Below are 72089 nucleotides of genomic sequence, written 5' to 3' on the forward strand. Positions count from 1 at the left end.
TGTATACATTTGTATACCCACAAGTGCACAACTCAAATGCAACGAAGAACGAAGTCTGTATACATATGTATACCCCAACTCTCCAACCTGAGGAACATACGAAGTGCCAAAGACTAATGCAAGGGGCAGTTCGTTGCAAGAAGAAATTCTTCAATACTAAGAAGAAGCAACAATTCAACCCTAGAGGGTACCCTTCGAATATACAGGGTGCCAAAGTAATTTGTATTTCTATACAGGAACGAAGCCTATAAGAGATACTCACTGCAACCATAACGAATCCTACAAGGGGCATCTCACTACAAGCAAAGTACCTTGTGGCACCCAAGACGAATATGTAGATGACAAAGACGCGGAGAAAACCTCAAATTACACGGACGAAAGCTCCACAGATGCAAATACTTTTCATTTTAAAGCTGCAAGAACCAGCTTTCAAAAGAAAAAGGGGGCAAACATACATCAATCATGGCGCCTTTATAACATCAATTAAAAATAGCAAATACATGTTGAAGGTAATACAACTTTAAGGTATGCTATCTTTATATGATATAGTTATATATGTAACTGTGATATATCCTTGGAAAGAGGTATTATAAGCCTCAGCAATCAATATAAAAGCGTAGATTTAGAATATAACTTTTAAATGTGTGTGAAATGAAACAAACATGCAAAAACAAAGGGTTAGAACTAACACCCACTGTCAGAATTGACGGAAAAACAAAGGGTTAGAAATGACACCCACCGTCAGAATTGACGATGAGGCAAGGCACGACATAACTGCGCATATGTCAATCTCGGATCCTCAGGGAAAATGAATCCCACTAAGAGGCAAATAATAAGCAATATATCCCACAAATAGAGATACCTTGTTGAAGTAAAGCAGCCTTCGCGCTGAACGCGGAGGATTACAGGAAAATTATTTCCCACGTAGGGACCCTCGCCACCACGGTACCTTCTGGACAAAGGATACTCTGGTAGGACGTTGAATGTTTCACCAAGGTTAATCATACCTTAGCACCGAGCGATGACTTGATTGTGCGACAAAATGGACACACTATGTCATAAATATTGTACAACAAAGAAAGCAAAATGTTATAACACAGATTACCAAAAGGTAAAAAATACGGAGTGGTATATATACGTATTATATTTACGTAGGTACAAACAATACGGCGAAAATCTTAACCAAAGATAAAGGTTCCAAAAGGTATACTCCCATTGCAAAGGATCGAAGCTAAAACAACGAAGGTACACCAGGAAACAACTCCATACGAGGCAAGTAAAGAGACATCTTGGAGTCACCTTAGCCGAAAGAAAAACTAAAAGGTAAATAATATACACCTGAGCAATAAGTTCAAACTTAGCTTAAATTCAGCTACATGCTATGAGGGGATACCTTCTAGCCACGTTATATCTTACTCGGGTGTCGACTGGTTCAAAATGATAGCAAAAACACCTAAGCAGCGAGCGAAGGCTCCGCTTTTAAAAGGGGTGAAAACCATTATCCCAGTCTCATCTTTCATTAACAAAGGCGTAGACTTCGTAAACAAATACATACATACATACATACATACATACATACATACATACATACATACATACATGCATACATACGTACATACATACACAGGTACGTACATGCATGCATACATACATACATACATACATACATACATACATACATACATGCATGCATACATACATACATACATACATATGCATACACGCATGCATACTGTCATGTACCTGCATAAAAGAAGAGGGTGCCCCTTATCATAATCTTAGTGGTAGCTAGTCTGTAATCTTAATTCTTAATTAATAGTTTAATTAGAGTTAATTAATAGTTAATAAGTAATTGTAATAGACGGTTGGGATGTAACTTATCTGTGTGGTCAGTGATCGTTGGATTTTGTTAGGGAAACCTAGCTATAAAGTGTGAGAGCCTGTAATGAAAACCTTAAGCAAGTTATAATCAATTGAATCGTTTAATCGATTTTGGTCGTGTTCTTCGGAACTGATAGGCTTGATTCGTGAGAATTGAGATATTATCAGTGCTTATGATCCAAACCATGTTATTGTACATCTAGGTACATAACATTTGGTATCAGATTCACTTTCCTGGGTATCATTTATCAATAGCGGAACTTCCACAGATCTCTGAAATTCAGAATTTATCAAGTGAAAAATGGGTAGAAATGAATGGAAAAATTGTTCCAATTATGAAGCTAGAAACGTTAGAAAGAGAAGGATTAGATATGTGTAGGAGGATGTATAAACTGTGGTTGGAAACGACTAACTGTCCATCTCGTGATTATTGGCTTGGGAGAAGGATTAAATGGTTAGATATGGCGGAAAAGAAATTGGAGCATATCTTGTTCCTTAGGGATACTGCTCCATCTCTTCCATCTTCTTGCCGAGTCAAATTCGCTTCTACAGATGGTGATGAATCTTTAGATTTGGAGTTAATTCCTTCTTATTTCTTTGAAGAAGATGATGATTCTATCCAATTGGATTTAATTCTCCAATTTTTCTTTGTTGAAAACGAATGTGTTGATTCACTTCAAGGTGTGAGGGTACAATTTGAGGAAATTGCAAAATCAGATACGAATGTCTTCTCCAAGTTGATTCAAGCCAAAATTGACGGCGTGAAAGATTTTGAAATGCTGAATTGCTTCAATTTTTTTGAGGAGATTTGCAAAAATCCTGAGTACTTGAAGGAGTTGTTCTTGCATCACAAGTTACTCTATATGGATTGATTTTTTCTCCATCTTGATGATACTCGATGCTTATTTGATCGAGGTAAGTCTGCAATTATCTCGTCGATTTCTTCTGAGAAATTTCTTTTTCAACTGATTCATAATCTTGGGTATGATTTAGATTTTAGGGTTATAAATCCGATTGCTCTTTTCTGTGCTAATTTTGTTGAAATTCATGGTGAGCGGTGGGTATTTGTTCAAGTGCCAGAGACAGATAAAATTTTGTTGGCTAGAGTAGTTACTCTTCAGATGGATTTTCAAGTGTTGGTCCAAATGCTTGAGATGTGGAAACCATTATTTTTTCGTTTGCAACTGAAGTGTGGTTTGGGTCATGAGATTGCAGTTTCTTCTCTCGGATTATTGGTAGTCACTCAGATTCATTTAGGGAGTTTTTCCTGTATCTATGAGTTTATTATGTTCATTACTGTAATCATACTTCACTATGGGTTCTTATATCTGCAACTACGAGATCTCTTTCATCTTGCGTTGTTGTTTCATAAGGCTCAGGGTAATTGGTCTATCCAGATTAGTATAAGTTAATTTGCGCTGTTGCATGTATCTTCGCAAATAATTCTCGTCGTCAGTTCAGCTGGTGATTTCTATTATGAGCATTTGATATTTCTGTGGATTCCTAGCTTGGGCTATCACTCAGAATTTTTAGCTATACAATTCATTGTTTTAATATGTGTTACTGATGCTGACATTTTCGAGGAGAGAAAACTGACTATTACAATGGCTGCGAGAGTTGGAACTCGCTTGGTTGAGAATGTAGTGGAGAGATTGAATTGTAGTGAGGCTACAACATTCATACTTGCTGACTTCTTGGAGGTTAGTGCAGGTGCACAGGGGCACGAGATATGGTTGCCAAAACCTATGGTAGACTATGCAAGTTTTTATGTTTTTTTGACACTTCTGATGAAAACTTTGCATTCCCATTGGATTTATTTGAGACAATTTAACTGCATTCCTTGTCTGACTTCTGGTTACAACCATGTGGTGGGAATATACTTTTATCATTCGTCAAGTTACTTCCTTAATGGTTTCCGTTACTTGTGGGGCTTGGATTATCAAGCAAGGGTGCATCATAGTTGTACCAGATCTTTCATACGGAGCACGGAAACTCAGTTCTTGTTTATAGTGTTTCAATTTCGAAATGTATGGATGATGGTGGCTTCTTTCACGTGTATTACTAAATTGCATTCAACTGGTTTCTGGAGTGCGCAACAAATTACTGGGGTTGATGTAGCTTTTGATTTAGTTGAGTACCTTGCCACCATCGGGTTTTTGCGAAGTACTCCATTACAGGAAACTAAAGCTTCTCAGCACCTTACCACAGTCTATGGGAGATTTTCTATTAGTGAAAGCATTGCATATTATATGGGGAAGCATTGCCACAAAAGATATCATAATTTCCATGTCGATTATGCCTGTATGCTTCTAACACATACTCCAGCCTACACAATCGATTTCAGCAAGGTATACTTCTTCATGCACCTAATTATGCTTACATATGTATGTGCTTGTCTACCTACTGCTGCGTTTATTCACATCATATTTGATCGTGGTAAAGAAATTGCACCTGTAGCGAGAGGTTCTGTTTTTGATAGACATAATTGCAAATTCTACTTTACTTCTTGTTTGATTGTTAGTAAGGGGTTGATTTTCACGGATGCTTATGATGGCAAATCTGCTCATGAGCTGATTTTGGAATTTGAGTACCATTTGGTCCTGTGGTTTGGAATCTTGCATGTATTCGAGTTTGTTATAAATGGAGAAAGATGTGATGCTAGTCAGCTGGTTACTGAAATGTCGCAACAAGATTATATTCTCTGGTCTATTTTGATACTACATAGGGCAATGTCAAAGGACTTTGGTGGTATACCAGACCTGCATGTTTTTCATCAGTTCTGTTTGTTTGTAAGAAGCAATGGTAATAACAAGTACTTTGTGAGGGCAAGTGGGTATCCAACATTATTTCTAGAGCAAGCAACGGCTGTATATTATACATTCTCACCCAAGGGCCTACCGCTACAACTTTTCATGCGAGTCACACTGCCGAGGAAGAGCCATCTGTTGGCCGACATACGATACTTTTTCTTATATTGGGTCAACACCTTTTCAGCCAGCTGCCCCAGGGTAACATTTTGTGGATTTCAAGCTGCTATCTACATTGTTCCACTGCTCCCAAGTTCAAGGATGATGCTACCTGAGTTTTTTTACTTGGCGCTGATCAAGTTGACAGTTCTGAACGTGTTGTAGCCAAATGACTCGTTACTTTTGAAACAGATTTGCAAAGTTCACATCCTTGAGGACAAGGATGTTTCCAAGGAGTGGGGATTGTCATGTACCTGCATAAAAGAAGAGGGTGCCCCTTATCATAATCCTGGTGGTAGCTAGTCTGTAATCTTAATTATTGATTAGTAGTTTAATTAGAGTTAATTAATAGTTAATAAGTAATTGTAATAGACGGTTGAGATGTAACTTATCTGTGTGGTCAGTGATCGTTGGATTTAGTTAGGGAAACCTAGCTATAAAGTGTGAGATCCTGTAATGAAAACCTTAAGCAAGTTATAATCAATTGAATCGTTTAATCGATTTTGCTCGTGTTCTTCGGAACCGATAGGCTTGATTCGTGAGAATTGAGATATTATCAGTGTTTATGATCCAAACCATGTTATTGTACATCTAGGTACATAACATTATTGTCATGTACCTGCATAAAAGAAGAGGGTGCCCCTTATCATAATCCTGGTGGTAGCTAGTCTGTAATCTTAATTATTGATTAGTAGTTTAATTAGAGTTAATTAAGATTACATACTAGCTACCACCAGGATTATGATAAGGGGCACCCTCTTCTTTTATGCAGTTACATGACACATACATACATATATACATGCATACATTATATACAAACATACGCATATTTGTGTGATGATATTAACATCAAAATCTTATACTTCGAGGGAACCTCAAATTACTTCGAGGGTGCCTCAGCAAATTACTTCAAGGGTACCTCAGCAAATTACTTTGATACTTATATACTTCGAGGGTACCTCAGTAAATTACTTCGATACTTCTATACTTCGAGGGTACCTCATTACTTCGATACTTCTCTACATCGACAAACTACTTCAATACTTAGAGGGTACCTCAGCAAATTATTTTGAAGGTACCTCAGTAAATTACTTCGATACTTCAATACTTCGAGGATGCCTCAGTAAAATACTTCGCTACTTCTCTACATCGACAAACTACTTCAATACTTCGAGGGTACCTCAGCAAATTATTTCGAAGGTACCTCAGTATATTACTTCGATACTTCAATACTTCGAGGATGCCTCAGTAAAATACTTCGATACTTCTCTACATCGACAAACTACTTCAATACTTCGAGGGTACCTCAAAAAATTACTTCGAGGGTACCTCAGCAAATTATTTCGAAGGTACCTCATTAAATTACTTCAATACTTCGAAGGTACCTCAGTAAAATACTTCGATGCTTTTCTACATCGGCAAAATACTTCAATACTTCAATGGTACCACAACGAGTTTACTTCGATGGTATCTAAGCGAATTATTTTGATACTTCACGGGTACCACAAAAATTTACCCCGAAGGCATCTCAGCTAACCAAGTCGATACTTCGATGATATCTCAGCGAAATAAACGAAGGAGGATAAGGATTTTTTCTTAAGGATCGTTCTTCGAACAACTCTCAAGAAAAGGGGCAAACTGTAGATACCAAAAATCTGTTGTGCCACGTGGCACCACATTAAAGGTGGAATAACTTATTATGTTACAACAACGCACACTAACATTTCTCCTTAGGATGCTAAGTTATGAAGTTATCTCTATCAACGTGTGGCGCAATGTTAAAGGTTGGAGTATCAAAGTACGGTACAACAGAGTACACCAAATCACTACCAAGATTGCTTAGTTATTAAGCAATAAGTTGTAATACAGGCACATGGGTGTGTCTGTTTGTCAGAGGTAGCTGAGCAGTCTGCACAACTTTTAGTACGAAGGCGCAGTCGTCAACCACGTGGGATCAGAGTACGCGGCATCCTCTGACTGGCGAAGGTACGCGGCCAATGAAGGTACAACTCGTACGGAGGTTTCACAGTTCACGATGGCACGTGGGGGAAGCTAAGGTTCCATCGTCTGATTGGAGATGGTGGGCGGCCAACGAAGATACTAGATTGACCAAGGACCATCAGATCTTGATGGAACATAAGACACCAAAGATATCCATGATGCATGTGGAGCTATAAATACCCATCATCATCTCAAGAGAAAGGGGACTTTTGGGTGAGCTAGGATAAGAGAAAAGACTCATCTCTCTACTTTCTCTCTTATTTACTAGAGCTTCATACTTTCTTTAATGGAGTTCTTCCACTCAAATGTAACAAGATCAATAATAAACTTATCATCTTTACCCGTGGACGTAGGTTAAGATTAACAGAACCACGCAAACTCTTGTGTGATTTATTAACTTAGTTGCACTTACATTAACTTATCATTTAACTATTTACTTACTGAGTTATCTCTGTTCTCTGTTCATCTGAGATATCTCTTTTTTTAGCTTATTTGCTTACTCGCCTCTGTATTACGGAGATACCTTTGTTTTCTTAGCATCTGCTTTATCGAAGTATCTTTACTTAGTATATGATCTTCTGAGAAGATCTCATTACGAACATACCTTTTATTAGTCAACAGTATCAATTCAACTGAGGTATCCATACTACTTAGTATTGGATTCTCTGAGCTGTTCATATTACGTAGACTATGAGAAAATAAGTAGTCACAAAGTGACAGTTGGTATAGCTGGTAATTTTGTTAAGTAACAGAAAGAGATAAAGTATTAAAATAGGTATTAACAGTCAGCACTGTTATTACTTCGGTGCTATTTCTCTAGCTATGTTTCTAGAACGTAACCAATAGCAACCGCTTGTCAGGATTTTCTTAGGGAATAATCACTGACAACCGCGGAATAGCGGATCTTGAGATATTATGATGAATAATAAGTAAACCAAACATAAGCAACCATAATAATACGAGAAAGATAAATCAACTCACAAGACACAAGATTTATAGTGGTTCGACCAATACATACAACTTGTATATATTGTCTACGTCTACTTTGAGCCGCATCAACTCAAATCCACTATGAAGAAAAAACGATTACAACGTCGTGTGAATCCCAGCAAACCCTTGGTTACACCGCAACAATTATCCGAGACGATAACCTTGTCTCTTGTTCCTCACCAATATGCTATCACAACGAAACCCTAGCTTTAGCGCTAAAAGCTATACAAGAAATCTCTCATCGATCTCTTAATTGTTTTCTACACAATGCACAAATTCTACAAGGCCTAACTACCTATTTATATAGGTTACAAACTTGGCCACCAAGAATCCTAACCGGTTTAGGAAACCCCTTTCCTAAAATAATTGCGGCTAACTTTAGGAAATAATTAATTAGTCTTCGGTAACTAACACCGCTATGGTAGCCAAAACTTCAACTAAGCCATGGCTTAGATCGCAAAAATTTAGTATCCGGCGAGGTTGGAAATAGTGGCTGCGTTTTTCTCAAAGCCTTATAATAGTTAAGCCAAAGCGTACCACAGTGGCTCTTATAGTTAACTTTATGCTTTTGCATGTGCATACGCCCAATATGTCTCAATTGTCTAGCGGATATTTTCTGTCAGCATTAAAAAGTGGGGAGATAGATTCATTATTAAGTAATTAGATCTATCTCCTCTCCCGAACTTCATTATTTAGTCAGTCAGTCTGAACACTGGTACTAGGTTTTCAAAGTTAGATTCAGTGTAGAAACATATCTTCTTGATATATTCCCTATTTTGTACCCTATGTCAGCAGTAAAATTCATCAAAACAGACTCAAATCTGCCAAGTGCCAGGTACCAAACTGAAGGTGATTTCTTCTGATATGTGGGCTTGGAGAAAATACGGCCAGAAACAAACTGTATGTTGTTGGGTGGAGAAAAGGTAGGATGAGATGAAGCTGCATTAAATGGCTAGCTGAACCCTACCAGTGGCGCTGTTAGCATTCAAAACGCACACACTTTAGTCCCAGCCCTTCCTTGTCACAACACCTACTCTTCTCGTGTACTGTCTGCCTGCCCTTCCCTTCTCCATCCCAACCTTTTTTATTTTCCCATCCGCTCTCTAACTACTCATTTATTAGCTAGTAGTATATTACACCCATTTTCTCTTATCATGACATATATTATTTATTTTATTCCTCTCTAACTCTCGGTTACTTTATACCCATAAAGCGCTAACGTTACTGTGTTACTGTGTAGTGTGTGAGGATTGGTACCAACCGTTTCTCACATTCTTTAACGTAAGATAATGATTGGTTCTGTTAAAATTGTTGTTTAATGATATGGTAACTAACTACCCAATGAATGTACTGTGTACTGAGTACTGACCGAGTTAGCGGGTTTCATAAAGATTTCCAGTCTCTTTCGGCTACCGGTAACAACAACAAATTGATGTGTTTAATTAATAGCCTTGTTTTTTACCCTGTTCTGGCCAAATTTGAGGTGTATATGAATGTGTACAACGCAAGAGCAGATTTGATCACGATCCAGTTTTAGATAACGTAAAATATACGAGGGAGGGCCGGGCACATAGAGACAGTAGAAGAGTATTGACAACTGCCATTAATACTACGTACTCAACTCTACAGGACAAGATGAACATCACCTATATACTCGCAACCCTACCGGTATTAAGTAATCGAAAGTCATTACAGCTCATTTCTCATCAAAATCTCATCTCAGTACTCAATCAGAAACTTTTCATTAATACAAAAGTTTGATGATTAAGCATCATCATGGTGATGACTAAATTATCAAACAATATGGTTAGCAGATAGATATGTGCATTAATGACACCATTTTACTAATTACAGTCATAATATGTATTTCACACTCTATATACTCACTACTCTAAGTGGTTCTCACATAATGCATTTCTCTGACTCCATTACGCACTTATCACTTTCCACATATTATATTGATGAACTACCTCACTAATTATTCATCAACAAGTTATTGCATTTCTTAAACTCTCTGTCTCTCTCTCTCTCTGACAGACAGAGTAGTACGCTGAAAATGAGCTCAGATGAAGAGCCTGCTAAGTTTCAAAAGAATGATGGAAAAGAAGAAACAGAAGAAGAAAAGAAAAGGAAGATGAAACCAAAAAAAGTGTCATTCTTGAAACTGTTTGAATTTGCAGATGCTTTTGATTATGTGTTAATGGGGATTGGATCTTTAGGTGCTATTGTTCATGGTGCTTCTGTTCCTGTTTTCTTTATTTTCTTTGGAAATTTGATTAATATCATTGGTGTTGCTTATCTTTTCCCTGCTTCTGTTTCTCACAAAGTTGCTAAGGTAATATTGCTTACAACTTCTCCTCTTTTATTTGGAAATTAATGAAATTATCTATGCTGTACTAAATTTGGGTAACTCTTTAATTTTGCAGAATGCCTTGGAATTTGTTTACTTGAGTATAGTGATTATGTTTTCTTCATGGGCAGGTAATTTTGGATTATTTAAAATACTAGTCCTCACTGTTTTAGAACAATTTTCTTATATAATTTGTAGGGTCTAAACAGTGATTTTTGCGACTTAGACCCACTGTTAATTGATACTCATGTGGAATTGGGTTTGCAGAGGTGGCATGTTGGATGTATACAGGAGAGCGACAAGCATCAAAAATGAGACTAGCATATTTGAGATCAATGCTAAATCAAGATATAAGTCTTTTCGACACTGAATCTTCAACTGGTGAAGTCATCTCTGCAATCACTACGGACATTATTGTGGTTCAAGATGCAATCTCTGAGAAGGTATATACATAATGTCAGGGTCATTTCAGTAATTTGACACTTTTTGGGGAATATGTTTTTGTGCTTCTAACAGTTCTAGTAGTGTGCACGATTGGTATAAAATGACCGCCGGTGAAATTCTCCCCGATTTAGCCCCTAGATCAGTTCAAATTTTACTAAACAATTCTACCAAAGCAACATCAAGGTTTTCTTTTTCTGTTTTAAATAAAAAAATTGATGCCGACCAATTTCGCACTACCACTGTGTTACAGTGACATCGGTGATAACGAGGTTTAATTAGTCGGTTCTAATAACTAATTCCTTGTCTGGAATTTTACATATTGTGCAAGCTAAGTCTTTGTTAGGTGGCATTAAAACTCTCCTCAAAATAGCAAAAGCTATTGTGCACTAATATTATGTCTCTGGCTTCAAAACTCACTAAAAAAAAGTAGCACAAAAAGACTTCAAGGTACATATGCCTGTCTACCTCCATTGAGCCCATTCCATACCTAACTCTCGCTTCAGTCAACTTGTCCATCTATCCGTTAACTTTTCCGTCCATCTAAAGTTACAGTAAAAAGCAACTTTTTATTTTATTTTTGGAGAGATAGAAAATGTCCTCCTTACACAGATTCAGAGGCACTCACAAGTCACACCCACTGCAATTTACGGACTCTGGTTTCCTACTGAAGTTCTGAAGGATATGAAGCAAACCCTAATGTCTCCCGTGGCTGTTTCAGGTGTTTAACTTCAATTTTGTAACTATCTTTCATCGTTTACTTAGGTTTTCTAGTTGTGTAGTGTCATTTGAACCAATTCCAGTTTTTACTATGAAAAACTTTGCTTCAAGTCCATTTTGATTAATTTTGTTACTGATATAGTACCCACCCTAAAAATTTGACTATTTTGATACATTCTTGTATATTCCTACATTTTAATCCTAGAGATCCAACGATATTTCTGAATTGTTATTACTATTTTTGAGATTGTTGGGTGCAACTGTGCGAGGGGTATTATGTAAGTTCTCTAGGCATTCTACCAGTTAAATATGGTGAAATCACACTATGGAACTGCGTAGTTCAATCGCTGAGATACAAAAGAATTCACATTAACATTTCAAAATCAGGGTTCTTAAAATTTTGATTCTATGTTTATCTCATTATGATTCATATAAATGTAGTTTGCAGCTTGCACTAATGTTTCCTTGAATGTGTGTAGGTTGGAAACTTTATGCACTACATAAGCCGCTTTGTTGCAGGCTTTGCAATTGGTTTTGCCAGAGTGTGGCAAATAAGTCTTGTAACATTATCTATCGTTCCGTTGATTGCCATTGCTGGCGGTGTATATGCATATGTAGCGGTAGGTCTTATTGCACGAGTAAGGAAATCCTATGTAAAGGCAGGAGAAATTGCTGAAGAGGTTAGTTTCCCAAGTGTCTATCTAGATTATGTGCTTTTGATTGTTTTATACGTGGCAAGTATTGTACGTGGATGATGAATAGATTTGTGGGTATTTCTATACTAACTTGTTATCACTATTTTTAGGTGATTGGTAATGTCCGGACTGTTCAAGCATTTGTTGGTGAAGAAAAAGCCGTAAGATCCTACAGGGATGCTCTCTTGAAAACTTACGAGTATGGGAAAAAAGGAGGACTAGCCAAGGGTTTAGGACTTGGAACACTGCATTGTGTGCTTTTTTGTTCATGGGCTTTGCTTGTATGGTTCACTAGTATTACCGTTCATAAAGGTATAGCAAATGGAGGGGCCTCGTTTACTACCATGCTTAACGTTGTCATTGCTGGCCTGTAAGTTTCTTATCCTATGCCTGGTTTTCCAAAATAAAATTTTTAGACGAATTAATCTACCAAATGAGAATTGTAACACTACTGTTAATAAATTCTTTGCAGTTCACTTGGGCAAGCAGCACCGAATGTCTCTAATTTTATCCGAGCAACATCTGCTGCTTACCCAATTTTTGAGATGATAGAGAGAAATACAGTTAGTAAATCTATCTCGGGCAAGGGCAAGAAACTAGAAAGAGTTGATGGTCACATTGAATTCAAAGACGTTTGTTTCAGTTACCCATCACGACCGGATGTTGTGATATTTGACAAGCTTTGTCTAGATATACCTTCCGGAAAGATCATAGCTCTTGTTGGAGGAAGTGGGTCTGGCAAGAGTACCGTGATTTCATTGATTGAGCGCTTTTACGAGCCTCTTTATGGGAAAATATTGTTTGATGGGCATGAAATTAGGGAGCTTGATCTCAAATGGCTTAGACAACAAATTGGGTTGGTTAATCAAGAACCTGCCTTATTCGCTACCAGCATCCGCGAAAATATCCTCTATGGGAAAGATGATGCCACAGGTGAAGATGTTAACCGTGCTGCGAAGCTTTCTGAAGCGGTTTCATTCATCAACAACCTTCCAGATAGATACGAAACACAGGTAACAATTGATTTTACAATTGTGAGATATACTGCAAAAATTACTTTTCCTCCTAAATGTTGATTTGTTAAGGAATTTATGTATCTTTGTTTACATCAAGGTGGGAGAGAGAGGGATACAGTTATCAGGTGGACAGAAGCAAAGGATCGCGATATCTCGAGCGATACTCAAAAACCCCTCAGTCCTCCTCCTTGATGAAGCAACAAGTGCCCTTGATGCAGAGTCTGAGAAAAGTGTGCAAGAAGCTCTTGATCGTGTGATGGTGGGGCGGACCACAGTAGTGGTTGCGCACCGACTTTCCACCATAAGGAATGCAGACATGATTGCTGTTGTTCAGCAGGGAAGGATTGTGGAGACTGGGAGCCATGAGGAGCTGATGTCAAAGCCTAACAGCGTCTATTCATCCCTTGTTCAGTTCCAAGATTCAGCTAATTTGCAGCGACACCCCTCACGTGACTCGAGCATGGGTAGACCACTCAGGTACCTTACTTATCCGCAGTAATATACTACTCATTTGGTGGATGCATATTCTCGTCCCTTCAGCTAGTATTTTATCATCTTTTTTTTTTTATATAATGGTGGTGATCAATTAGATGGTTGTGATTGTTTGGACTAAGCAGATTTCTAGCTAGATCTCAGGTCTCATATTTCCATCAATCTATAGATCCCATAACCACTAACACATTCTTGATAAATCTTTTCAAATTGCACTTTATAAGTACACAAGGCTTTATTTGCTGTTGTAATGCACCTTTCCTGTTTATTCTTGGCCAGCATCAAATATTCAAGAGAGTTATCACTGTCAAGAACGAGCTTTGGTGCAAGCTTTCGTTCAGATAAAGAATCTGTGAACCGTTATGTTCCTGATAGGGATGAGCCTGTCCAGCTAGAGCATGTGTCACTGAGAAGATTGTATGCAATGGCAGCTCCATACTGGATTTATGGTTTGGCTGGCACAATTGGTGCCATTATAGCTGGTGCCCAAATGCCACTTTTTGCTCTTGGTGTGACAGAAGCTCTTGTTGCGTACTACATGGATTGGGACACTACTCAACATGAAATTAAGAAAATCTCACTACTCTTTCTTGGGGGTGCAATCATAACTGTAATTGTTCACACCATTGAGCACTTTTGCTTTGGTATCATGGGCGAACGACTTACTCTTCGGGTGAGAGAGAAGATGTTTTCAGGTAACATTAATTCCCAACACAACTATTAGACTCGCATCCAAACATAGAGTATTTCAACTCATACTTTATGTATTATCTATGCCTATTAAATATTCTTAGAAAACATGTGCTCCTCTTTTTACAGCAATTTTGAAGAATGAGATTGGATGGTTTGATGAGACAAGTAACAACAGCGCAATGCTTTCATCGCGCCTAGAAGCTGATGCGACTTTGTTGAAAACAATAGTTGTTGATCGTTCTACTATTCTCATACAAAATTTATCTCTTGCTGTAACCTCGTTTGTCATCGCCTTTATTCTAAATTGGAGGCTCACACTTGTCGTCATGGCCTTGTATCCTCTACTGGTCACTTCACACATCAGCGAGGTTTGCTTCTGTTCCTTAAACATTACATTTCTTGCATCATAAAAGTATATGAATAATGGGTTATGATAACTTGTACAACAACAGAAACTATTCATGAAAGGTTATGGGGGAAACTTGAATAAGGCCTATCTTAAAGCTAACATGCTTGCTGGTGAGGCAGTAAGCAACATACGTACTGTTGCCGCTTTTTGTTCGGAAGAAAAGGTCATTGATTTGTATGCTCATGAACTCGCCCAGCCATCAAAAAGTGCTTTCCGTCGTGGTCAAATGACTGGCTTGTTCTATGGTGTTGCTCAATTTTTCCTCTTCTCTTCTTATGGGCTCGCCTTATGGTAATGCTTTCGCCAATCTATGCTTTTAATATAGGGCTACAATTGAAGACTTAGAATTACTATGCACTTCCATTTGAATGAATTTTTTACTGTTACATGCTGGTAGCAGATACAAAATTTTGTATCCAAAACGTATGCTAATCGACTCTTGATAGACAAACCTTAGATTTATATTTACATTAGTCAACCTTTGGTGGCGAAACTAAAGTACTCATAAGTTTCAGCTTATCATTTTGTTAACACAGGTACGGTTCTGTCTTGATGGGCAAGGAGCTTTCGAGCTTTAAATCTGTCATGAAATCGTTCATGGTATTGATTGTGACAGCGCTAGCGATGGGAGAAACCTTAGCAATGGCTCCGGACCTTATAAAGGGAAACCAAATGGCTGCTTCAGTCTTTGATATTCTGGATAGGAAGACAGAGGTGGTGGGTGATATTGGAGAGGAAGTAACAAAGGTGGAAGGTACTATTGAGATGAAGAGGGTTAAATTCAGTTACTCTTCAAGACCGAATATACTAATTTTCAAGGATTTTAGTTTGAAAGTCAGGGCTGGCAAGAGCATGGCATTGGTAGGATCGAGTGGTTCTGGCAAGAGCTCTGTACTCGCGCTGATATTACGTTTCTACGATGCGACATCGGGGACGGTCATGATAGATGGCAAGTCTTCTGTAATCTCGCACATAAATAACTTCCATTTGCTTTTTATAAAGCTTATTGCCCTCGTAGTAACAGATATGCAAATATTTTCTAATTTTATGAACATATGTTGATTGACTACAGGAAAAGATATCAAGAAACTAAAGCTGAAATCTCTCAGGAAATACATTGGTCTTGTCCAACAAGAGCCAGCACTATTTGCTACATCAATCTACAAAAACATACTTTACGGAAAAGATGGAGCAACAGAGTCAGAAGTCATCGAGGCTGCTAAGCTTGCTAACGCACACAACTTCATCAGTGGACTGCCCGAGGGCTACTCAACACAGGTGGGTGAGCGAGGGGTACAACTATCTGGAGGTCAGAAGCAAAGAGTTGCCATTGCAAGAGCTGTTCTCAAGAACCCAGCAATTTTGCTACTTGATGAAGCCACCAGTGCACTTGATATTGAGTCTGAACGTATAGTTCAACAAGCTCTTGATAGACTTATGAAGAATCAAACTTCAGTGATGGTGGCACATAGGTTGTCTACTATCAAAAATGCAGATGAGATCTCGGTTTTGCAAGACGGAAAAATTATTGAGCAAGGGAATCATTCTTCTCTAATCGAAAACAAGAATGGACCATATTATAAATTAGTATGTTTACAACAACAGCAACATCAACAACAGCAATAACATAAACACATGCTAACCAGAATAACAGATTAAGGATGTCACTTTGTTTCTGTAGTACCGTGAAACCATCTCTTTGTCGAAATTCTTTTTACATATTCGTGTTGGCTCTGTTCTACTGTAAGTTTGTAACATTTATGCATATACATATATATATACAATGAAATTATTATTGGTAGATATTAGTTGATTGCCTTTTCATTTAAAGCTGCTACAGGAGGTACCAATTTTCACAGGGGTGTACCAGTCTCCAATGAAGGTGTGGTGTTTGGTAACCCCAGCAGGCAGTAGCAATCATGTTTTCATTAGCAGATAATAGTAACTACAAATAGTAAAATGAGGTAAAATTACAGGCAATACGCCTATACTAAGCTGGGTGTGTAAGCTTCTCAAAGGCTTGCACATTTTCTTACCACCAACACCATCTCTTCTGTGGCCACATTAGTGCATTTCTTATTCTTCAAATCCAGTATTTATTCAGGGATAAAGTATCTTGCTATTCATTATCACTTTGTTCGAGAATTGGTGCAGGCTAAGCTGCAATTCTTCTATAATTCTACTATTGAACTGGAAAGAATATACTAAATTTAATCCGACGGTCAGAAAGGTGATCTAACGGTAGCAGAGCTGCTAGCTTATCGAAGAGTCCCGCGCGGCACTGCTCAATGTAAAATAGCTGAAATACATACCATTAAGGCTTTAAGAGGATATTCCCTTGTAACCCTCCTTTTCAAGCTGTACTGCAATCGAGATATCACCGGTCTTCACAATTTTGCCATCCTCCTAAAGAAAATCCGAAGATAAGATGTAGCAAGGTAAAACTTGTCAGAATATTTAAAATATCATCTCTACAGTCTACAGTTTTATTGAGACTTCAAAACATCTCTCTTTGAAACTTCTAGGAATTGAGACATGTATGATATGCATGTTCTTCAGTGTTAAGTAAATATATAAGTTAAAACCAAGTTTTTATACTAGTTCAATAACATAATAACACGTATTCACAAATAGCACAGTGTGATTTTTCTTTCCTGTCTCGGCCACCTAAATTTCTAAGAACATGTGCAATGAATTTGAAGCTACTAATTTCTACAAAAATATGTTGAATGACCTATATAAACTACAAATATATGTTGAATGACCTATAAACAAAAGAGTTAGATATGAATTTCCTAGCATTGTCGAGAGTGTTAACAGAAAGACCAAGGATCCAATGAATTTCATGCTTCAATATCGGCATATTGCTGTGGCTTCGTAAACCAGATTTCAAGATTTTGAGATTTGGATCAAATTAGTAACTAAAAGTAGTTCTATATCCATGTATATTACGTAGTTTTATGATTGCTAAACTCAATGACCATAAACTTTAAGCTGCAACATTAACACCATGTTACCAAGGAGCCTTACCATTATGTGAACAAATTTCGGCTTTATAATATCCAACAGTCTTTGATAATGTGTGACCATAAGAACTGACTTTTGTGGAGTCAGGAGCTCATTGACTGCTTCCCCCACATCCTGAAGTGCATCAACATCCAATCCAGAATCTATTTCATCTAAAATAGCCAAATCTGCTCCAAGAACCTGACAAATAAGAAAATATTGCATAAGAAGACTGGCAAAATAGGATATCTATGTTGATAGTCGTGAAACTGCTAAAAACATGAATTAAAATATGAAGCATCGTATCAAAGGCTGTCCAAGTCGATACCGCAAGTTGCAAAATCTCATTGCGCTTCTTTTCACCACCACTAAATCCTTCGTTCACATTTCGATTTAAGAAGTTTGTATCCATGTTAACTATTTTAAGCCGACGAGATATGTAGTCGTAAAACTGTTAAAAGAATAAGAAAGGATCAGTTAGATTAAACCTTCACAGAATTCTCTCAGCCTTCCAAATTAAATGCTATGCCAAAGCATATGCACCTCCCACAGCTTCCATATTAACGAATAAAGCTAATTTCAGGACCTAGTCAAGTAGAAAAAAAAGATGCTGGGAATCATATGTACCTCAAGTGGTCCAAGCTCTGGAAAACCAAGTTTTTTTCTCCGGGCATTGTATGCCATATTGAGAAAGTCGCTGTTGCTCACACCTGGAATCTCAACCGGGGACTGAAAGCTCATAAAAAGGCCAGCAAGAGACCTTTCTTCTGGTTCCATATCCAACAAGTTTTCTCCTTTAAACAATACAGTTCCTCCAGTAACTTCGTAATCTGGATGACCAACAAGCACCTACCATACACAAAATTTTAATCAGCTTTTCAAGAAAGTAACTGAAAGTCACCTGTATTCCTATTTAAACAAGAAAAAAGCCGACAAACAAGAACATTCATTGCATAATTACACCAAGACCAAATAACCAACCTTAGAAAATGTGCTCTTCCCTGAACCATTCTTTCCCATTATTGCATGGATCTACTACACACAAAAATGTCAGCTGCATTAAAACAAACAACTATGAATCTGTAATAATAGTGGACACAAAGCATTATACTAGTGGCTCAACAGAAAGATTTTGATGATGGCTTAATCAATCACATGGTCACTATTATGTAATTGATGAATCAAACTTCTCAAATGGATTACTAATTTGTACATAAAACAACTGAGCCCATTGGATGTAAAAAAAATAAACCTAATTTAAACTGTCAAATTAGGTTAAGAATAAGCAAAACTAAACAAAAAAACCTAATTCTTTTAGTACGAAAGAGTTAGATTACCTCTCCTTCATAAATAACCAAGTTGACACCTTTAAGAATCTGTTCCCCTGAATCAGCAATTTTAGCAGTTAGATCCTTAACTTCAAGTAAAACCTTTGGAGAATCACTAACATCATTAATGTATGAAGTGGTTGGAGCATCAATAACTGAATTAGCTTTCGCCTTGAGAACTAAACGTTTATACTGACGAGGAGGAGTAGACAACAGTTTGATGGAATTAGGGGATGATTTTGTAAGTACGAAAGAATTTGAAGAAGAGTTTCGAAGAGAAGATAAACGAGCTGCGGAAGAAGATGAAATAGTCGAGAAACTGGCAAGGGAAGCCATTAAACAAAATCCAAGGTTCTTTTTGGAGCGAAATTGGGTTTTAATGTGTCGAAGAAAGTAGAAGGGAGTGTGGGTAAGGAATTTTGATTTATATTGACGAAAATACCCTTGGTTTGGGATGATGGCAGTGGAGAATAATGAGGAGTGGCAGCTGGTAGGAACGGACAGAGATTGGCAATAATGTGTTCCGGACTGGACACCTTCGGCCGGGTGGTATGTACAAGGTAGGGGCGTGTAAGGAAGTGGATTAAACCTAATAAGCGGAGAAACGAGGCGGATGACGAAAGGCTACGCTACCAAGGTGGCTACCAACGGTAGCGTTGGTTGAGTGAAGAGTGCCCCCTTGGATTGGCTATCCGCCTTGGGCGCTACAGCGGTCGGGTCACGTCCGGCGGGACTTCGATCTACGACACTCACGGTCTTTCCAGGGCGGCTTAACTCACCGCCCACGGACGGCTAATCACCGCCCGATAAAACCCAAATCCAATGAGCATAAGGGAAAAACGGGTCATTTACGTCCGGAGTAGTGGAACAGAGAATGGAGAAGTCGAGTTTGTCTCTGTTGGTTAAGGAAGGTTGAGTTTTAGAAAACTCTGGAGAAAATAATTCTCACAGACAGAGAAGCGTCTGTGGAATGGTTGGGTCGGAAAACAGAAGTCATGGAATTTTATTTTTCACGGCAACAGATGTGTCCGCAAAGTAAAACTGAAGATAAGGTTGTCTGTTTCCAAGCCATTGACAAAGAATGGGCTGGATTGTTGCAGGGCCATTGGACTGTTTGGAGATTATCATGAGCAGGACATGGCCGTGACTTAGTTTTGGAAATTTGGCCAGAGTTTGGCAACCCATTTTGCACGAGGTGTGATGCACGGGACACAAATTTTAAGAAGGTGCAATTTCTTATCTTATCTAGGTTTCCTAGTTTCTTCAAGAAGAGGTTACAAAACTTCTATATATAGGGAAGCTTAGATACAATTTGATATATCTTGTACTCAACGGTTTTCTCCCTTTAGGGGGGAGAACTATCTCTTTTGTATATTCTTTTGATTGTTAAAAATGAGTTCAATGTTTTAAACGTGAAGCTCGATTATTACAAGTTTATTTCGAGTTTTAAAGTTAATCATTTTGGATTGTTTTTACTATATTGAAGGTTTATGATTGATTTGGATGCGCAACTAGATTAGTCTATTAATCATTCTAATGCTAGTAGAGATTTAAACGATCCGTAATTGTCGTTTATTTCCTACACAAGTTGAGATCGCGAGACCTTGCGGAGGGATTCTGTGAAGCAATTGCGAGGAAAGACAACACCAGTTAGTGGACCGTGCGTACTGAGTTTAACTGCTGGGATCAACCTAAATTCACAAACCCTAAAACATTCGATTGAGTTACACCTTGTAAGCGAACCTCAAGGCGGCCCAGTTGGATAGAACCTGGTGTCGAGCGCTTCCGTATCCAGTGACAACATGAATTTTAGGGATAGCTAAGCGTACCTGCTATTCTACGGTTGGTGACAATTGATTCTAACAAGAGATAAAGGGATACATTGTTGAGTAAACGGTTAGTAAAGGTGAAGGATTTCTTAATTATCATCATCTGTTTCTTATTATCCTTTTAATTTTTCTTTATATCAACCACTACCTTTCTTTTATATTTTCGCTAATTTAAATAACATATCAATTGCATTACTCCTCGTGGGAACGATCCTTACTACCGCTTTATTACTTGTTAATTAGTGAGAAACATCTTATTATTTTTGTAGTTGCAGGAATTCCAACACTACACCCCTCATATGATTTCGTTGTTGATCAGCTCATTTTTAGGTTTACACTCTTAATTTTATTGATTAATTTGTGAATGTTCTTACAAGAAAGATAAAGAAGTCAAGAAGGATCTCTGCTCTGAACTTTCTCTCTCCTATTTACTTGTTTCTCACTCAAAAAAGATCTCTCTCTTCTTTACAACTCGAATGACTATTTATAAGGAAATACATAGTGGATGACAACTAATCTGTCCTTTATTTTCGGATATGGTTTGCGACATTCTCGCAACCTTACAGATGTTAATTTCGCAAACTCTCTAATTTTCGCAGGATTATCGTATCTTTCTCGTGATCTTAGCTGACGTCATTTATTTTATCATTTCTGAAATTGTTCTGTGACGCTGTTATATTGTGTCATTGATAATTTCGCTAAAACGCTGTCGTTGCGAGATTCTGATCCTACATCTTGCCTCTTCTCATATCTTCTCTGCAAAGTAGAGAATGATGTGAGAAATGCCGCAACTACTTATCTTTTCATATTCTGCATTTATCACACGTATTCTTTCTTCCATTTATTTCTCGACACGTCTTTTGTAACCGTTACTTTTTAACCGCTTATATCTTTCCGTATTAACCATGTTTATTTTCTCGAGGAAAAATTCCCTCTATATATATTCCTTTTCACTCTCTTCTTCTTTCCTTTTATTCTCTCTGCAACTTCATCGTTCTTCTGCAAATTCCATTATTGCAACTTTTCTTCTTTTTTCTTCAACCTTTTTAAGTTCTTCTTCATCTTCATACTAGATCTTCATAGTTCGTAATTTTCTTCGAGACAATCTCTCTGCTATTATTTTTCATGGATTCATCAAGGTTAGTCTTCCTTTTTTCTTCTTTATGATTTTTGCTGAAATTGACATATTTGAAATTGATCTTGTCTATTGCCTTATTTGATGTTGTTTATGTTGTTTATGCGATTCTCATACTCTTGTTATTTCAGCAAAAGCGGCTCCAACACTAAATTTACAGTTCAGAACCCTAACATTCCCAAATCACAGCATAAGGTTGTCGCACATAAAAGAAAGTCTGCGAATGAGAAGGTAGTAAGAAACACTATCTTTTTCTAATAACAATATTGTTGCCTCTGTTTCTTATCTGGATTGTAATTCGCAGGGTGATAAAGATCTTAATAAACCTCTCAAGAAATCTCGCCACCTTAAAACTGTTCCAACTTCTGTTCCCTTCCACCTACTCATTCTTCAAATCTCCTGCGACATCTTCGCAAGATAAACCTTTATCTCCAATTCGCGAAAAGCTGCCTCAGACTTCATTTCTTCAGCTGACCTTTCAATGATTGAAATCCCCTTGTGATCCTTCTGTGAATGAAACCTCTTCTCTTCCCATTGAGAATGTTTCTCAACCTTCTATCTCTACCAGTTCTCTACCTAAGTCTCTTCCTCTTTCGAAAGAAACCGTGGAAGGGATAGATATTGCCTTCAAAGTTTTATCTGAATTCTGGATGATGCAAGAAGTCTTCTATTGATCCTATCAAGTCTAATGTTTGCGAAATTCTGAGCAAGCATTTGGGTTCTGACAGAGCTGCTTCGCAGACAGCTTTGGAAAAAGAATGTAATGCTCTTCGTCTCGAAAATCAGAAGCTTCAGAATGTTTTGCTGGATCGTGACAATCTTCGCAAGAAGAATGATGAATTGAGAGGTATGATTTTCTTATCTGTCTTTAATTTCCTTTTAATGGTTTTATCCTTCCCATATTTAATTATCCTTGAAATCCCTCTTTCGCATGTTAAGCTTTAAACCAGAAACGAATAATGGAGAGATATCAATTTGAATCTGCTGTTGAAGAAGCCCGTGTTGATAAAGAAATCTTGATGGATCAATATAACCAATTAGATAACCTCTATTCATATTCTCTTGATCATATAAATAATCTTACCAATGAAAATACCCAATTAGTTCAAAGACAAGATTATTAAGTAATGAAGTATCTCGTCTTTCTTATTCTTTAACTAAAGCTAATTTAGGGATGGAAACTTTATCAGATGAGAATAAAACCTTATCTCAAGAGAAGCGAACTTATTTAAACAAGATGGCGATATCTTCGCAACAACTTAGTATTCTTCAAAAAGTATGTGATGACCAAGAGCAATCTCTTCGCTCTTTGAGAAATGAACTTAAAGAAGTAACAGAGTCATCTATCGCTGAAAGAGATACACTCATTCAAGGTAGAATAGCTTTAAGTGTAAAGGCGAATCAGCTTAAAGAACAATATTCCAAATTAGAAGAATCTTATTCTTCTCTTGCGAAGAAAAATGCCTTTCTTATTTCTAAAGAGAAAAATCTTCAGTCTCGACTTAAAGGTTTAGTTGGAGATAAATTTGATGACGCAATGGACCGTTGGGAGAATAGTTGTGTCCTTGATTCAACACCTTATTTCGCAAAAGGAAGGTAGTCATAATAGTTTGACTGCCTTAATTATCTTTTCTTTGTCATATCTCTCTGAATTCTTATCTTAAAAATTTTGTATTCTATTTTCGCAGAGTCTGAGAAGAATCTTCATTCTTCTATTTCTGTTTTGGAGGCTAAATATGAAAATTCGCAAAGAAAATGCATTGCTCGTCTCTACCCTTACTGGTTCTCGCGACCGAGCAGAAAGAAGACTTGATTATCTTGCTTATTTTAAGGATATTCAAGATAGGAATCATCAGAGAGCACTTCTTCGCCAAGTTCATCTCCGGGCTGAAGTCCTTGTAAATGACATTTTATTGTCCAACTCTCTTCCTCCTACATCAATTGATCCTTTAGAAGTAGATGATGATGAAGTTCCTCGTCCTGCTGATAGTGATTATGATTACGAAAGCGGTGCAGAGGATAATTTCTTGGAAGATGAAGAAGGTTCCTTCTAAAGAAGTATCTGCTGGTGTTAATCAGAATGAGAAAGAAATTTCTCCTGAAGAAGTAATTGCTGGCGATAATCAAGATGCTAGTCAGGCGAAGATCAAAACCGAAATGAAGGAGAGGCTTGCGAGAATATTGGCGAAGAATTTCTGTATCTCCTGCTACTGAAATTAATACTGAAGCTTGAGCTTCTTATCTAGCTTTGTCTTGAACTGTCTTATTTTTATCACTTTTGCGAGTTACATTTTTCAACCAACTTTGGAGTCAACTTTTCCTTTTAATATTTTGTTGATGAGAAAGATAATGCTTCTTGTGTATTGATTCCCATACTTGCCTCTCATTATCTTTCTTGCAAAAAATAATCTGTTACGAATACTTATAATATTTGTTTTATCATATGGTCTTATTTTGCCTTCCTAATTAAAGGTCTTATTATGCCACTCTTGTCATTGCGACAAAATCGCAGGACGTCCTTGCACTTTCATGCAAAAACCCATTGATCTTGCCTTATCTTTTTCTTTTGTATTATGGCCTCTTCAGGAATGTTGCGACAATATGACAGGCCTAAATATTCTTGCGAAAATAAGCCCCATGACATTGCCGTCTTGCGACGAAATCGCAGGACGTCTTCGCACTTTCATGCGAAAACCCATTGATCTCGTCTTATCTTTTCTTTTGTATTATTGCCTCTTCAGGATTGTTGCACAAATATGACAAGCCTTAATATCCTTGCGAATAAAAAGCCTCATGACATTTGCGTCTTAAGACACTTATCAGCTCCCTAATGGAGGGTGCCGCCCTTATCTCCCCCTGGTTGCCCCTTCAAGGAGGCGTACTTCTACCATACAAGGTTAGCTCCTCCCATCCAGTCTTAACAACAACCAGTTGTTTTCGCAGCCTCTTATCCCTTTTACCTATAGGGCTTATGGTTACGAGACTGCACCCTAAGTGGGGTTTTCTTCAGGCCGAGTGCAGTATAAGCCAAGACTTGTCAAGAATGGCAAGGACGCTTCAAACGTCCCTGGCACTCTTGACTCAACCGTGTACCTCGGCGCCTTGATCAGATCTGCACTCCTTGGGAGAGTCCTTATTACCTTAGTCGCCCAACCTAAGTCATATGCTTAAGTTGAGAATCCAAGGTGCCTCTCCCGGATGGGCTTTATTGACCCCAAATCTCCATGACTCAGGTTCCGGTGGCGGTGTAGCCTTTCCCTGAGCCATGTAACAGGTACCCCCTAATATGACGTACTTTAGGTCTTACATTTGCCTCTTGCGAAATTTTATTCGCGAACTAGGGTGTACGCCATAAAGGTTCGCCCCTTTCTTTTATGTCATTGTTCTGTGATTATCTCTGCGAATTTCGCACATCATGATCTTCTTTTGATATGAGTAATCTGCAATTATTCTTTCAGAATTCATAACTTCTCAAAGCTTCTTACGATAATATCTTTTTAAATACAACCTGTTCCATGGTCTGTCTAATCTATGACCAACATCTCTTCCTTCTGGATCCATTAATCTATAAGCTCCTGTTCCAACTATCTCCTTAATGATGTAAGGTCCATCCCATTTTTTCGCTAATTTTCCACCATTTTCTCGCTGATATATTGGTGTTTCTCGCAGAACTAAATCTCCTGGTTGAAATTCGCGTATTTTGACACGTTTATTATATTCTCGAGCTAATCTTCGCTGATAATTCTCCATATGTTGTAAAGCTTTTTCTCTTTTTCTTCTAATTCATCAAGTTTGTTTAAAATTAAGCCCGCACTAAGATTTTTCTCCCAAGCTTCTCTTTTTGTTGTCGGAATAACAACTTCTGTTGGTAACACCGCTTCAACTCCGTATGTTAAACAAAAAGGTGACATTCCAGTAGCTTCTCTTTAGTTGTATTATAAGCCCATACTGCATTATGTACTTGTTCGCACCATGCTCTGTGATGTCCTTCCAATTTCTTCTTTAATATATCTGCAATTGTTTTATTTGTTGCTTCTACTTGCCCATTAGCTTGTGGATACAAAGGAGTGACTTTCCACATTTTATCTTGAATGCATTAAGTAACATTTCTATATTCTGCCCTCAAATGTTTCCCATTATCAGATACCAACTGTGCAGGAATTCCAAATCTGCAAATGATATTTTCGAATATGAATGTAAAGATATCTTTGTCGCGAATATGTTGTACTGCCTTCACTTCTGTCCATTTTGTGAAATAATCTGTTGCGACTATTAAGTATCTTCTTTGTCCAGTTCCTGGTAAAAATGGCCCCACAATGTCTAAGCCCCATTTTCCAAAGGGCCACACACTGGTTGAAGATGACAATGGTGCTCCTGGTGCATGTATTTTCTTTCCATGCCGCTGACAATCTTCGCAACGTCTTGATATTTGTTTTGCATCTTCATGCATGTATGGCCAGTAATAACCTTGCATTTTTGCTCTATGTGCCAAAGATCTTCCTCCACTATGATTGCCAGCATCTCCACTGTGTAACATTTTCAGCACCTTTTCTCCTTCCTCTCGTGTCAAACATCTTAGTGATGGTCCACTAAAGGATTTTCGGTATAGCAACCCATCTCTTAATTCATAATTTGTTGCTCGGCTTTTTAACTTGTGTGCTTCCAATCTATTTCTTGGTGTTTCTCCTTTCGCCAAATATGCATGAAGTTCCATTCTCCAGTCTGCGACATTGTTTATTTGTTCTTCTTTTTCATTATCTATTATCATCACATCCACATCCTCCTCTTCTTAATTTATTGATGGTGACAGAAGTGTTTTTATTTTTATGCATCTCGCAGTTGGATCTGTCATCATGCTTGAGATGAAAGCAAAAGTGTCTGCGAGTCTATTATCCTTTCTTGAAATGTGCCTCCATTTGATATTTGGGATTTTCGCTGATAATTCTTCAACCAGCTTCTTGTATTTCTTCAAGGATGGTTCATTTGTAGTATACTCTCCTTTTATTTGGCGAATAACTAGCTGCGAATCACTAGTGATCCTGGCATTTTCTAGTTTCATTTCTATTGCGAATTTTAAGGCATGTATCACAGCTTCATATTCTGTTTCATTATTAGTGGATGCAAATTCCAATCTGAATGAAAAAGCCATCTTTATTCCTTCTAGAGAAATTAAAACAATTCCAACTCCATTTCCTTCTCCATTTGATGATCCATCTACCAATATTTCCCATCTATTTGGTTCTGTTAATAAATCTTTTGGATCTCCATGTTCTTCTTCTACATCCATCATTTCTTCTACTGCTTCATCTTCTTCTAAAGGAAATTCTGCCAAGAAATCCGCAACAACTTGTGATTTTGGTGAAGACAAAATTTCATATTTAATATCAAAGTGGCCTACTTGTGCATTCCATATCTCCACCCTTCCTGATCTTTTAGAATTCTTCATCACTGATTCAATTGGTACTTTTGTTAATACATTTATCTTGTGTGCTTGAAAGTATATGCGGAGCTTAAATGATGCATAAACTAATGCTAAGATTAACTTTTAAATTTTTGAGTAATTCTTCTCAGCGGGATTAAAAGTTTTGCTAATGTAATAAATGGGTTTCTCCACTCCCGCGTCTACTCGCAATAACACAACACTTAATGCGTGCGACGTTGTCGCAAGGTAAATCAATAACTCTTCTCCTGGTTCTGCCTTTTGTAAAATAGTTGTATTCATAAGATGTTCTTTGATTCCTTGAAAATCCTTTCACATTCATCACTCCATTTAAATTTTGCACCCTTCTTGAGTATATCGAAAAAATATTTGCATTTGTCTGATGATCGCGAAATGAATCTCCCCAGCGAAGCTAGAAGCCCATTCAACTTATGTACATCTTTTATTGTTGATGGTGTTGGCATGTCACGAACTGCTTGCACTTTTTCTGGATCAACTTGTATTCCTTCCTTTGATACAACGTAGCCTAAAAATTTTCCCGATGCAACTCCAATATACACTTCTCAGGATTCAATTTAATGTTATACTGCCGCATTTGTTCAAAAATCTCCCTCAAGTCTTGTACATGGTATTTAGCTTCTTTACTCTTTACTAACATGTCGTCCACGTATACTTCTAATGTTTTATGTATCCATTTTGCGAACACCTTCTCTACCGTTCTTTGATATGTCGCTCCCGCGTTTCGCAAACCAAATGGCATTTTCGTGTAACAATATAAACCTCTTGGGGAAAAGAAAACAGTATGTTCTTGATCTTCTTCAGCGAGAGGGATTTGGTTATACCCTTTGTACCCATCTAAAGATGATACTCTATCATTTCCCGCTGCGGATTCCACCATTTGAGGAATATCTGGTAACGGAAAACTATCTTTGGGGCAAGCTTTGTTTAAATCAGTGAAATTTATGCAAATCCTGATTCCTTTGTTTTTCTTTGGGACAATGACCATATTCGCTATCCATTCTGGGTATTTAGCTTCTCTTATAATTCCTGCCTCAAGCATTTTCTGTAATTCTTCTTCTATTTGGGAATGGGAAGTTGTTGCAATTTTTCTTATTCTCTGTTTAAATGGTCTCATATTTTTGTTAATCTCCAATTTGTGTCATGCAATTGATGGATCTATTCCTGGTATCTCATCAATGTTTCTTGCGAAAATATCTTTATATTCTCGCAACAAGTTAACAGTTCCTTCTTCTTCTTCTTCTATATCCATTTTGGTTCCAGTTCTCAACATTAGAGGCTCCTCTATAGTCCCAACGTTTATTTCTTTTGTTGGTTCTGCGACAGTGTAATTGGGTTTAGGTTCTCCCATTGGTGTTGGTTCTTTTATTTCTTTTATGGGTCCTTCCCCTTCTTCTGAAATTTCGCTGGGTATTCCTTTGCCTTCTTTTGCCCTTATCATATATACTCTAAATTCTTCTTCCTTCTTTGCTTCCTTTGCCAATTTTCTGCGAAATTGTTTCTTTTTTGCTTGTTCTTCATAATATTTTACTTCAATTTGATGACATAATTTCGCATTGTCAACATCTCCTCTGATTTCACCTATTCCATTTGGAGTGGGGAATTTAATACATTGATGCAACGTTGATACCACAACTTTTATCGCATGTATCCATGATCTTCCTAATAACATATTATATGGCGATTCCATATCCACCACGCACAATGTTACATGTGTTTCGATTTCTCCAAGTGGAATTCGTACCACTATTTATCCTTTAGGTTTTGTTGTGGATTTTCCAAAGCCGTGAACAAAATATGTTGAACTGGACATTTCTTCGTCTTTAAATCCCATTCCCCGGAATGCATGATAAAATATTATATCAACTGAACTTCCTGTATCGATTAAAGTTCTGTGCGACATCCATTCTCTTGTGGATTTTATTGTTGTCTCCTTCTCTTTTCGTGTAATAGGCACTGTGATGACCAACGGAGATGTATGGTTCAAATTTTCTTTTGGTATTTCTTCCGCCATGAACGCAATTTTTTGCTTTTCCCAATCTTTCAAGGGTGATGTTTATTCTACCGCCATAACTTTATTTCCTTCAAAATTTCGTTTATGTATTCTTCCTTTGATGTTTTCATGGAATTCATTAATCAAGCTTTTTGTTATCATATTACACTCCAATCTTTTGCCATTTTCATTAATTCTATTCATCTTTCTTCTAATTGATTCACTGATTTATTTAATCACTTTCTTGATTTGAATATTCTCAATCAACAATCTTCAACTTTCGATATTCAATTTCCTGTTTCTAGCGCCATTATGTAGTTGCAGGAATTCCAACACTACACCCCTCATATGATTTCATTGTTGATCAGCTCATTTTTAGGTTTGCACTCTTAATTTTATTGATTAATTTGTGAATGTTCTTACAAGAAAGATAAAGAAGTCAAGAAGGATCTCTGCTCTGAACTTTCTCTCTCCTATTTACTTGTTTCTCACTCAAAAAAGATCTCTCTCTTCTTTACAACTCGAATGACTATTTGTAAGGAAATACATAGTGGATGACAGCTAATTTGTCCTTTATTTTCGGATATGGTTTGCGACATTCTCGCAACCTTACAGATGTTAATTTCGCAAACTCTCTAATTTTCGCGGGATTATCATATCTTTCTCGTGATCTTAGCTGACGTCATTTATTTTATCATTTCTGAAATTGTTCTGCGACGCTGTTATATTGTGTCATTGATAATTTCGCTAAAACGATGTCGTTGCGAGATTCTGATCCTACAATTTTGTTGAGTAAACGACGCTCATCAGATATCCCAAGCATCTTTAGACCGAGTGCACGTAGTCACTTGGTGCTGAAGATCTGGGGTAATGGCATGGATGATAACATTTAATCCGTCAGAATTTTGCTTTGCAGCGATATTCTCGACAAGATCATACTCACCAATATCCTTTGCAACAGTTACACTGTTTACTGTAACTAATGGAGGATCATAGCCATTAACAACACGAACCCATGATTGAAAATTACGCGCTTGGAGAACGGCACGTATAGCAATTTCCCACCATTAGTAATTCGAGCCATCGAAGACTGGTGGTACGTTTATAGAGGTAGCACTTCTATCCATAGAGTCAGATTGCTACAAACACAAACTTTTGAGGTCTTAGCGTGTTTGCCTGCTCTTCTACCAATTGAAATAGTGGGGGTATAACAACCACACCCAATAATTTTTTCGGCAATATGTATGGACTAACTCCAATATCATTCTGAGAGCACCATCTTATAAAGCGATCTCTATCAAGAAAGATATCAAAGAGTTATATATCTTTTTCTCAAAACAATCAGCAGATCAAACAGATAGAAATCTATGAGCCTGGTGGATATGAAAAATATTTGGACTGTACCAATGCCCAAGTGTCAATAAATTTATGTCCAACAAACAAAGGTCGGATTTACTAATTGATTGAACTAGGCACAACCTGTGATATTTTAATTATATAAACAAATATATAATGCGGAATAGAAATAACACATACACCAGAAATTTTTCAACGAGGAAACCGCAAATGCAGAAAAATTCGGGACCTAGTCCAGCTTTAAACACCACATTGTATTAAGTCGCTACAGATACTAGCCTACTACAAGTTAACTTCGGACTGGAATGTAGTTGATACCTAACCAAGTCTCACACCGATTAAGGTATAATCGCGTTCCTTACGCCTCTAGAACCACGACGGATTCTACGCACTTGATTCTCTTAGCTGATCTCACCCACAACTAAGAGTTGCTACGACCCAAAGTCGAAGACTTATAAACATATTTCTCTCCCACAGATAAGTTTATTTTGTCTCTCACAGATAAGTCTATTGTGATAGATAAAGTTGTCTCCCATAAGAACCTATGAATTTTTGTTCCGTCTTATGGTAAATCAAGGTGAACAAGAACCAATTGATAATCCAGTGTTGTGCTCCTAAAGAGCAGCCTAGAAATATCAATCACCTCATAATAACTTAACTATATGGTAGTAGAACATGTTACTGTGAAACCAAAAAGTATGAGACGAAGAACTTTGTGATTACTTTTTATATCTTACATATCGGAGATAAATCTCGAGAAAATCTTAGAGAAGATAATACTCAATACGATAGAACAAGTAAGATTAGAATACGCAACTACAGAGAAAATAGTTGGATCTGGCTTCACGAATCCCAAATGAAGTCTTCAAGTCGTTAACCTAATACAGTTTTGGAAAAACCTTGGTTAAAGGAGAATCGACTCTGTTAGAGCACTGCTCGGTCGAACTCGCAAGCGTTGCAATGTCAAGTTTAGTTGCCAAAACTATAAGTCTTGATTTCTAGTCTACTCATAGATAAGTCTCGGAGTAGTTGAGCTCTAGACTCCATGGAGATCATCATACAAAGGCGAAGAACTACTCAAGGAACTGGTAGAACTTCATCGACTAAAAGGTATGTGGAGACTTGAACTTACCTATCACTCAAAAGTCTATCTACTCTATCTCCTATCTTGAGACAAAAGTCGTATTGCTATATAGACTATGATTATATACATTTGCTATTGCGAGCCGAGTTTATCTCGCTTATCTATTTCTCGAAATATGTGGTGGTAAGCTTTCGCTTTGGCCAAGTTCATCTTTACTAGTGATGAAAGTCATATTAGTTTCAATTACTTGAAAATCGCTTTGGCGAAAAATAGCTTGTGAACAACAACTATATAACGTCCTCTAAGAATGTTTCAATGATTGAAATGAAAGTTTAGGATATAACCTTGAAAGGATATAAACATTGTGTGATAACTCCTATGTGTGTAAGTCCTTATTCCTTGAACCAAAGTATGCGTACTTTGATGCTCAGGAAAACCGGAACTGAAGTCCGCGTATCAGTACGTGCACTGTCGGAAGTTCACATCCCGTGAATTTCTGCTGGAGTTTGTGAACTGAAAGCAAACTTATTCCGGGTACTTAAATTCGCGAACCAATATGCGTACTTAAGTGGGTTAGTTTAATGATTATTCGTGAACTTAAACTTATATAAACTAAGGAAATCATACTTTCAAACCGTGGCTATCAAGTTCATGAATTGATTCGCGTGAATCAAATCGTTTTTGCTTCGACTGTGTCTTGTATACTTCTATGAGATCTAATCAATTGAACAACTTTCTAACTAGTTCTCTTGAGCCATTTGAACTAGTTATGGTTAAGATGAATATGGTTGATATGAAAGTGCTCATATGGCTAACCATTTGGTTAACTACTGTTGAACCAACTAAGTGTACATGTTTGGGTACGGTTACACAAACCTAAATAAACATGCATTTTATTTGTGTGTAACAAGCTAAGTTCGATCTAACGGTTGAAAGATATTATCTTGAATCTAATCAGGTTTTCATCTAACGGTGAATATTGAATGCTTTGTTACCAAGGTAACTTAGATTGCAAACCCTGATTTGAAAGACTATATAAAAGAGAACTCTAACAACTGGAAAACCTAATCCCCACACCTTCTGTGTGATACTAGTTGTATTAGCTAGAGTCGATTCTCCTTTAACCTTAGGTTTCTATCGAGAGCTTGTAGGTTAACGACTTGAAGACTTCATTGGGATTGTGAAGCCAGACCCAACTATTTTCTCTGTAGTTGCGTGATCTGATCTTGCTGTTTCTATCGTGTTTGAGTAAAATCTTAAGATTGGCTTGAGATTGATTTCTCCGATAGGCAAGATATAAAAGAAGTCACAAACATCTTTGTCTCATCGTTTGTGATTCCGCAATATCTTCTTTCACTAGTCGGTTAAGATTATTGTGAGGTGATTGATAATTCTAGGTTGTTCTTCGGGAATATACGTCCGGGTTATCAATTGGTTCTTGTTCACCTTGATTTATCAAAAGACGGAACAAAAACTCGTAGGTATTTTTGTGGGAGACAGATTTATCTATTAGCGTAGACTTTCTTGTGTGATACAGATTTGTTTATTAAAGTCTTCGACTTTGGGCCGTAGCAACTCTTAGTTGTGGGCGAGATCAGCTAAGGGAATCAAGTGTGTAGTATCTTGCTGGGATCAGAGACGTAAGGAGCGCAACTGTTCCTTGGATCAGTGTGAGATTGATTGGGGTTCAACTACAGTCCAGACCGAAGTTAGTTTGTAGTAGGCTAGTGTCTGCAGCGGCTTAATACAGTGTGTCTTCAATCTGGACTAGGTCCCGAGGTTTTTCTGCATTTGCGTTTTCCTCGTTAACAAAACTTCTGGTGTCTGTGTTATTTCTTTTCCGCATTATATTTTGTTATATAATTGAAATATCACAGGTTGTGCGTTGAATTGATCAATTGGGAAATCCAACCTTTGGTTGTTGATTGAAATTGATTGATCCTTGAATATTGGTCTTTGGTACCGTTCAAGTAATTTCTCTTGTATTCAATTAGACTCGCAGATTTCTATTTGCTTGAGTAAGTATTGAATCGAGAAAGTGAGATATAACTATTTGATATACTTTTAATAAGATTGATTCTGACTGGCTAGTTGATTCTCTTAAAAGTATATTGGAGTTTGTCCATACAGATTGCTATGCGAAATATTGGGTGTGGTTGTTAGACCCCAGCTTTTTTCAATTGGTATCAGAGCAGGCAAACACGTTTAAAGACCTTATAAGTCTGTGTTTGTAGCGATCTGACTATATGGACAGTAATCTCTCTGATAACGCAACACCAGACCAGAGTTCCCCTGAGATGTTTCAAAATCCTGAGATATCTAAGAAATCTTCTGTTTCTGCCTCTGTGTCTGAATCTGACTTCTGGGAAAAGTGTCTTGATGAATAGTTGGATGATCTTTCAGATGAGAGTGATTCAGAAGAAGGAAAAACTATTGATGAGTAAGTCTCTCAATATATCAAGCTGTTTGACCATGATTTGAAAGAAAAGAAGCCAACAGCTTGCTTGAGAAAATATTTGGCACCTCTCTGTCAAGAAAACATAAAGACGAGAAAACTCTTTAAAGGTTATGATTGTGGATGTAAACTTTTACAATCTATCGTTAAAGATCGAGAAGAAGACTTACGCTCAAAAAGGTCCGAGTGTGACAAACTCCTTCAAAATCTCTTTGTGTTGAAAGAAAGACTTGGGGAATCTGAAGCAAGATATGACTCTCAACAAAAATATTTTAATGACAGAGAACTCAGTCTCCTCGCCAGAGAAAAATCGTTGGGGACTGATCTTGTTGCTGCTCTTAATAAGGTAAAATCACTGGAAGAAAATCTGAAAAGATTTAATTCTAGCTATACAAAATTATCTTCTATGCTTGGTGCATGTAAATAACATCGTGATACACGTGGTCTGGGATATAAGGGAATAGACGCTCCAAGTACTGGTAAGATTAATTTTGTTCATGCTAATAAAAATCTTCATGTGAAAAAACTTCTCAAGCAGACGACATTCTTAGGAACAAGGATTGTACTCCTTCAAAATTAACTTGCACCAGAACAGTCAAGAACAAATCCTTTAACTGCTATTATTGCGGAACTAAAGGACATCTCGAACGAAGATGTCGTTTTCGACTGAGGAATGAGAAACTTCACAACATTCTTGCATGGATGTCTAAAGAAGTAACTAAACCTGTCTCTCATATTGATGGAGTAAAAGGCAATGTTTGCAATCAATAGAAATGTTGTGATGAGTCATTTCTATATTATGATTTTGAGACAAAAAATGCCTACAATTATAGAAGGAAGACTGTCAGGTGGACAACTGACTCTTTAAATTACTCTGAGAAGAGAAAAGGACATAAGAGAAAGAAAGAAAAGCCAAATTCCTTATCTCCTTTCAAAGAAGACAGTGAGCCCGAGGTGTCTGCTCCAGATTTCATTCATATCAATAATAGGGTCTCGGAGCTCAAGATCAGCATAAACAGACTCAAACGGAGCATCAAAAAGGCAAGGAAAGCAGCAGGTTCAGGTATTCCTTGTTCCCCTCTGGTTAAATCCATTTCTACTAATTCTAATGATTTTTCTGAAAATCTTCAAGAAGAAAAGAGAGAAGAAGTCAATATTTTTGATGAGCAAAAAGCTCATCAAAATACAACATGACTACTCAATGTAGCATCCTTCTTGTAATATGGAAGGATGCTTATAATTGTCAAGAAACCTGTGTGTCTTGAGAAAGTAGTTGTTGTTATATTTCTTTACGAAACGATGATGATTAAACTGTTGAGCCTTGCTCCAGTACTTTACATGATGTAATTTTTTTTTTGATCGTTCACTCTTGAGAATAATTTCTTGTTGATTGCCTTGTTTTTCAACAATCTCTTGTGTTCCGTTGAACTAAGAATGTCACCCTTTGTTTAGAATGATTCTTGAATTTTTCAAGACTTCTTCTAAATTTAGATCCATTATTCTTTTGGTCTCATACGAAGGTTATAACTATAAGTGCACGAACATCTGACCCACATGGAATTTATACGAGTATCCCTAGGGTTTCCTGAGAAACACTCATATATATATATATATATATATATATATATATATATATGTGTGTGTATCATACTCAGTTTTGGTACATACGCGTTCCATAACGTCAAAAGGTTCACCTGATTTCTGTGTTCACAATGGATGGATGCAACAAGGAAGACAATGTTGAGAAGGGCAAGACTATCGAGTTTCACGAGAATCCTGTTTTCATGACCTGCTATCATGTTGTTGATCATGAAAACAAACTACCAGTTCAGTTGTCATCACAACTGGTAGGAAATCTACTTCGAGATTTTGAGGTCGTACATGAACAACTTGGAATTGCAACAAGGAATCTTGATTTTCTGAAAAACGAACTGAAGAAAGCAACTGATGAGCTCGTCCATGTTCAATCTCTGGTTGCTGGCTATGTTTAATGTTTTTTCAAAATCATGATTCTCTAAGAGTTGGTTTTATTTTATCTAGTAAATCTTCTGATGAGAATTTTATTTCTTGTGTTTTTTAAGAAGAATAACTAGAGTTTGGAATAGCCATTATTGTGATTACACATAGCTATGTCCAACGTTTTCATCTTCATTATTTTTAGGTTTATTTGGTTAAATTCTAAAATTGTTTGGAAGATGATTTTTGCAGTATTAGTATTTATGGTTTTATATATTGCAATGTGTTATGGGATATGTGTGTTTGCGTCCGTGAACTATGATTGTCCCATACTTTGTCAAAAGTTAAGTCTTTCACATGTCGATATGCAAGTATTGATAAAAGAATGAATGAACTTTTGACATTACAAAAGTTAAGCCTATTGTATATCATTATGCAAATATTGATGGAAGATAGGATGAACTTTTGTTTACGAGGATTATGTCTATTGTATGTCATTGTGCAAATAGTGATGGAAAATAGAATGAATCCTTGTCTATTTCGCAGTATTGATCTTCCCTGATCCATATTTTTATGTATATACTGTGCGGCTCCGTAAGTTCTCTTATGATGAGCATTTCCGATTAAATTAATCATGGATTTTCTTGTGGTTAATTTAATTGAGTATTTTGGATTTAAATGCATATTCGTATGTGATTTGTTATGTCCAAAGAAATCCTTCTTTTCTTGTGAAAGTAAGGTCGCTCTTGTTGTTCTTTCGGGAATGATATTTTATGGGGGAGAGTTCTTAATTGAACTTGTGCCTAATTGCCAAATCTTTGTAGGGAGTGCGGTTGTGGAATATTATAGGGGTTATCTTGTATCTTTATAAACTCCTTGATGAATGCATTTAGCTTCGGCTATATGATGGCATCTAAAAAGTTGATATGTGCTTTCTTTTGGGCATAAAATGTCTCTATGGAAATTTCATTAGTGAACGCCGTGAAGTCTAAAGCTCAACTATAAATTCTATCATAATCCGAGACATATCTATAAGTAGCCTAGAAATCAAGACTTATAGTTTTGATCAACTAAACTTGAAAAACAAGCTTGAGATAGCAACGCTTGCGAGTTCGACCGAGCAATGCTCTAACAAATGTTATAGCTAGCTTAATCTGTAGGTGCGATAGGATTTAGTAGATGACCATAATAAATTTATTCGGAAGAAGCTAAAAGGAGACAATATAGATTAGATGACTTCATTTTCCTTCCATTACCATGCTACACATCGCATAATATCATTGTAGTTTCTTTATGACATCATATTGCCATCTATTTTACTGTGTGGACTTCTAAGCTTCGTGTGGCTTTGAGATAGTTATTGTTTGAAATTTTAGATCTCAGGTTATAAAATGTTATCAAATTGGTAAGCGTTTGCAGGTGATTATTCCAAATTCTCCATAAGGTTCCATATGGTACAATATGGTGATTATTTATTTCTTATGAGATAATAGAAGCACTGATTGTGAGAGATGACATGTATATATTTTTTAGGTTGTGGAAGGGCCTAATGTTTCACAATAAGGCATCGGTGGGTTGGGAAATGCTATAATAAATCTTTATGAGGCATGTGGCGTGTAGTTATATATTTCTAACTATTTTATAAACTAATAACCGCTTGACAACTGATCATTTAATTTTGATAACACTGATATTTGTTAAATACAAAAGATTATGAAAGTTTTGATTTTTGTTAGATATAATTGCATCTATAGAATATATTGCGGGTTTATGCTTTTTTCTCACGATGATTTTCTCTTGATTGATTTTATGGCAAACAAAACCATCTGCTGATTATTTAGAATTAATATATGCCTGTGTTATTTTCCCCACAATTGTTACATTATCCAGGTGTTTAATGAGACAAAGCAGTTGGACATATCTAAGTTTTGGTTAAAACTGTGGAGGGGTTAAACTCAAGGTTAGGCGCATCCAAATCAACGATAACTACTGAGTGCAACAACGTTACGTTAGAAATCAGTTGGAATTATAGTTCTCTTGATACACAAATTTAATACCAAAAATCATTTTAATTTTTATTATACATGACCATGGTTAGAAGCCAATTGCTTTAAAGTAGAAATACATGATAAGTTCTGATTTAACCAAGATACCCGACAACTAAATTCAAAAATAATAATATTTATTTAGTATTCCGAACTACCCAGATCATAATTACCTATTGTTTTGGTTAACTATAAGAGTGCTTCAAAAGAACATATGTAGGCTCGCATCCTTTCTGATGGAGGTTTACCATTGAAGGGGGGAACTCCTACTAGAGTTTAAAGTGGGACACCATTGGAAGTTCTAAGATGAAATCTGTCAAACTAATCAACACACTTATTAATGACGTAAAGGTACAAAGCGGGGAAATAAGATATATGTGTAGAAGATAAATTGTGGTTTTTCTATGTAAAGGTAAACCTGTTAAAAAAATGTTGTTGTTTTTTTTGTGTGCTTTTGCATATAATAATGGTATGCTTCTAAAGATAAGCAAAGTAAATTGTATCAGTTATTTTTTTATTATTATTATTTTGCACTTTACAACAAATTTGTATTCTTTGTGCAGTCGTACACAGTTAGTCTGAAAAAATTATGTAAAGGATGACTTATGTATGATAATTTTTCCAAGACTTATGGTACTCTTGAAGAAATTAGATTAACTAAAACGTGTACTGCTTGAAATTATTAGAGATTCCATGTCGGATTGGAGGTTGTGTCAGCGAATTTACCAAAAGTTAATGAAGGTTCCGTATCAGTAGTTGAACATATGATGAGTGACCCACCTTAGAGGTTGTTGCTCGAAGTGGAACTTTAGAGGTACATTGGTGTTGTGTGGAGAGAGTGATCGATTGCTTTGTTATTTAGGTCTTATACATACTGATCCTTATACCAGCATAATACATGGGCATGTGATATCAAGTGAGATATATGGTTTACTGTGCTCATCAAATGGTAATATTAGGTATTGTTTATTGTTTATTGTTTTTAATATCCTTCATTATCCTGTGTATTGGTATGAGTAAGATATAAAGTTCTAATAAACGGTTAGTTTTGGACGTTTGAATCAAACTAAGATATAAAAAATATATTTCCTTCGATCAAAATTTTAGAAGTCATGAAGAACTTAACTTCTTATCTTGTTGATCGTTCCTAATTGGTCCTCAATATCCTTTTAGAGACAAAAGGTGAAGTTTATGGTATAATGAAGTAAGTTTTGTCAAGCTCTGAAGCAATACTACTTTTTCTAGAGAGACTTGGCATGATGATATGAAGCAATAAAAAGCAATATTGCTTTTTGGTTGAACATACAAATTTGTGCGAAATATATTACTGTCTTATTTCATTTGTGTTTTTTAGTTTATTCACCCTTTGTTGGTATGTATAACACAAATTCATAAAATTATTAGCCTAAATACTCAGAGTACTCGAGAGATCCATTGACACCATCTTCAGTGCATATGAATACCTCAAACGTGCTGAAATTACATGATCTGAAGTCGTGATTGGTTTAACTGAGTTCTAAAGGGAATTAAGAAGTAATAGACAATGTCGCCGTCGCCGTCACCACCACCACCATACCCGTTACGATAGAATGTTAAACCCAATTACCGTCTCATTTTATTTATTCCTTTATGAAACATCTAAACTACTATTAGCTATCATTTCTATCATTTATGAGTATGGGACAATGTCGATGGTCCCGTACTCTACCCGTTCCAATTCATGTGGGTAACGGGGAGGGTGTGGTTTTTTTTTTCTAGAACGGGGCAGTGACTGGGATTGGCATACCCATTCCTTACGCACCCCGTGACCATCCATAAACTATATATTCTTTGTAATAGTTTATTTATTTATTTAGTTCCTAATGCATCTCTGAATTTTTTTGGTCCCTTGAAAAGTTAGGGAGTGATACTGTTGTGTTGTTCTTCTTATTTTTAATGTTTACATCAAAGCGTATATATTTTACACATATGATATGCAATATATTATCTTATATTATTCTATGAAATAATTTGAAAATGAGCTTGTTGATCGACTCCCGTCTTTGGTTCATACTGAAAATGAGTTTGACTCATTATTTATTTAGAGATTGTAATTATAATTATTTGAAAATAATTTTATTGGAAATAAAATCTCTAAGTTACCAACCAAAAGCTTTGTTTGACATTTATCAATGAGTTATTTATTAAAGTATAAAATCTCTAGATATTTATTATTATTGGAAAATCTATCCATTTATTTTTGAAAGAATAAATTATTCTAATGACTCTATAAATTATTGATCTTAATTACTTTTGTGGTCTTAAGGTTATTATTTGAAATGTGAAATTTATTCCTATGAACCTGGGTGATATCAGAGACGCTTTAATTGTAAGAAGACCTTATTACCCTCCCTACTCTTTCTCATATACGATTTTTTTCTCCCTGTGAAAAACTCTACTAAAAACACCTCCAAAAACCAAACAACTACGAAATCATAAACCCTAATTCTTAATAACCCTTTACTCTTCTTTTATAACTTCTTCATCATCATAGCGATTCACATCTTCAGTAGGGTTTTGATTCATTTCAAATTAAAAAAAAACAGATCAAAAACACAAAAAACACGTATATCCCATGAATCGCATATAAGCCCATTTCGCAAACATTTGTACAGAGAACTACGTTGGGGATTCACATCGCAAGAAATCATTTTACTCAACTCAATTAAAAATATTTTAATCTTTTTCTCATTTATTTGGTTGTGTCGTAATTTTCTGTTGTGAACAATAAGGTAAAGAAAAGACTACATATCCCATTATTAGAGGCTTATGAGGTGTTCTAGAAAATTTCTAGTCTAGTGTAAACACCAACAGTCTCCTGGCATATTGTAGTCGACTTAAATGATCTCCAGATTTACTTTCGAAGAAGGAAAAACTCGAATTTTATAGGAGGATAACCTTATGATGTGCGGTGTCTAGCACAATCTATATCACTTATACATTGACCTAAGTAGTAAAAAATTAGGAAGGAGTTGGTGATTTAAAAAGGTGGATGGCATCAGGTCCCCGTCTCTCTGGTGTTAATGATACTCCCTCCGTCCCACTAATAAGTGACCTAATTACTTTTAGATTTTGTCCCACCATTAAGTGACCTATATCACTAAATAAGGAGATATTTCTAAAATTATCCTTTTAATTGATTATAAGAAATATAAGAAATATGCATAATTTGATAGTCATGTTTACATTCGTTACGTAGGTGTTTTAAAATGCTTTTCAATGATACGAAGTTTGCGAACATCCGTGGTGTAGTTTGAGAGATAAATCATTTCAAAATTTCACTATTTATTATCCATAAGGATATAATTGTAGAAAGTGCTTAAAAATACTTTTCCCCTTAGTTGTCTTAAAAGTTGTGCAAACTTGAACTAGGTCACTTAATAGTGGGACGGAGGGAGTATCTTTTAACTCTATCTCGGACTGTAGGTATGAAGTAGTCCAACCAAACAGTTGACAATTCCAACCAACTACCTCTCAGTCTGTTATATCCAGATCGTTTTGGAAAAAAATATGATTCAAACGCCATTTTAGGATTCTCAAACCCATATGGACGATTATAAAACAAATTCTCCCTTGATAAAACCGTCGATAATTCATTAAGTTTTCGGTTACTTTTTTGCTTCAGACTTTGAGGATGATTTTAGTGATTTAAAACAAAAAGGATGATTTTAGTGATTTAAAACAAAAATATTGTATAAATAAAGTATAAGAACTTGGGAAAAAGAGAGTACACAGTTGTGAGTTGAGAGTAAAATTAGGGTTTAATTTATAAAGGCACATAATAGAGCTGTTGTCGATATTGGTGTTATCATTGTGCGACAAGCTCACTGCGAACCATCAATGCCACTATTGGTCGGACCTTCTAGCGTGTGTGGCCGGTAGTTAGTATATTTTTAGCAATTTTTTTTTTTTAAAAACCTACTGCTTAAATCTTCCCTGGTGTAAACGGTATTTGATACTTTGATGTCATTACTCACTAATGAACCAAAATTTTGGTAATAATGTTTTAACGTGTAGTTTAATTTATCTTTTTGATAAAATATAACCCGTATGGGCCTTTTCCATCCTGCCTTGCATAGGGTTTTTTTTTTTACTCTAGCACTGCTAGTTCATTTTTGATCTAGTAGCACCCTAGCTAAGAGCTTCTCGAATGGAATGTGTGTGAAGATAAATGTCTAAGTCCACATATGATAGATATTCATTTTCCCTAAAATTCTTCTCCAACCCCAACTTCTTAAATCAATGTAAAGATGACATGGCTTAATTTTTGTTAGAAATTATCAATGTCTAGTTTTAGACATTCACCTTAACAATGTCAAGCTATCCTAGTAAGCTTTTGCTTACCTAAATTAATTCCAATATATTAAATAACCATTTTTAGCTCTAATAAAATCTAAAAATTACTAAAAATAAAATTTACATTTAATCACAAACAACACCATTGGAGATGACTATTTTTCCTCCCTAAACCTAAGGCAAAATTGGAATAAGGATGTCTTGTTTGTGTTGCCACCTAGGAAATACACACAACCACCGTTAAAGAAGCTCTAAGCATGTGGCGTTTTGTGATGTCATCTAATCCACCTTTTTAACCCTAGTACTATCGAATTTTTGGTAGTCAAAATGTTCAGATGTATCTTAAGAATAATCCCGGAAAAATCTAAACTAACGGTATGTACTATAAAAAGTTTCATCTACGACTAAAGTAACTGACGTGATTTTCAAATGTTCACAACATATTGAAAGACAAATCTCCAATATCTTATCAACTTTTCTTTTTAAACCAAAGCAATAATAAAATGCGAAGAAGCGTTACAATTTAATTCTTTTGATTTGTCTGTTTCTGTTGATGGTGGTTTTCAGTTCAGGGTCAAAATTGTAAAACCATGTACTTAATGCGCTGTCATCCTGCAAAGGAACAAAATCCATCTGAAAGTGATGTCTGCATAAGCCTCTTCACTCACAGATGTATTGAGCAATTCAATATTTTTGGATATATAAAATTCACTCAGAATGGTGCATATAACAATGATCCCAAATATTCTATGAATTTTATTCTCCACCGACATTATTCACTAATGCATTGCCCGCCTAGTATTTTCCTATGCTATGTTCCCCAGCTGAACTCTCAATATTGGCATGACATGACGGTTTATGTTCACTCGCAGCGGAGTAGCACGAATCTCCCGAAGTGTCAGTATTGAGACCCGCATGAAAACGCTCACGTGTTCTACACCACTCTCTGATAAAGAGATTTTTGTGCCAACGCGCTTTTAATTAAAGTTTAGCACGATCGACGCGCCTAAATTCCTTAAGAAAATTCTAGACTGTCCATGTCAGTCTTAAAAAACGATCATGGCCACACGATTTGGCCACGCGATTCAACAAGCCTATCCTTCTCCTAGCGGAGCTAGGTGATCATCATGATGACCACCGGCGGGCCCACTAACATCCCAGCCGGTTGGAATCCATTTAGTTCAACCGCAACACCCTCAAACGTTAGCAAGAACATGGGTGATCGCGCTGTTAAAAAATGAGCTCAAACGAGCCAAGACCGGAAAAAACGGTCACAAAAAACATCACGACTGACCAACTTAACTAGCCTAGTTGGACGACTTAGATCTTCCTTCGAATAATAAAAGAAATGCTAACGTGTTCACTGGCGACCCAGCTACACCCATGGTCGATCGACTTGCCCACGGCAAGCCAAGAGTGCATAGATTCGCTTACCCAAAGTAGGGTGAACACGCTACTTTAGAAACCCTAAATTATGTTTGCGGCAACGAGCTACTGTCGCAAATCGATCACAACCGTACATCTTCGCCAGCCAAAGCGGATGGCTTAGATTCAATTTCAGGCGGCCCAAAAGATGTCAGCGCGCTCACTGGCAACCCTCCTTTGCATAAGACCGATCGGCTTGCTCAAACTAGCGCCCAACGCTTTCAATCAATCAGCCAAAATAGGGTTGGTCACACGGCTTCTAAACCCTAATTCGAATCAACGGCAGTAGACAACTTCCGCAAATCATCTCGTTCATCCAACTTTGCTATCCTAGTCAGATGGATTAGATTTATTTTTAGGAGACTGACAGGGTAACGCTATGATAACCGGCCACCCCTCCTCCATGGGGAGCGATCGACCAAGTGATAGCTCCCCCATAGAGTTCCTCAACGATCGCCTAAAGGTGTCCTGTCACGCTACTTTTTAAGACGATCAAGTCGCGACTAATTTAGACAAGTTCTAAAACAACGATGCGTCTTACACATCGATTATTTTTCAGCAGCTTGTTTGAAAGTGATGCTTCATTTGCATCAATTATAAAGGATGTTTTATAAATATTGATTCCACAAATAATTTTATTAAAAGCATTATGTGCTGCTTTTAGCGGCAAGTCTCACGACTTGACCCATTTATTCGAGACATCAAACATGTCACAAAATGGGGGATCCTCACTGGGGTATTGGTCTGGCGGTTTACAGCGTGCGGCGTGCAACGCGCCCATTACGAGAAAGAGTCAGGAAAGGACGGACGGTTAAAAACAATGAGAGTAGTGGGTGAAAGTGTGACCATTTTCCCCTCGCAATGGAAACGTAGTGATCACCACTTTTTACACAACCCCACTTCTCCACTACTTAATCACCTCCACTTCCTACGAGATCAGGCTGTGCTCGAACATGACTTATATAAATAGGATTTCAACCTATTTCAAAAAAGGACAGAGGTTATCAACACAAGTAACCAGAAATCATATTCTGATACAAGTCATAAACAACCATACCTTCATAATTAAACATCCCGATCTCAAACACCTTCTCCGCTTCCCTCCCTAAGATCAACCCTTCTCCTTCACTTTGTGATCGAATTGAATCTTGAACGACCATTTCTTGGTTTAGGCCAGAGTCTTACAGATTGATCTCTCGAATCTAAAAGTACTCCTGTGCAGTACATTTGTTTAGGGTTTGAATTCGTTTCTCATCAACACACCCAAATTTACCAAAAACAGCAGAATCAGTTTTTACCCCAAAACAACTGGCGACCATAGTGGGAGATTAATCTCTCGATTGCAAGATCAATTTTCAATTTATTTCAATTTTCTCAAAATCAAGATGGTAGATCTTAGGTGTGGGTCAGTTACCAACCTTGATGCTACGGGCGCTGATAACACTCCTGGTGCCAACATCCCTTCCGTCGACACCAATGTACCGCCTGCCAGAACAGTCAACACATCGCATGGTGTTACATCCTCTAGCACCAACACCAGTAACGCTGGAAACATCCCCTCTGGCGTGGCACCTTCTATTACCAGAGCCAGAGTCGCTGCTACTCCTAATATTTCTTCAAGCATGATACCTCCAATCGTCACCAGGGTTGCCACCATTTCTTCGTCAGGACGAGAGACTGGAGGAGTCAGAGGAAGCCAACCCCCTATGACCATTGTTGATTTGATGGAAAGACAAGAGGTTCTCGCTAAGGCTCAGACGAACATGGCTACAACTCAGAAAGAGGTACTCACTTTCCTCAAGACGCTAACGGAGCGACTACCACAAGAGTCGCGTCAACCCATGGAGCCAATAAGGAGTACTTTTAACACTCCTGGCGCGAGCGCTTCAACAGGGCGTGCCATCATAGATGAGGAATTTCGTGTGGCCCCTGAACGCTCACGAGAAAGGAATCATCCGTCCAACTTCATCACACGTGAGGATCTGGAGTGTCTTCTCCAAAATCGAGGCAAAGAAAACCCAGTGGACCTGCACCCGCACCAACCTCTGTATCCTCCTGATGTGCAAAGAGTTCCTCTCCCGCGAGGATACTCCTCTCCTCAATTTTCCATCTATGATGGTACTGGTAACGCTCACGAACACATCTCTCGTTTTCTGGAATCCTTGGGAGAACATGAATACAATCATGTCCTCCGCATGAAATTTTTTTCAAAGTCGCTTACCGGAAGAGCGTATACCTGGTACAACAACATCGCACCAAACGACATATCCAACTGGTGTGAGATGGTCACCGCTTTCTATAAGAAGTATTTCTTCGTGTCTGAGCAAATCACTTTCTCAGACTTAGGAAGAATGTTTCAACAAAACAACGAGCATCCAAACGATTATGTCAAGAGATTCAGGATTCAAGCTTTGGATTGTCAGGACCCAAATGTGACCGGACAGCAGTTGGTGGAGTCACGCATTAACGGTATGGTTCCCATCTATCGTGCTTTACTGGAAACCTGCGTTTCCATACGTAATCTGAGATCCATGAACCTGCTACTCGGTTGGCTACGACAGCATCAGCGATGTTAGAAAGAACCAGAACGGACAGGGGTGAAGATACACGCGAAACTCGAGGAAACAGACGCCTCATCAACAAGCAATATAACACTGGTACTTCTGTAAGTGTAGTAGGCGAAGGAGGGAAAAGGAAAGCTCCAGCAGCAGAACAACAACCCAGGCGCACAACACCAGCGCAGACAACTCCATCCCGGAAAGCCGCGGCTAAGACCCCTGTGCAAGAAACTGGAGATGCTGCTCCAGACTTCCCATTTCCAATGAATGATTCATTGAACTCCTGGAAGCATGAATTCAAGATGACTCCATGAAGCTACCTCCTCTCCGACGTCCGCCAACCGATGAAGAGATGGAAAATCCCAAATATTGTCGTTACCATAGATTTATCAACCACCCAACCAGTGACTGCAACAAGCTGAAGCGCATTTTCAAAGAGAAGGTAGATGCAGGGGAACTTCAATTAGGAAATGAAGGAGTTCACCAGGACCCTCTTCCTGTCAGGAGCTGCATGATTTCTGGGGACTCCGTCCACAAAAATGTGCAGTCTATGATGGAGCATTTATGTGAAATTTTGTATTTCTCCAAGGCGCAACGTCAAGACATGTTTGGAGCCCTCAACCTTGTCGTATCAGGCAAGCGTCTATTTCCTGTCAGGGAAGCCGCTCCCAAACCCCAATCTTTCCCCGGAAGCGCGACTAATATATGCAACTGGGGACTCCTAACCACCGCTCACTTGAAGGATGTCGAGTTTGACAACACATTGATTGATGCAGCATCTGATTTCAATATTGTCACTGTCAAGACTCTGAGAGCTGCAAAGATTTCAAAGAAGGAAGTTGTTCACTACCCAACCATAACCAAAAATTCAGAAGGAGAAGCCACATATGCTTACGGGTACATTAATCTTGAAGTCAAGGTGGGAGATGCTCTAACACACGCTAAATTTCATATAGTTAACGAGTACCCGAATTATGATATGGTCCTGGGGAGATCATGGATACACGACAACAAGGTGAAGCTAGGAGTATGTCCTTTGCCAGTGTCTATACCTGAAAGGATCTTCAACAAGCCATCCAATCCTGAGGACTACTTGTTGCCGTATCAACAACTTGCAAATATGACGCAACTTCCTGAAGAGAGCCCGTCAGCATTCTTTCGCAGATTCCGGGCACAAGTAAGTCTCATCGAACAACCATTTTTGCAACCAGTCACTTCTCCTCCCATCAAAATTTGGGGACTCGATCCGATTATCAACCCAGCCGATACTAGGAGACGTGAATGTGACGCTGGTCCTTTCAAGCATTTTATCAAGAGCTTAGAAACTGTCACAGTTAAAGATAAGGAATCTGGGAAAGTAATGGCGCAACGCCCAAATCCATTCCAAGTTGGAGATCTGGTAGTGAAAGTTTCCGCTCATCCTGCTCCGTCTGATTCCAAAGGAGAGAAAGACAGGCCGTACCTAGTGAAAAATCGGGGGTACAACAACCACACCCAACAATTCGATTAGCAATCTGTATAGACAGACTCCAATATACTTTCTAGAGAATCAACTAGGCAGTCAGACTCAATCTAGATAAAAAAATATATCAAAGAGTTTATATCTCAATCTCTCGATTTGATATATACTCAAGCAAATAGAAATCTGCGAGTCTTTATCAAATACTAGAGAGTAACTTGGATGGTACCAAATACCAATATCCAAGTGTCAATCAATTTAAATCAACAACCAAAAGGTCGGATATTCTAATTGATTGAACAACGCACAACCTGTTATATTTCAATTATATAACAAAATATAATGCGGAAAAGAAATAACACAGACACCAGAATTTTGTTAACGAGGAAACCGCAAATGCAGAAAAACCCAGGGACCTAGTCCAGATTGAACACACACTGTATTAAGCTGCTACATACACTAGCCTACTCCAAATTAACTTCGGTCTGGACTGTAGTTGAACCCCAATCAGTCTCACACTGATCCAAGGTACAATTATGCTCATACGCCTCTGATCCCAGCATGATGCTACGTACTTGATTCCCTTAGCTGATCTCACCCACAACTAAGAGTTGCTACGACCCAAAGTCGAATACTTTAATAAACAAATCTGTATCACACATAAAAGTCTACGGTAATAGATAAATCCGTCTCCCACGAATATACCTACGAGTTTTGTTCCGTCTTTTGATAAATCAAGGTGAACATGAATTGTTTATGGGTAAAAACTGATTCTGCTGTTTTTGGTAATTTGGGGTCGTTGAATGAGAAACGAATCTAAACCCTAAACAAATTCACTGCACGGGAATGCTTTTAGGTTCGAGAAATCAATCTATAAGACTCTGGCCTAAACCAAGAAATGGTCGTTCCAGATTCAATACGGTCACAAGGTGAAGGAGAATGGTTGATCCAAGGGAGGGAAGCGAAGAAGGTGTTTGAGATCATAGTGTTGAACTATGAAGGTGTGGTTGTTTATGACTTGTGTATCATAAAATGGTTTCTGGCTACTTGTGTTGATAACACTTGTGTTCTCTTGTCCCTATTTGAATAGGTTGAAAACCTATTTATACAAGTCATTTGAGCGCAACCCTGATCTCGTAGGAAGTGGAGAAAGTCAAGTGGTGGAGTAATGGAGTTGTGTAAGAGGTGGTGAACATTGCGTGATCACACCTTCATCCACTACTCCATCATTGTTAACCGTCCGTATTTTCCTAACACGTTCTCGTAATGAGCACGTTGCACGCTGCACGTTGTAAACCTCCAGACCAATACCCCAGTAAGCATCCCCCAGTTTGTGACATGTTTGATGTCTCGAGTGAGTGGGTCAAGTCGTGGTACCTTCTGCTGAGAATAACATGGTTCTATTAGGTGAAACAATTAAGTTGTTCATGAGGCCAAAATAAAATATGTATGTATTCGACGCATGTAAAGCATCTCAAATTAATCGATGTGTATGAAGCATCATTGTTTTTGAGCTTGATTGAATAAGTCGCGAATAAGCGTCTTAAAAGTGGAAGCGTGATCGACCACCTTTGGGTGATCGTTTGGTGGCTCTAGGGGCCTGCCATTACTTGGCCGATCGCCTTATGTGGAAGAAATATGGACGGTCTTCACAATGTTGCTTTGCTTGTTTTCTAAAAATAGATCTTTACCATCCAATTAGGCTGGCGAAGTTGCATGGTTGAGATTGATTTGCGGCAGTTTCATACTGCCGTTGACGCAACTTTAGGGTTTAGGGAGCCGTGTGGCCCACCCTCTTTGGGCGTGCGTTTCGAGGCATTAAGCCATAGTTTGCGTAGGCCGATCAATCACATGTAAAGGTGGTCCCACAGTGATCACATTGACATCTCCGGAGCCGTTTAAGATTAAATCTAAGCCATTCAGATAGGCTGGCGAACATGGATGGTTATGATCGATTTGCGGCAGTGACATGCGGCCGCAAAAGCCAATGCGCGTTCATCCTACTTTGGGTGAGCGATTCTATGCTTTCCAAGCTTGCTATGAGCAAGTCGATCGACCGACAATGGAGTTGGGTCGTCGGTGAATGTGTTAGCATCTCGTTAGACACCTGAAATTGGATTTATGCCGTCCAACTAGGCCGGCGAGATTGGACAACCATGATTGATTTGCGACAGTTATTCAATGCCGCAAAATGGTTTTAGGGTTTCTTAAAACAGCGTGTTCACACTACTTTGAGTAAACGTTTTAATGCTTTGTGGTCTTGTTGCGAACAGGTCGATCGACCAAGAGAGAGCTTGGGCCGACAGTGAACACATTGACACCTCTTTGATCACTTGAAGTATGATCTAAGCCGTCCAACTAGGCTGGCGAAGTTGGACGGATACGATGGATTTGCAACAGTTATGTACTGCCGCGACCCGAATTAGGTTTTTGAATACAACATGTTCGCTTAAGTTTGAGCAATCGGTTGTGCGCCTTATAGGCTTGCCGTAGGCAAGTCGATTGACAGAGGGGAAAATTGGGCTGCCAATGAACATGCCGGTATACCCATAATCGTTCATAGGAAGATCCAAGCCGTCCAACTAGGCTGGAAAAGTTGGACGGATATGATGGCTTTTGAGACCGTTTTTTACGGTTTTAGCTCGTTCGAGCTTGGTTTTACGCAGCGCAATCGCTCATGTTTGGGTTAGCGTTTGAAGTGTTCATGAATGAGCAACATGGTGGTCAATTAACTAGAGGACTGGTGGGCCCTCCGGTGGTTGCTACGGTGGTTACTTAGTCCTGCTAGGAGTAAGCTATTGTTGATGGTGGATTTTCATTTAAGGCTAAAATTGAAAAAAGCCAAAACTATGCGCTAACATCCTGTAAAGGATAAAGCCACTGATAAAGTGGAGAATACTTCATCACTATAAACTTATAGCATTACCAATTAATGCATGACCAGCCTTGTATTTCCTGTACTACTCCATTCTCATTATTGGTGCGGCATGACAACTGAGTGATCGCTCTCAGCAGAGCAACACGAATCTCCAAGCATTAAATAAGAAGGCATGTACGAAATACCCGTACAGGATATAACTCTCGGAGTGTAATACTAGCCCGATCGAGCATCTGGACTGTCCGTATCAGTCTCAGAAACGATCACGACCATCCAACTTCACCAGCATGATTGGATGGCTTAGATCCAATCCATAACCCTCAAACAGGTATTGGAATGTTCAACACCGGACCAATGCGGACCCCGCATGATCGGCCTCCCCAAAAAGGGTAGCATGGTTTGCCAATTCGTCCAGCCAAAGCAGCGTGGACGAGAAACCCTAAATTAGGGTTTGCAGCACATTACATGTGTCGCAAATCAGTCTCAACCATCCATCTTCGCAGGCATGGATGGAGGGTGTAGATGTAGATTCAAAGGTCCCAAAGCATGTCAACACAAATACTGTGGGCCCGCCTACATACATGACCGATCGGTCAGGACCAAACATTGATGGTCGTCCCAATTCGTGCCCCCAAACAAGGCATGACGCACGGCTGGCAAAACTCTAATTAGGATTTTCGATCACGAGCGTCCATTTTCACCTGATCGAACGAAGGGTCTAGGAGTCGATTAAGCAGGTCCAATGAGTATCAACACGATCACTGTGGGCCCACATATCTCCATACCCGATCGGCCAAGGCATATCATGCCTGGTCGTCTCGATTCGCACGCCCAAACTAAGCGTGGTCACACCTCCCGATTGCAAACTAATCTCGACCACTCAACTTTTCCGGACAAATTGAGTGGCTCAGATCACGTTTCTATGGGGTATTAAGGTATGGACGTGTACATCAGCCCGCCGTCTGTATACCAGACTAATCGGCCAAGACCGACCAAGCTTGGTCGTATCGAAACGCGCGCCCGAAGTTGGCATGACGCGCGGATTTTGTGGCACCGGATTTCTGTCGCAAATCGATCTCAACCACTCAACTTCGCCGGACAAATTGAGTGGCTTAGATCACACTTTCACGAGACAATGAGGTATGGGCGCCTACACCGGCATGCCGTCTACACGCATGCACGATCGGCCCGGTCAAAATTGCGTCCCAAGCTTGGTTTCGACCAAGCTGAAGAGTGATGCTTGCGCACCTCTTCATAAACCCTAATTCCACTAACGGTCGCAGATGAGTGTCTCAAATATCATCTCGTCCGTTCAACTTCACCTGCTTGGTTATACAACCCTGGTCAGGAGTTAACTGGTCAATGAGGTGTCGTGGTGATTATCATCCGCCACTCTACCACACTATGTGGTCGGCCAAGTCAGGACTTGCTTGCGCAACCTTCAAACCATCACATGAAGTAGGCTGGACATGAAGCTATTTTAAGACGCTCAAACAACGATGCTTCATACATGCTGAGTATATTCGATGCATTACTTGCATAGAATACACACGATACTTCACAAGTATCGACTTCCTAAACAACTTAGTTATTTAATCTAGCATCACATGCTGCTTTCTGTGGGTCCCACGATCCACACACTCGAGACATCAATCATGTCACAAACTGGGGGATACATACTGGGGTATTGGTCTGGCGGTTTACAGCGTGCAGCGCACAACGCGTCATCACAAGAACGTGTCAGGAAGTCATGGACTGTTAGTGATGCTTGGAGAAGTGGGAAAGACTGATCTTGTAACACTAACACCCGCAACTCCACTACTCCACTTTCTCCACTTCCTACGAAATACGTGATCAAGGCTCAATGACTTGTATATATAGGTTTTCCTCCCTATTTCGACAGGACAACACAAAACAGAAGTAAGTGTTGATACAACCGTATTCAAACACCGGAACTGATATCTTACATTCTGCAAGTCAGTTCAGCTTTCTGATACAAGTCATACATAGCCAACACCTTCACAATCTCAACACATTCTTCGCTTCCCTCCCTAAGATCAACCCCATCTCCTTCACTTTGTGACCGAAGCAAGTCTGGAACGACCATTTCTTGGTTTATGCCAGAATTGTACAGATTGATTTCTCGAATCACAAGCACTCCCGTGCAGTGCATTTGTTTAAAGGTTAGATTCATTCCTCATCCACACACCCCAAATTACCAAATTCGGCAGGAATAGTTTTCACCCATAAACAATTGGCGACCACAGCGGGAGGTTAATCTCTCGGTTGTAAAGTCAATTTCTTCAATACCATTCGATCGGTTTCAAATGGTTGGTTTTAGGACCGCCTCAACGACCTCAAATCCTGGTGATTCCTCCAACGGAGATACCCCTCCTCCCAACGGCGTACCTGACAGTATAATCAGGAGACTTCCAACGTTGAGTGAACTAGCGCAGGTACAGAAGATTCACATGAAGAACATGAAGCTGATCAAGGAAGCGATAAATGGCATACTTGACCTCCTCGTCAAGATCACATCAGAGATGAGCGTTCCAAAGGCTTCCACACCGGGGACTGGTCCCTCTCAAATCAACAACTTTACTACGAACCAGAGACCAGTGTATCAGCAAGCGGAATCTCTAGTGGAAAGTTTGTGTGAACTTTTACACCTCTCGAAGAATCAGCGGGCGGAGACGTTTGCTGCAATTAACCAGATAGCCCTGGACGTACACCTGGCTCCTTCACGTCCAGAGGTCCTAAGCGCATCAGAAACATCTGTAAATAATGTTACATTTACAGAAGAAGATATGATGGCATAAGAAGGTCACAACCGAGCCCGGCATGTTATCGCACACATCAAGGGTTCAGAGTTCATAAGGGCCCTCATCGACACAGGAGCATCTTCAAATGTGATTACTCTCAAGAATCTCATGACAGCCAAGGTTCGCCCATGCAAGATCGTACGACAGCCCACCACAATGACAGACTTCGAAGGAAACCAGACCAACACGTACGGGTATGTCAATCTGAATTTATCAGTAGGGACTGTTCAATCAAAAGTGAAATTTGAAGTCATAGAGAAGGAGACGGACTATCATATGATACTAGGGAGACCGTGGCTTCATGAAAATAAGGTCATCCCTTCAACGTATCACCAGTTCCTAAAGACCATGCTAAATGAGGAAGTCATCCATATTCCTGCATCATTGTCTCCGTACGCACCAATATGCGGAGTGGAACTTTTCGAGCCAAAGGAAACTCCGCAGGGAAGATCAGACAAAGTCCTGTGCACCCCACTACCCACGTGGGATTCAATTCAGGAAGAAGACCGACTTGCATCACTAAGGGCTAAGCACCAGGACTCACCTTTGCTGATGAGGCGTTCATCTTTATCCGGTGAAGCTTCAACCCACGTTCACACCAAGAAGGAACGAACTTTCGAGGCAAGCCGTGATCAGAAGGGGAAAACAATATACCGACGCCGCTGTTAGCAATTAGCAGGAGAGACTGACACCCAGTCTCTCCGCCCAGATGAGTGCTTCAAGAACGATGGGTCGCAAGAAGAAGTATTGTACGCTCCGTGACAGTTACAATATGGCACCAACTCCACAACTGACGAGCTCGAAACTGTTAACATCAGGAATGAAGAATCTCCCAGGCCTGTCTTTATCAGTTCGACTTTGTCCACAGAAGAACGCGCGAGTCTTGTCCAGCTTCTCAAGGAGTATCAAGACTTATTTGCCTGGACGTATGAGGAAATGCCTGGTTTGGATGAAAAATTGGTCACTCACCATCTACATATCATACCTGGATCCAAGCCGATCAAAAAGTCTTCGAGGAAATTCAGACACGAAGTGGAAGAGCAAATCAAAAACAAAATTCAAAAGTTGCTAGCTGTTGGCTGCTGGCTTCATCAAACCTATTCACCATCCGACCTGGTTATCTAATGTGGTTCCAGTAAAGAAGAAAAATGGACAGATACGGTGCTGCGTGGACTTCAGAGACCTGAACAAGTGCTTCCCTAAGGACGATTTTTCTCTGCCCAACATCGACATGTTAGTAGATGCTACCAGCGGACACGACATGTTTTCCTTCATGGATGGTTACAGTGGATACAATCAAATAAGGATGTATGAACACGATGCATGTAAGACAGCCTTTCGAACCCCTCTTGGCAATTTTTACTCTACTGTTATTCCCTTCGGTTTAATGAATGCCGGTGCAACATATCAACGCGCTATGACGGCAATCTTCCATGACATGATGCATAAGCAAGTAGAAGACTATATGGATGATATTGTGGTTAAGTCAAGAGCTCGGGCAGATCACACAGGAGTCTTACGAAAAGTGTTCGAAAGGTGTCGTGAATACAAATTGAAGATGAATCCTTTGAAATGCGCCTTCGGTGTCTCTTCAGGAAAATTTATGGGATTCCAAATGACTGCTGAAGGGATCAAAGTAGACCCGTCCAAGACTCAAGCCATCCTCACGATGCCGCCACCACAAACTGTGAAGGAACTTCAGAGCTTCATGGGCAAGGTGAACTACATTCGTCGTTTAATACCTGGCTTGGCCCAGCTTGTCGCTGCATTCACCCCCTTGCTGAAGAAGGGAGCAAATTTTATTTGGACCGCAACTCAACAGGAAGCGTTTCAAAAGATTCAACGAATATTATCATCTCCAGCCATCATGAGGTCTCCCGTCCAAGTGAAGCCGTTATGTCTCTACACCGCCTTCAGCGATACCGCCGTAGGGGCTTTAATCTCCCAGGAAGACGATGAGGGAATCGAACGCCCCATATATTACTTCAGTCGAATATTAAGAGATGCTGAGCTCAGGTATCCCAAGGCGGAGAAGGCATGTTTAGCTCTAATCCATTCCATTCAGAAGTTCATACATTACCTATTGTCCAACAAGGTGGTACTCATATCTAAATCTGATCCTGCGAAGTTTTTGCTTTCAAAACCGGTCCTAATGGGAAGGACGGCCAAGTGGCTTCTCAAAATGTCGGAGTTGGACATAACACATACGTCGCCTAGAGCTATCAAGGGGCAAGCATTCGCAGACTTATTTGCAGCATTCCCTGGGAAAGGCACTACGAGGATACACGAAGATCTTCCTGGAGAATTTCCAGACATCTCTGTTGTCGAGGAAGAAGCATGGATCTTGTATTTTGACGGCTCCGCTAGCCCTAGCAGTAACACCGGAGGAGCAGGCGTGGTCTTAGTATCCCCGACTGGGGAAGTATTCTCACACTCCTTCAAGCTAGACTTCCAATGCACCAACAACTCAGCAGAGTATGAAGCCTTCTTCATAGGGATGTCAATAGCCAAACAAGCAGGAGTCACACGTCTGGAGATAAGAGGTGACTCCAAACTACTGGTGAATCAGATGAATGGAATATACGCATTGAAGGAAGTAACGCTAGATCCATACCGATAAGAAGCACAAAGGTTACTAAACTACTGTGCCGATGCAACCATAACCCATATTGGTCACAGCAACAACAAACACGCTGATTTCCTAGCAACGCTGGCTTCCAAATTGAAGTTCGAAGGTTTTGAAGAAACCCTGACAGTAAAGAGGAGAATCGTAGAATCAACATGGATGTCACAATACAAATACACCGAGGCTCACGATTGGCGAACGCCGATCATTCAGGAGCTCAGCAGCTCACTCTCCCAAGGAAAGTTCAGTCTCAAAACCCTGCAGAACTTTTTCATGCTTCATGGTATGCTATATCATCGAAACCTGGATGGTTCTCTATCAAGATGTCTTGGAGATGATGATGCACAACAACAGCTTAACCGTGTTCACAATGAAATTTGCGGACAATCACTAGTGGTAACGCTTTACCGACGACATCAACGCCTGGTCTATTACTGGCCAGAGATGGAGACTCAATCCAGACTACTTCAGAAGTCCTGCTCAAATTTTCAAGCGCCGCCACACCAATTGGAGGTTTTTAGTGTGAACCACACTGGGGACTGGAGAGAGCCGTACATTAGCTATCTCCGTGACGGGGCAACTCCCACTAATCAAAAGGATGCTGTCAAGATAAAGCAAAAATCCAAGCGGTTCGTATTTCACGAAGGGATTCTGTATCGCAAGAGCTTCGGAGGTGATCTATTGCGATGCCTGGCTGGGGTAGAAATCCAAATCATGCTGAAGGAAACGCACGAAGGGGAACATCAAGGGAAGAGGAAACTGTTTCTCCAGATACACGAGAAATACTATTGGTCGACCATGGAGGATGACGCAGCCGCTTTCGTTCAAAGCTGCCACAAATGTTAAATTCATGGGAACCTTGTTCACTCTCCTTCCACCCCTTTACACTCGATAAGCAATCCATGGCCATTTTACAGCTGGGGACTGGACATTATCAGGAAAATCAATCCGCCGTCATCAAAGCACCACGAGTACATCATAACCGCGACAGAATACTTTACTAAATGGGTAGAAGACATTCCTCTACGAGGGATTACAGGAGCAACGATTGCGGCTTTCATTAAAGAACATATCATTTGTCGCTTCAGTGTGCCAAAGCATATCATCACTGATAACGGCACTCCCTTCGCCAACAACCAGGTGCGAGAGTTACTTGAAGAGTATGGAATTAAACAGGTCTTCTCCACTATCTATTATCCTCAAGGAAACGGACTAGCGGAGAGTACCAACAAGACATTAATCTGGATCATCAGTCGAACAATGCATGACAATCCTAGAGAATGGCATGACCAGTTACCAATGGCGCTATGGGCAAACCAAACGTCACCCAGAAGCTCAATTGGAGTTTCTCCATACTCACTTGTTTACGGTGCAGACACAATTCTCCCATCAGAGATCAAAATCCCATCAACCAGGATTGCAGCAACAACCAGGGTCCACTAGGATGAGGCTGAAGCATCCAACTCTAGAGTAGTGGAGTTAGACACTCTGGATTTCAGAAGAAGCAAAGCAGAAGAACACACTCACGTGTACATGAATAGAATTTCCAGGGCATACAACAAAACTGTGAAACCACGTGTTTTCAAAGCGGGGGATTTGGTCTTAAAAACGGCCAAACACATCCAGCAAGACATGTCCGCACCGAAATGGGAAGGTCCTTATACGATCACCAAGGCTTATAATACCGGCTACTACAAGATCATTAAAGTGGACGGAGGCAAGATAGAGACAGTCATCAATGGAAAATGGCTCAAGGCATATCATGCTTGATCATTGTCCGCTCTGTCTCATGACACAACAACACAGGCATTTATTTTCATTACATGTTTGAATTATCAATTTATTCAGAGATACTTTAATGAAAAAACCTGTTTCATCAATCAAAAAAACAGTACAATTTATTCCGCAAAGATGTTCAAAACCTTTTGACATGAACGTCGTTAACAATGAGAAAATACAGCTGAATGCGGCTTAGAAGAGGCCATCTAACAGATTATAATTCCTTTAGAGCATCATCTTCAGTCTAGCTTGATATCTCCCTGTCCTGTTCTTCAAGTTCTGTATTGCCTGCTCCACCTTCTCCGATTCAGCATCCAGAGCCTTTTCTTCTTCCAAGATAGCCTTCGCAGCAGGAACTACGTTCGCAAGGATGCCGGCTCGATCAACCTTGATGATGTCAAGACGCTGACGCAGCCAACCACATTGAATTCCATCGATTCACAGGTAGACACCATGTTCTCCCACTCTTCAAATTTTGATTCGGCAACGTTACGGATGGAGATACCCTCCATCTCATCAATCAGGGGAAGACGGCAGTTTACCGTGGTAACCAAAGCAGATGCACAGTGTTGAACTACATTCCTGGTTGGAATATGGCCATAACTCTTCCATACTTTTGTGTATAAGGGTACGAACTCCTTCCGCACCAAGAATCCGCCGATGGTTCGATAACTAGAAGACAGACATTTCATGTGAATATCGAATGGAAGACCTGCGTTGGGGTATTCGTAAGACAACATACCTAGATCGGCATCGTCGAGATCCGCAGGAGTGGGCGTATTCGAATTTGAAGGAAGGGGACTGGTCAAATCATCATCGACTACTTTCACACATGGGCGTCTCTGCAAAAAAGAGGAGGAGAGAACTGGTATGGTCTTCCGGCGAACACGAACAGGAGAGTCATCGCAAAGATGTTCATCCTGAACCTCATATGGGCGTACGCGTTTAACAGAAGGTCCTGGGTGATATGAAGAAGATGATCTGCTGCTGTTCGACATGTCAAAGAGATAGAGTTTCTGCAAGAAAAGCCTATCAATGAATAACGGTTTTTAAACCCCGCATACATGTTGAAGGACACCCTAAAGGAATACCAAATCAGCTACAGCAGAGTTTATCCGGAGGTCTCGACGCCGACCGAGTCGTGCTTTTCTCCCAAACCCTAATTTGACCAGCTCCACCTAGCGATGTCTATCTATGCGGTAAATGCGTATTTACTTTAACTTAGTCATTTCCTTATACAAATTTGTCACCATCTCATGCCTACCCCACAATAGTGTAACCATTATGTGCTAGGCAGGGGACTTAATGTTGATGGTGGATTTTCATTTAAGGCTAAAATTGAAAAAAGCCAAAACTATGCGCTAACATCCTGAAAAGGATAAAGCCACTGATAAAGTGGAGAATACTTCTTCACTATAAACTTATAACATTACCAATTAATGCATGACCAGCCTTGTATTTCCTGTACTACTTCATTCTCATTATTGGTGTGGCATGACGACTAAGTGATCGCTCTCAGCAGAGCAAAACGAATCTCCAAGCATTAAATAAGGAGGCATGTACGAAATACCCGTACATGCTATAACTCTCGGAGTGTTATACTAGCCCGATCGAGCATCTGGACTGTCCGTATCAGAAACGATCACGACTATCCAACTTCACCAGCATGATTGGATGGCTTAGATCGAATCCATAACCTTCAAGCAGGTATTGGAATGTTCAACACCGGACCAATGCGGACCCTGCATGGTCGGCCTCCCCAAAAAGGGTAGCTTGGTTTGCCAATTCGTCCAGCCAAAACAGCGTGGACGAGAAACCCTAAATTAGGGTTTGCAGCACATTACATGTGTCGCAATCAGTCTCAACCATCCATCTTCGCAGGCATGGATGGAGGGTGCAGATGTAAATTCAAAGGGCCCAAATCATGTCAACACAAACATTGTGGGTCCGCCTACATACATGACCGATCGGTCAGGACCAAACATGGATGGTCGTCCCAATTCGTGCGCCCAAAAAAGGCACGACGCACGGCTGGCAAAACCCTAATTAGGGTTTTCGATCACGAGCGTCCATTTTCACCTGATCGAACGAAGGGTCTAGGTGTCGATTAAGCAGGTCCAGTGAGTATCAACACGATCACTGTGGGCCCACATATATCCACACCCAATCGGCCAAGGCATATCATGCATGGTCGTCTCGATTCGCACGCCCAAACTAGGCGTGGTCACACATCCCAATTGCAAACTAATCTCGACCACTCAACTTTTCCGGAAAAATTGAGTGGCTCAGATCACATTTCTATGGGGTATTAAGGTAAGGACGTGTACACCAGACCGCCGTCTGTGTACCATACTAATCGGCCAAGACCGACCAAGCTTGGTCGTATCGAAACGCGCGCCCGAAGTTGACATGACGCGCGGCTTTTGTGGCACCGGATTTCTGTCGCAAATCGATCTCAACCACTCAACTTCGCCGGACAAATTGAGTGGCTTAGATCACACTTTCACGAGACAATGAGGTATGGGCGCCTACACCGACATGCCGTCTACACGCATGCACGATCGTCCCTGCCAAAATTGCGTCCCAAGCTTGGTTTCGACCAAGCTGAAGAGTGATGCTTGCTCACCTCTTCATAAACCCTAATTCCACTAATGGTCGCAGATGAGTGTCTCAAAGATCATCTCGTCCGTTCAACTTCACCTGCTTGGTTATACAACCATGGTCAGGAGTTAACTGGTCAATGAGGTGTCGTGGTGATTATCATCCGCCACTCTACCACACCATGTGGTCGGTCAAGTCAGGACTTGCTTGCGCAGCCTTCAAACCATCACATGAAGTAGGCTGAACATGAAGCTATTTTAAGACGCTCAAACGGCGATGCTTCATACATGCTGAGTATATTCGATGCATTACTTGCATAAAATACACACGATACTTCACAAGTATCGACTTCCTAAATAACTTAGTTATTTAATCTAGCATCACATGCTGCTTTCTGTGGGTCCCACGGTCCATACACTCGAGACATAAATCATGTCACAAACTTGGGGATACATACTGGGGTATTGGTCTGGCGGTTTACAGTGTGCAGCACACAACGCGTCATCACAAGAACGTGTCAGGAAGTCGTGGACGGTTGGTGATGATGGGAGAAGTTGGCAAGACTGATCGTGTATCACTAACACCCGCAACTCCACTAATCCATCACTCCACTTTCTCCACTTCCCACGAGATATGTGAGTAAGGCTCAATGACTTGTATAAATAGGTTCTCCTCCCTATTTCGACATGAAAACACAAAACAGAAGCAAGTGTTGATACAACCGCATTCAAACACCGGAACTGATAGCTTACATTCTGCAAGCCAGTTCAGTTTTCTGATACAAGTCATACATAGCCAACACCTTCACAATCTCAACACATTCTTCGCTTCCCTCCCTAAGATCAACCCCATCTCCTTCACTTTGTGACCGAAGCAAATCTGGAACGACCATTTCTTGGTTTAGGACAGAATTGTACATATTGATTTCTCGAATCAATAGCACTCTCGTGCAGTGCATTTTTTTAGGGTTTAGATTCATTCCTCATCCACACACCCCAAATTACCAAATTCGGCAGGAATAGTTTTCACCCATAAACAACTATGCTTGTTAAATTGTGCGGCCAAGTTGTGTGGCCGTGATTTTCTTTAAGAAATAAATGTGCATTTGATCACACAAACTTTAATTAAAAGTGAACGCATTGATCTCTTTGCCAGAGAGTGATGCAACCCGTGTGGCTATTTTTCACGCAGATCTCAATACTGGCACTTCGGGAGATTCATGTTATTCTGCTAGAGTGAACACTTCATCGTCATGTCATGTCAATAATGAGAGTTCGGCTGGGAACATAGCACGAGAAAGTACCAGGAAAATCAGGCATTAATTAATAATGCTGACATAAAATAGAATTCACATAATATTTGGGATTGCTACTATGCGCACCATTCTGAATGAATTTCGTACATATACTGAGTTGTTCAGTACATGCGTAAAGGAAGAGGTTTGAGCACTCGGTACTTTCAAGTGGCCTTCATTCCTTTGCAGGATCACATTGCCAAGTATATGGTTTTACGATTTTGACCCTAAACTAAGAACCACCATCAACATTAAGTCCCCTTCTTAGTACGTAATAGTGACATTGTTGCGGGGTAAGCACTAGATGGTGACAGACAAATAAATTCACAAGAGGAGTTCGATGCACGTTACCAGGATAGAGACTAGCTTGGTCCTTGCGCAGGGCACGTTTCTTTTCAGCACGGTTATCTTCACATAGATAAGTATCTACTTGATTGGTATCCCATATTTGGAGCCTTTATACACGGCAAGTAGAGACTCCTTTTCTTCCTGGGTCCTGCTAATTTACGGAATATAAAGAACATGCTGGACCCTTTCTCTCATCAAAGATTGCATCTCTTCGTCGTTCCAGGTATTGTTTCACACTCATCATGTATTTTGATTTTACAATCGATGATGATCTTTTCTTCTGTCATTAATCACGATACCCCTTTTGAAGTATATATGATGGGATCTACTGGTGATGATTACTCTTTCACTTCTCCAGATAAGATCTTTGAAGTTGACAAACCCGAGGCTGGTGCGTTTGAGGAGGTGATGGCCAAAATAGGTCCTTTGTTTCGCGAAGCTGATCGTGCCATACAAGGTATGTCTTTTCTGCACCTACGCCTCGTTCGGGAGCGCGTCAAGACTTTCTTAACTTCAATAGACATGGAGGAGGGATGGAGGCGCGATGAAGCGTCTCAACTGCCGAGCGCGAGAGCTGAAAGGTTTGCTGCTCGGCTAAAGCGGCAAAGAATCGAGCATGAGCATCCTTCCAGTGAAAACAAATATGATTATCCTGTCCGCGACGGAATTGTCATCCTCGATTCTGACATGGACGAACCAGAGCATCCTCAGAAGGCTGTTGGGGCCGTTCCTGAGGGAGATATCAAAGTAGTTTCCGTGAAAGGTATTGAAGCGACCGTCGGAGGGAAAGCTGACGCGGCTGCTAAGGAGATCATGATAGCTGCATCTGGAGAAGATGTTGGAGCAGCTTCCAAGGATGAAGATGTCGAAGTGGCTTCCAAGGACGCGTCTTACGGAAGGAATATTGAAGCGGTCGTTGAGGAAGGCGTCGAAGCGGCGTCAAAAGGGGAGGTCGACTTGGATTCTCCAGAGAATGCAGTACTGGCTTTCGATGACGGCGTTGTAGCAGTTTCCCACAATTCCTGTGAAGCTACTATTGATCCTTCCGATGACTAGATTTCCCTTTGTTGCTTTTATTTTTGTTGAATGCTTTCACAGTTTGTAGACATTCCTTTTTATGCTCAGCGGTAACTGAGTTTAGGTTTAACTAAACAGTGGTCCTTTTATTCACATTATCTTGAGATCCAATTGTGATGCTCTCCAGGATCATAATAAAATTTCTTATTTCATCAATTCACGTATATAACCCGTGATGCGTTTTATGTGTACTATCTTCATGATGATTGTCCATGATTTCAAACAACGAAGGACTATGCGATAAAGAAAACCAGAGATTAACCACAAACCTGTTTTCCGGTAGGCAGAGTTTCGCAAATCTTATTGCAGTGATGCTGCTTCACTGTTGGAGTAGATCGTTCCCTATGATTACCCACATGAATCCCCTTTTCCTTTTCTCCCTGTACGTATTCCTCCAATGTTTCTCGAAAGATATAGGATGTTTCTTTTATGGTTTTGTCTTTCTGGTTTGAACTAATGGGTAATGAGGGTTTTAGGTTTTCTCACGACTTTGTGTTATGGTTCGAGGGTAAAGAGGTTTCTAAAAGGAAATAATATTTCGATTAATAATGAAACCCTAATTATGAATGCAAGCGGTGCAATCATTTTGGAGGAATTACAAATATTGCATGAAAAAGGGGAAATTGCTGAAGGAAATACTAAAGAGAACGCTGGAGGAAAAGATAGCACATCGTCTTAGGTATGTAGAACGCAGGAGTAAATGGTAGCACGACGTTTTAGGTATTGTAGGGTTCAATCCATCGTGAGTGAATTGCCACGCCTTCTAGTTTTTCAGCATTGATGAGCTTGCAGTAACCTCCTAAGATAACATTTGCCACCAGGTATGGCTTATCTTCCTTTTCTATAGGTGAATCAGGATGAGCGGTCATTTTCACTGACATATTCGCAACTTGAAACGCAGTCGCCTTCATTACCAAATCTCCAATTTGAAATGGGTTTGGGCGTTGTATGTCTACTTGATCCTTGGTCTTGCCGTCTTTGACCGAGACATCTTCTAAACTTTTAACAAAGCGTTTAAAAGGACCAGCGACCCATTCACATCTCCTAGTGGCGGATGGGTTGTTGATTGGAGCGATTCCCTGAGCCTTATCAGAAGGAGAAGTGGCTGGTTGCAAAAAGGGTTGTTCGATGAGACTTACTTGGGTTCGGAATCTTTTAATGTATGCATACGGGCTCTCTCCAGGTAATTGCGTCACATTTGTGAGTGATTGATACGGAAGAAAATAGTCTTCGGGATTGGATGGCTTGTTGGAGATCCTCTCAGGTATAGACACCGGCAAAGGACACATCCCTAACTTATACTTTGTTGTCGTGCACCCATGAGCGCCCCAGAATAATATCATAGTTTGGGTAATCTTTCACGTTATGAAACTTACCGCGTGTTAGAGCATCTCCTATCTTGATCTCGAGGTCGGTGTACCTATAAGTGTCTCTGGACTCTCCTTCAGGATTTTTAGTTATGGTCGGGCAATGAACAACGTCCTGCTTCGAGATCTTTGCAGCTTTCAAGGCCTTGACTGTGACGATGTTGAAATCGAATACTTCATCAATTAGCACGTTGTCGAACTCGACATCCTTCAAACGAGCAACGGTTAGGAGTCCCCAGCTACATCTCGCGTTTCCTAAGAAGGATTGAGGTTCAGGAGAAACTTCCTTAATTGGAAACAAATGCTTGCCTGACACGACACGGTTAAGAGCCCCAAACATGTCTTGACGCTGCGTCTTTGAGAAGTACAAAATTTCACATAATCGTTCCATAATAGATTGCACAGTCTTGTGAACAGAGTCCCCAGAAATCATGCAACTCCTGACATCCACTTTCTCTTTGAAAATGCGTTCAATTTGTTGCAGTCACTGGTTGGGTGATTGACGAACCTGTGATAACAACAGTATTTGGGATTCGCCATCTCTTCTTCAGTTGGCGGACGTCTAAGTGGAGGAAACTTGATTGCATCATCTTGAATCCATGCTTCCAGGAGTTTAATGACTTCATCTATTGAAAATGGGAAGTCTGGAGCATCTCCAGCTTCAGGAGCTTTAGTCGTGGCTTTCCGGGATGGGGTTGTTTGTGCTGGTGCTGCGCGTTTGGGTTGTTGCTCTGTTGCTGGAGCTTTCCTTTTCCCTCCTTCGCCTACCACGCTTACCGAAGGACCAGTGTTGTATTGCTTGTTGGTAAGACGCCTATTCCCTCGAGTTTCGCGTGCATCCTCACCTCCAGCCGGTCTGGTTATTTCTAAAAGTGCTGGTGCGGTCGTAGACGATCGTTTAACAGCTTCATGGAGTTCAGATAATGTCTGGAAGCGCAAGTTTTCCAGTAAAGCACGATAGATGGGAACCATACCGTTAATGCACGACTCCACTAATTGTTGTTCGGTCATATTTGGATCGAGACAATCCAAAGCTTGAATTCTGAATCTATTAACGTAATCATTCGGATGCTCATTGTTTCGCTGAAACATTCTTCCCATGTCCGAGAAAATGATTTGCTCGGACACAAAGAAATACTTTTTGTAAAAAGCGGTAACCATATCACACCATTTTGATATGATGTTTGGTGCGATGTTGTTGTACCAAGTGTATGCTCTTCTAGTAAGCGACTTTGATAACTCTTTCAGGCGAAGGAGGTGATTATATTCGTGTTCTTCCAAATATTCCAGAAAGCGAGAGATTTGTTCGCGAGCGTTACCAGTACCATCATAAAGGGAAAACTGAGGAGAGGAATATCCTCTCGGTAGGGTAACTATCTGCACATGAGGAGGATACGGAGGTTGGTGCTGGTGCAGGTCCACCGGGTTTTCCTTGCCTCGATTTTGGAGAAGTCGTTCTAGATCCTCACGAGTGATGAAGTTGGATGGATGGTTCCTTTCCCAAGGGCGTTCAGGCGCAACACGAACTTCATCATCTATGAATGCATGCCCTGCTGAAGTGCTTGCGCCAAGAGTGTTGAAGGTACTCCTTACGGGTTCCATGGGCTGACGCGGTTCTTGTGGTAGTCGCTCTGTCAGCGTCTTAAGGAAAGTCAGTACTTCTTTCTGAGTCGAAGCCATGTCTGTCTAAGCCTTAGCGATAATTTCTTTCCTCTCCATCAAATCAACAATGGTAATAGGAGGTTGGCCTCCTCTGATTCTTCCAGCCCCTCGTCCTGACGGGGGAGTAGCAGCTGCTCTGGTGACAACCGGAGGGGTTACACTTGAATAAATGTTGGGGTTTGCGGCTGCTCTGGCTCTGGTGATGGGAGGTGTTACCGAGGGAATCTCTGCTCCGCTGGTGTTGGTGATAGAGGACGTAGTTCCACGAGATGCATTGATCGTATGGACAGGCTGTATGATAGCGCCACTGACAGGGACATCAACGTCGAGAGTGTTGTCGGTGCTAGTTCCATCGGAATTGGTCGCCGATCCAGACCTAAGATCCACCATCTTGAATTTTAAGAAAATTAAAATGAAATTAAAAATTGATCTTGCAACCTAGAGATTAATCTCCCACTGTGGTCTCCAATTGTTTATGGGTAAAAACTGATTCTGCTGTTTTTGGTAATTTGGGGTGTGTTGAATGAGAAACGAATCTAAACCCTAAACAAATGCACTGCACGAGAATGCTTTTAGGTTCGAGAAATCAATCTGTAAGACTCTGGCCTAAACCAAGAAATGGTCGTTCCAGATTCAATTCGGTCACAAGGTGAAGGAGAAGGGTTGATCTTAGGGAGGGAAGCGAAGAAGGTGTTTGAGATCAGAGTGTTGAATTATGAAGGTGTGGTTGTTTATGACTTGTGTATCAGAAAATGGTTTCTGGATACTTGTGTTGATAACACTTGTGTTCTTGTCCCCATTTGAATAGGTTGAAAACCTATTTATACATGTCATTTGAGCGCAACCCTGATCTCGTAGGAAGTGGAGAAAGTCAAGTGGTGGAGTAATGGAGTTGTGTAAGAGGTGGTGAGCATTGCGTGATCACACCTTCATCCACTACTCCATCATTGTTAACCGTCCGTCTTTTCCTAACACGTTCTCGTAATGAGCGCGTTGCATGATGCACGTTGTAAACCGCCAGACCAATACCTGAAAAAGCGGGGGTCTAACAACATCACCCAATATTTCGCTTAGCAATCTGTATGGACTAACTCCGAAATACTTTCTAGAGAATCAACTAGACAGTCAGACTCAATCTAGGTAAAAGTATCTCAATGAGTTAATATCTCTCTCTTGTTCTGATTTACTCAAGCTAATAGAAATCAGCGAGTCCTAATCAAATACAAGGAATAACTCGGATGGTACCAAAGACCAATATCCGAGGATCAATCAATGATAATCAACAACCAAAGGTTGGATTACTCTAATTGATGATCTAACGCACAACCTGTATTATTTCAATTATAAAGATAAAACAATATAATGCGGAAATTGAAATAACACAGACACCAGAAATTTTGTTAACGAGGAAACCACAAATGCATAAAAACCCCGGGACCTAGTCCAGATTGAATACACACTGTATTAAGCCGCTACAGACACTAGCCTACTCCAAGCTAACTTCGGACTGGACTATAGTTGAACCCCAATCAGTTTCCCACTAATCCAAGGTACAGTTGTACTCCCTACGCCTCTGATCCCAGCAGGATACTGCGCACTAGATTCCCTTAGCTGATCTTATCCACAACTAAGAGTTACTACAACCCAAAGTCGAAGACTTGATGACAAACAAATCTGTCTCACACAGACAAGTCTATCGAAAGATTAATCTGTCTCACACAGATAAACCCTAAAAGGTTTTGTTCTGTCTTTTGATAGTAATCAAGGTGAACATGAACCAATTGATAATCCGGTCTTATATTCCCGAAGAACAGCCTAGAGTTATCAATCACCTACAAACAATCTTAATCGTATGGTAGCGAAACAAGATGTTGCGGAATCACAAATGATGAGACGAAGATGTTTGTGATTACTTTTTATATCTTGCCTATCGGAGATATCAATCTCAAGTCAATCAATATGATTGTACTCGTACGATAAAATATGCAAGATCGGATCACACAACTACGATAAAGTAGCATCAGTCTGGCTTTACAATCCCAATGAAGTCTTTAAGTCGTTAACCTGGTTTTAGAAGAAGAAAACCAAAGGTTAAAGGAGAAACGACTCTAGCACGCAAACTAGTATCACACGTAAGGTGTGGGGATTAGTTTTGCATTGATGCTAGATGTCCCCTTATATAGTCTTTCAAATCAAGATTTTCCATTAAGTTACCTTGGTAACAAAGCAATCAATATCCACCATTAGATGAAAACCTGATTTAGATTCAAGCTAATATTTCTCAACCGTTAGATCGAAAACTTAGCTTGTTACACACAATTGAAATGCACGTTTCTAGATTTGTTAACCATACCCAAACTTATGCACTTGTTAGTTCAATAATAGTTAACCAAAGTTTAGCCATATGAGCATTTCATATCAACCATGTTCTTCTTCACCATAACTAGTTCACATGACTCACATGAACTAGTTTGAGAGTTGTTCAATTGTAAAGAATTCTTATGTAACTACACAAGACACAATTGAAGAAAGGATGATTTGATTCACTCGAATCGGTTCATGAACTTTTATAGCCACGGTTTGCAAACTGCATTCCTTAGTCTTTTTAAGTTAAAGTTCAGAAATCATCTTCAAATATATAACCTTCTTAAGTTCGCAGACTTGGTTCTCGGACTCAAGTTACCGGGCAGAGTTTACAAACTCCAGCAGAAATTCTCGAGACGAGAACTCCGCCGGTTCGCGGACTGAGTTCGCGGACTTAGCTTCACTCACTAGTTTGTCAACTCCAGCAGAAATTCTCGGGTTTGAGAACTTCGGAAGTTCGCAGATTTGGCTCACGCCATTCTTCCGGTTCTTTTTATCAACAAAGTTCACAAACTTTGGATCAATGAATAGGACTTATACATAAATGTTTTTCCACTACAATGCTTATGTCCACATTGGTTATGTAATCTAAACTCTCATTCCAATCATTGAAACATTCTTCATCAAAGCAATTTTCAAAGTGATTGAAACATATCATGACTTTCGTCACTAGGTAAAGATAAACTCGGTCGAAGCGAAAAGCTTACCAACACATATTTCGAGATATAAATAGGCGAGGTATACTCGACTCAAAATACCAACTGTGTATAATCAAATTCTATATATAACATACGACTTTTTGTCTCAAGAAGTAGGAGATAGAATAGATAGACTTTTGAGTGATAGATAAGTTCAAGTCTTCACATACCTTTTTGTCGAGAAGTTCCACCGGTTCCTTGAGTAGTTCTTCTTATTGTATGATGAATTACCATGAAGTTCTTGAGCTCAACTACACTTTCTATCCTAGTCCGAGACTTGGCTACAGTAGACTAGAAATCAAGACTTATAGTTTTGGTCACTAACATTGACAAACATGCTTGAGATAGCAATGCATGCGAGTTCGACCGAGCAATGCTCTAACAATCTTCTCCTTTGTCAATTTTAGTGACAAAACTATCAATACATATGGAATACAAAAAAGATAATGAAACTTTAGTAGCTCCTATTCCACATGTCTAATCTTCAACGTTCCATGAAATCTTCGTCATTTCCAAGTACTCCAATGATCCCAAAGGTTGTAAGTTTAACATCACAGTTGTTGAAGATCCGTAGCTATAACAATGAGAAAACATAATTCTCGACCATTGTTATACAGTGTCATAGTACTATTACACAGTGTCAAAGTTCAATTGTATCACAACTTCAACAATAATACTATGGTGATATGTATCACTCCCCCTTTGTCAATACTCCATCTCACATGGAAACCACTTCCCCTTACACAATGATCCGAAAACCATATGTATTTGTAGTGTGAACTACATATTAATTACCCCCCTTTTTATCAATAAAATTGGCAAAGGTACAAGAACGGGAACATAATGAAATTTCCGTAAGAGACATTTCATGACTAAAAGAAAAAAATACATACCGACTAATTTAGATGCAATCATAAAGCTGAAGCTAAATGCATTCATCAAGGAGTTTAAAGATACAAGATAACCCATCTAAAATTCCACAGCCGCACACCCCTCAAGATATGACCATTAAGCACAAGTTCAAAAGAACTCTCCCCCATTTGATGTCATTCCCGAGAGAACAACAACGAGCGACCTTAATTTCAAAAGAAAATAAGGGTTTGAAACAAAAATGATACTAACAAGACAAAAACAACTCTATAGAAACTGACCTGGAGTAAACCTACTGGAGTTTCAAACTCAATTGCCCAAAAGATAGAAATAAGCATTTGGGAAACAGTTATAGAAACGTTTTAATGAACCAGAACAACACCAATAGACTGCCACAAGTTTTGAAATGTAGCAGTGTCTAATGGTTTGGTAAGAATATCAGCCAGTTGTTGTTTTGAAGGCACAAACTCCATACTTATGATACCATTTTCATAGAGATCACGAATAAAATGGTACCTTATGTCAATGTGCTTTGTTCTTGAGTGCTCAACAAGATTCTCAGTGATTCGAATCGCACTAGAGTTATCACAAAAGATCTTCATTATTCCAGTATCAACTCCATAATCATCTAGCATTTGTTTCATCCATAAGAGTTGAGTACAACATGATCCAGCAGAAATATATTCTGCCTCACATGTAGACAGGGATTGAGAATTTTGTTTCTTTCTATGCCAAGCAACAAGATTTAGTCCTACATAGTAGAAACCCCCTGATGTACTTTTTCTGTCTTCTACACATCCTGCCCAATCAGCATCAGAATAAGCCGAAAGATCAGTGTTAGTATCAAAAGTATAAGATAAACCATACCCGGCAGTGTGATTTATATATCGAATGACCCTTTTTGCAGCTGCAAGATGAGATTCCCTTGGATTCTCCTGAAACCTGGCACAACAACCAACACTGAAAGAAATATCAGGTCTAGTAGCTGTAAGATACAAGAGGATACCAATAATAAATCGATATAACTTTTGATCAACTTTTGCTCCTTTCTCGTCTCTATGTAATTTACCAGTAGTGAGGCCGAACCTTGTCACAAGGTCACAGGCATACTTCTCTTGGAATAAGTAAATTCCATCCTTATGTTGTTGAATTTGTAATCCTAAGAAGAATTTTAATTCACCAACATTGCTCATTTCAAATTCTTTAGCAAGAGAGACTTGGAAGTCCTTTGCAAATTTTTCAGAAGTTGATCCATAGATGATATCATCTACATAGATTTGAGCAATAACCACATCTTTCCCACTCCATTTGGTAAATAAGGTTTTATCAGCTCCGCCTCTTGAAAAACCTTTTCGAATGAGAGAAGTGGTAAGTTTTTCAAACCAGGCTCTAGGTGCTTGTTTCAACCCATACAACGCCTTTTTGAGTTTTAGCACATGATCTGAGAAATCAGGATTTTCAAACCCCTTAGGTTGAGCGACATAGACTTCCTCCTTCAAAATTCCGTTCAGGAATGCGGATTTTATATCCATCTGAAACAGATTAACCTTAAGAAAACAAGCATGAGTTAACAAAAGACGAATGGACTCAAGGCATGCCACATGAGAGAAGGTCTCATCAAAGTCAA

General features: G+C 39.3%; 2 protein-coding genes across 4 annotated transcripts; one reads left to right on the forward strand and one right to left on the reverse strand.

Moving 5' to 3' along the window:
- Nucleotides 1–9531: 9531 nt before the first annotated feature.
- On the forward strand, nt 9532–16455 carry LOC113356147 (ABC transporter B family member 2-like). 3 transcript variants are annotated; one of them, XM_026599182.1, is made up of 12 exons: nt 9532–10173; nt 10265–10319; nt 10456–10631; nt 11829–12029; nt 12155–12414; nt 12517–13057; nt 13158–13537; nt 13832–14247; nt 14372–14613; nt 14698–14945; nt 15191–15408; nt 15482–15603. In XM_026599182.1, exons 1-12 carry the CDS (start codon nt 9895–9897, stop codon nt 15484–15486), a joined length of 3021 nt encoding a protein of 1006 aa, XP_026454967.1. In that variant the 5' UTR covers nt 9532–9894; the 3' UTR covers nt 15487–15603. The 3 variants fall into 3 exon arrangements, with proteins under 3 accessions (XP_026454967.1, XP_026454965.1, XP_026454966.1); XM_026599180.1 differs by adding an exon at nt 15727–16455 and having other exon boundaries at nt 9539–10173; nt 15191–15603; XM_026599181.1 differs by lacking the exons at nt 9532–10173; nt 10265–10319; nt 10456–10631 and adding exons at nt 11120–11350; nt 15727–16455 and having other exon boundaries at nt 15191–15603.
- Nucleotides 16456–16526: 71 nt separating this feature from the next.
- Nucleotides 16527–19373, reverse strand: LOC113356148 (ABC transporter I family member 6, chloroplastic-like). Its single transcript, XM_026599183.1, has 6 exons — nt 18998–19373; nt 18642–18692; nt 18288–18509; nt 17989–18111; nt 17685–17861; nt 16527–17060 (listed from the first exon to the last, which is right to left on the reverse strand). The coding sequence occupies exons 1-6, from the start codon at nt 19322–19324 to the stop codon at nt 16977–16979; spliced, it is 984 nt and encodes a 327-aa protein (XP_026454968.1). The 5' UTR covers nt 19325–19373; the 3' UTR covers nt 16527–16976.
- Nucleotides 19374–72089: the final 52716 nt, after the last annotated feature.

The sequence above is a fragment of the Papaver somniferum genome, chromosome 3 (genome assembly GCF_003573695.1).
Source record: "Papaver somniferum cultivar HN1 chromosome 3, ASM357369v1, whole genome shotgun sequence".
Lineage (NCBI taxonomy): Eukaryota > Viridiplantae > Streptophyta > Magnoliopsida > Ranunculales > Papaveraceae > Papaver > Papaver somniferum.

Excerpts from the sequence above, each read along its gene's own strand:
- LOC113356147 (XM_026599180.1), top strand. The coding sequence starts at position 9,895 with ATGAGCTCAGATGAAGAGCCTGCTAAGTTTCAAAAGAATGATGGAAAA. Across the intron at positions 12,030-12,154 it reads CAGGAGAAATTGCTGAAGAG|GTGATTGGTAATGTCCGGAC; the intron begins GTTAGTTTCCCA and ends CACTATTTTTAG. Across the intron at positions 14,248-14,371 it reads GAGAGAGAAGATGTTTTCAG|CAATTTTGAAGAATGAGATT; the intron begins GTAACATTAATT and ends CTCTTTTTACAG.
- LOC113356148 (XM_026599183.1), bottom strand. The coding sequence starts at position 19,324 with ATGGCTTCCCTTGCCAGTTTCTCGACTATTTCATCTTCTTCCGCAGCT. Across the intron at positions 17,862-17,988 it reads ATGAGATTTTGCAACTTGCG|GTTCTTGGAGCAGATTTGGC; the intron begins GTATCGACTTGG and ends CTTATTTGTCAG. Across the intron at positions 17,061-17,684 it reads CGAAATTTGTTCACATAATG|GAGGATGGCAAAATTGTGAA; the intron begins GTAAGGCTCCTT and ends GATTTTCTTTAG.